This window comes from Populus trichocarpa, chromosome 3, assembly GCF_000002775.5.
Source record: "Populus trichocarpa isolate Nisqually-1 chromosome 3, P.trichocarpa_v4.1, whole genome shotgun sequence".
Lineage (NCBI taxonomy): Eukaryota > Viridiplantae > Streptophyta > Magnoliopsida > Malpighiales > Salicaceae > Populus > Populus trichocarpa.
Genome location: NC_037287.2, coordinates 16790190 through 16861286, shown reverse-complemented (window position 1 = coordinate 16861286; position 71097 = coordinate 16790190). Strand labels below are relative to the sequence as shown.

General features: G+C 33.4%; 6 protein-coding genes and 2 pseudogenes across 12 annotated transcripts in view; 3 read left to right on the top strand and 5 right to left on the bottom strand.

Moving 5' to 3' along the window:
- The window catches only part of LOC7497561 (membrane-bound transcription factor site-2 protease homolog), a 5377-nt gene extending 2479 nt beyond the window's left edge, over positions 1 to 2898 (bottom strand). Inside the window, exons 1-7 of the mRNA XM_024598045.2 lie at positions 2570 to 2898; positions 2372 to 2461; positions 2178 to 2281; positions 1713 to 1860; positions 1442 to 1522; positions 876 to 1337; positions 320 to 643 (exon numbers count right to left, since the gene is read on the bottom strand). Of these exons, the coding sequence (XP_024453813.2) occupies positions 320 to 643; positions 876 to 1337; positions 1442 to 1522; positions 1713 to 1860; positions 2178 to 2281; positions 2372 to 2461; positions 2570 to 2818 (1458 nt within the window). The 5' untranslated portion in view covers positions 2819 to 2898. The remainder of the gene's footprint in view (positions 1 to 319; positions 644 to 875; positions 1338 to 1441; positions 1523 to 1712; positions 1861 to 2177; positions 2282 to 2371; positions 2462 to 2569) is intronic.
- Positions 2899 to 8027: 5129 nt separating this feature from the next.
- On the top strand, positions 8028 to 14273 carry LOC7481228 (actin-related protein 2/3 complex subunit 2A). 4 transcript variants are annotated; one of them, XM_024596383.2, is made up of 11 exons: positions 8028 to 8329; positions 8426 to 8492; positions 8600 to 8807; positions 10722 to 10891; positions 11445 to 11522; positions 11743 to 11875; positions 11959 to 12050; positions 12789 to 12845; positions 13320 to 13437; positions 13801 to 13872; positions 13967 to 14273. In XM_024596383.2, the coding sequence occupies exons 1-10, from the start codon at positions 8268 to 8270 to the stop codon at positions 13851 to 13853; spliced, it is 1038 nt and encodes a 345-aa protein (XP_024452151.1). In that variant the 5' UTR covers positions 8028 to 8267; the 3' UTR covers positions 13854 to 13872; positions 13967 to 14273. The 4 variants fall into 4 exon arrangements, with proteins under 4 accessions (XP_024452151.1, XP_024452152.1, XP_024452153.1 ...); XM_002304580.4 differs by lacking the exon at positions 13320 to 13437 and having other exon boundaries at positions 8032 to 8329; XM_024596384.2 differs by lacking the exons at positions 13320 to 13437; positions 13801 to 13872; positions 13967 to 14273 and adding an exon at positions 12943 to 13077.
- A 3668-nt stretch (positions 14274 to 17941) lies between these two features.
- Positions 17942 to 22737, bottom strand: LOC7497559 (uncharacterized). 2 transcript variants are annotated; one of them, XM_002303689.4, is made up of 5 exons: positions 22413 to 22737; positions 20715 to 21236; positions 19314 to 19761; positions 19133 to 19210; positions 17942 to 18517 (listed from the first exon to the last, which is right to left on the bottom strand). In XM_002303689.4, exons 1-5 carry the CDS (start codon positions 22418 to 22420, stop codon positions 18464 to 18466), a joined length of 1110 nt encoding a protein of 369 aa, XP_002303725.3. In that variant the 5' UTR covers positions 22421 to 22737; the 3' UTR covers positions 17942 to 18463. The 2 variants fall into 2 exon arrangements, with proteins under 2 accessions (XP_002303725.3, XP_006385862.2); XM_006385800.3 differs by lacking the exon at positions 22413 to 22737 and adding an exon at positions 21568 to 22373.
- A 5871-nt stretch (positions 22738 to 28608) lies between these two features.
- On the bottom strand, positions 28609 to 32835 carry LOC7465380 (uncharacterized). Of its 2 annotated transcripts, none has more exons than XM_024596970.2 (4): positions 32320 to 32835; positions 31572 to 31927; positions 29201 to 29294; positions 28609 to 28943 (listed from the first exon to the last, which is right to left on the bottom strand). In XM_024596970.2, exons 2-3 carry the CDS (start codon positions 31921 to 31923, stop codon positions 29215 to 29217), a joined length of 432 nt encoding a protein of 143 aa, XP_024452738.2. In that variant the 5' UTR covers positions 31924 to 31927; positions 32320 to 32835; the 3' UTR covers positions 28609 to 28943; positions 29201 to 29214. The 2 variants fall into 2 exon arrangements, with proteins under 2 accessions (XP_024452738.2, XP_024452737.2); XM_024596969.2 differs by lacking the exon at positions 32320 to 32835 and adding an exon at positions 32126 to 32301.
- A 5223-nt stretch (positions 32836 to 38058) lies between these two features.
- LOC7465379 (leucine-rich repeat receptor-like serine/threonine-protein kinase BAM3) lies at positions 38059 to 42674 on the top strand. Its single transcript, XM_002304579.4, has 2 exons — positions 38059 to 40993; positions 41924 to 42674. Exons 1-2 carry the CDS (start codon positions 38365 to 38367, stop codon positions 42259 to 42261), a joined length of 2967 nt encoding a protein of 988 aa, XP_002304615.2. The 5' UTR covers positions 38059 to 38364; the 3' UTR covers positions 42262 to 42674.
- A 1801-nt stretch (positions 42675 to 44475) lies between these two features.
- Positions 44476 to 46439, top strand: LOC18097096 (uncharacterized; annotated as a pseudogene).
- A 4044-nt stretch (positions 46440 to 50483) lies between these two features.
- On the bottom strand, positions 50484 to 52020 carry LOC18097095 (plasma membrane-associated cation-binding protein 1). Of its 2 annotated transcripts, XM_024596721.2 has the most exons (5): positions 51865 to 52020; positions 51615 to 51769; positions 51347 to 51436; positions 51155 to 51239; positions 50484 to 51032 (listed from the first exon to the last, which is right to left on the bottom strand). In XM_024596721.2, exons 2-5 carry the CDS (start codon positions 51723 to 51725, stop codon positions 50713 to 50715), a joined length of 606 nt encoding a protein of 201 aa, XP_024452489.1. In that variant the 5' UTR covers positions 51726 to 51769; positions 51865 to 52020; the 3' UTR covers positions 50484 to 50712. The 2 variants fall into 2 exon arrangements, with proteins under 2 accessions (XP_024452489.1, XP_006385859.1); XM_006385797.3 differs by having other exon boundaries at positions 51615 to 51919.
- An 11514-nt stretch (positions 52021 to 63534) lies between these two features.
- On the bottom strand, positions 63535 to 68645 carry LOC18097094 (DNA replication licensing factor MCM6-like; annotated as a pseudogene).
- Between the last annotated feature and the right edge of the window lie 2452 nt (positions 68646 to 71097).

Genomic DNA, 71097 nt, shown 5'->3' with positions numbered 1-71097 from the left:
ACAAGTTGCAGTAGGTCCACAAACCTTTGATTTTATCCCTTAGAAAAGCTTATGTAGTCACTTGTCAAATTGAAATTATTGGATAGCATAAAAGTTTCTTTTAGATAAAGTAACTCAGCTCTACAGACTTTAAGGTTGTGGATAGTTGGTATGTGAATCAAATGACCTCAAATTAACTTTCCATACTTGTACATATGGATATCTTATTTATATTCACATGCATCAAGGCATAATGGGCCACCAAACAAACCCCCCTGGTACACACGTAAGCTACTGAGCTTAAGCACTTGAAACAAAATTTAAAATGGCAAGAAATTACCGGCAAACTGTTGAGGAGGGCTAGGGTAAGAGAGACGTGGAATGTGTACATTAAGCTCTTTTCCAGAATGTTAGGAAGATGTGCACTGAAAGAAAATCCCCAGCGAGGTTGATATGCTGTTAACCTAACTGAATGTGCCATCGAGATCAGATCACCAACAAAAACAAAAGTCCCACCACATTTATGCTCTGAAAAGTCTGAAGCTCCAGAAGCTGGAAATGAATTTCTTCCAAGTTGCAGGCATTCTGGAGAATAAGGGCTTGCAAAGGTGATCTCAACCCATATTGACCCTGGAAGTGGAACAGGGTTTAAGCAGTACTCCTCCTAAAGGCAATGCCAAAATGAACGCAGTTGCAGTTAAAATTAAACTACTACATCTTCTTTCAAACTAACATGATAAACAAAGGCAATGACATTGTGCAATTTCGCACCACACAGTGGCCATTAAGAAAATAAGTTAAACCAATAAGAAAATTCAGCTATAGATATTATGACATCAATGATTGACCTCAAAGGGTTTTGATTCAGGTAATGCTGGAAAATGTCTAATGTGTACCTGTGAACACAAGCAACTACTTCCTTTGGTTATCTCTGTAACCCAACCATCACCACATTTATTAAGCTTGACAACATCCTTAGCATTCAAGCAGTGCCTCCTCTGTCTTTGGCTTATACCATCTTCAATATTGACATTATCTGATTTGCTTGAATTGAAGCATTGAACAGCTACAAATTCAGTAAGGTCATCAGGACAGGCAGATTGATTTTCTATGAAAAGCATCTCATTGCTTTCTTCTATCACAGAAGTAGGGACACAGTAACCCTTCATTTGATGAACTATCGCAAGAGCTTCAAAACTTTTTGAAAGATTTGAACTTTGAAGTGTCCGTTCATCTATTAAAGCAGTGGTCTCCATCCATTCCTGATCATTATGGATGCGTTTTCCATCCAAAGATACAATTGCATCCCCAGGAGACAGATAGCCAGACAAAGGAGAGGTAGAAGGTACATCCAAAACCTATTCCAAGTAATCAGTACATATGCTATAAGTGGGAAGGAAAATTGCGTGTGCATACACACCATCGTATATAATGTAAACCAGTAAAGATGTCTGCATCATACCATGGGGCTTTCACCATGTATGTAAAAGGGAGACAAGATCAAGGGCAGGAGGAATAACACCAGTGCACAAACTGCACAACACTACAGCGATTTTTAAGTTATGAAACCATGTCATATGTGTCAATTAGTTATAGCATGAAAAAAACAGTTGTTAAATTAAATAAAAAAAAGGTTATGAAATCTTGCTAAGCAATGTCTCGATGAACAATACTATACCCAGATAATTGCATATAAAAATAAATATGATAATCATAATACAAAGTAAGCATACCACAGCGTTATGCCAAACACCAGCACAGTACACACGAAGTGCAGTAAATGGTTGTAGCTCCTCAAGCAACTCATAATTCAAAGCAACCAGAGCACCAGGAAACAGAACTGCAAGGAAAATAGCAATGTACTCCGTCGGTATGCCCTCACTGCTTCCGGATGAAAAGGTGCCTACAGTACCAAGCATGAGAATCTAGCCTTCTGCATATTCAAATCTAAAATTTGAGATTCACAAATTTATCCACTTTCACTATCCTTTATTAATCAGTCACATATGCAAATAAATACAAGAAACATTTGGGTTCTGATTCCAAGACTAGATACTTGGCCGGTTCAAACATGTAGATATTATTTTTCTGCTTTATTTGCTAACTTTTGGTGGTTACAGAGGCTTCATTGGGATCTATTTTAACTTTCAATGAGAGTGTGAGACTGATTAGAGAACAATAAAACAGAGAAAAGTGACCTTGCAGCCGCGATGGAATGCCCGAACTCGTGGACTGATACAGAAATCAAAGTAGAAAGCAACAAATATCCAGCATCCGCAACAGATAATCTCGAACCATACACCTGCATTCAAGTAAAGTAGCTACGACTCTCAATATATATGTGTGTGTGTGTGTGTGTGTGTGAAACAAAAACCAGTTGCTACTAGCTAACCTGAGGAGAAAACCCAAATAGTAAAGAACTCGAAAGATCGCTGCTTCCGTGGAATAGGTGCAAAAAGTTTCCTAATTCCCACACAAGAATCTGCCAATTCCCATCATCACAGAAAGAGAAGAAAAGAAAAGGGATGATCATGTTGCAGGTTAAGAGTGATTAAAGAATTGAGGATTATCGCGTTTAATAGTATAATACCAAAGTGACTCCAAGGAGTGCAGTTAGGCTAAAGCCGACGCCGATTGAAAACCAAATCTTTAACAACTTGGCTTGTTTCCGTCCAAAATGATAGAGAGAGGTATTTAAGGCAGAAATTTTGTAATCGCAGTAGCAGCAAGATACTGTGTTGGATAAAGTAGTACGAGATGGTCGTGTTGGTGTCCGTAAAGGAAGTAACGAAGTTTGTGCTTGTCCCCTCCCATGTCTTCTCCATCGCCTCTCGTCCATTGGCGTTTGCTAACTGTTCCCTCGCCTCCTCGGCACTGCTTCTGTCGATCAAGGAAACTTCTTGAAATATTAGTGTGTTTTTGACTTTGAGCCCACATGTGTATGAAGCCCAGGTAGAAAATTAACATAAACCTAAAACCAGCGGAAAAAACAAAACACGGTAAAAATTCATTGCAGATTAACATAGTAAAATTATTATTTTATATTTCTACAAAAACTAAACTGTTTATTAGAGATAATTAGATCATTTTACAAGATGCATTAATTATTTTAAAATTAATCGGTCATATTTTTTTATGTGACAATTAATTAATTATTTTTAAAAGTAAAAAAATATTTTACTTAGGTCTAAAGCTTTTTTAATATTTTATTTTTCACATCACAGTAGTAGATTGGTTTTGTTGCCCTTAAAATTAAAATTTCTTTACCTTGTTAGGTTTTATTTGTACTTTCATTTTATTTTATGTTTTTTTATTATTATTATGTGGTCTTAGAAACAATTTAATATTTTAATAAATATAAAAAAAATTATTGACGTGTGTGTTGAACATGCTAGCGAGTAAGTCATTTTTTAATGTTTAAGTGATGCGTGAAGCTACTTGTGACAACCAAAAACAACCCTTCTTTGATGTTTTTCAATTCATCACAAAGAGGCCTATCTTTTTGCGCAGCGAGTGTGGCATAATTTCATCCGATTTGTCTTTTCTTTTCTTTTCTTTTTTATTTATCTACCTTTCTTGATTTCTGTATCCAACATTTCAAATTTTAACAGCAACCTTTGAATTTGTTTTTCTTTCAAATTTGATCCTTGTTTTTTCAATTGATATTTTCTCATTTGAGTTATTTTATAGAATTAAAAAAAAACATCCTTCTTTAGTTTTTTTAATTTGTTAAATTTAATATCATTCTTTTTATTGCTATTTATTTTGTTTAAGATTATTTTCAAAATTGATTTTTTTACGATTTCATCATCTTTCATTTTTGTTATGATTTCATCATCCTTCATTTTTTATTACTATTTTTTACTTTGGAAAGTTAATATTGAATTGAGTTTCTTGATTGAGTCCGAGTCAATGATTTAATGGGTTGTGAATTTGAAATATCAACCTAGTAGGAGATTCGCTCGAGTCCATTTGTTTTTTCTTTTCTTTTCTTAAGCTCATGTTTTTTTCAATTTCATCTTTTAACATTTTATTTAATTAGAGATTGAGTTCCATTATTTTTTTTATTGTTTTCTATAGAATTTTCTACTAATTTTTAAAATGAACTGAGTTATATTAAATCTTTTTATTTGTCGATTTTTTGTTAAATTTATCTTTTTTATTTTTACAATAAAATTTAATTCAAAATATGATTAAATTTTGAATAAGGAAGGATGATGAAATCCAAAAGAAATCCAAAAAAAAGGCTAAGGGTGAATTATAAGGAATCCAAAAGATTAGGACTAACTAAGGGTTCCATTTGCAAAATGAAAAATATCATGATTTCATTATTAATTGTCTTCTTCAACTAAAACAAAAGAAAAAAGATGTTCTAAGTGCCCACTTTTCAGCCATGATCTCTCCCCGCCACCCATTCATCATACCACACAAATTTTATTCCAAACTGTACTCTGATACTTGCCCTTCATTTTCATTTTAAGCTAAAATTCCAGGTCTTATTGCATTAAAAAAACCTGTATGTTCTCTTTCAAAAACACTAGCCAAAAACCAACTAAAAAACCGTCTTGAAGAAGGAAGAAGACGTGACATCTTGAGAGGGGAAGAGAATGCAAATTAATTAACTCTTCTAGCAAGCACAGTAGCAGAAGCCAACTTCTTTCTTCTCAGCCTTCATTCCACCGTACGTGAACAAGCTACACTTCCAGCCACTGTAGTCAGCAGTAACCTCTTCCAGTTACATCCAGCAATTTCTCAATAGCGAAGTAGCGAACAGTAGCGCACAACACTTCCTCTCCTTTGCACCAGCGTTCTGGACGAGAGCTACACCAGCAAAAGTTTCAGCTAACCACAAGAGATCCACTCCAAGCCGAGAACAGAAGCTTGGTTTGATCTCCAACACCAGCAGTTTGAAGAAGCAGCAGCGAAGAACCAGAAGCCACAACGAACTTACTCCTTTTGCAACAACTCAGTCCTCAATGTGAACAACAGCAGCGCCATCTTCTACACGGACAGCACAGCTCAGTCCAGCAACGAATACAACACCAGCCGATTGCTTCACCACAAGCCACACCAGTTTCAGCAAGATCTTCACCTTCTCAATCCAGTGGCAGCTGCAAGATCTTTACCTTCTCAGTTCAGTAGCAGCTCCTAGGTTTCAGCCTCCATTTAATGTGAGGTTTCTCCAGTCCAGCATGCACTCCTCCAGCAGCAGATTTTCCAATCATGAGCAGTAGCTGTGGGTGGTCTTTCAGTTCAAACCGTTTCAGCATTCTTGATTTTCCATTTTTTTTTCCATTGATGCGGCGGCAGCAGGTGTTCCTCAGCCACATCTTTTCTCAACTGCAGTGGCAGATCCATTAGAAGCCTCCCTTTCCTTTCAGCAACAGCATCCAACGTCCTATACCGAGAGAACAGTGAAGGATTTTGTTTTTCAATAGTAGCCATGGCAGTTCATCCTTCCAGCAGTTTGAGTTGAGCCTACAAGAAGCTTAAGACCATGTTTGGCTTTACAGAAATTTGTCAAAGAAAAAAGTCAATTTAGGGCCGCAAGGTTTGTTCGGCAAATATTTCCCAACAAAATTTTCAAAGCCTTGTAATTCTGTTTTTTATTTTTAAGTGTTTTACCATCATCTTAGTCTAATTTTAATAAATTTTCAAATTTTTGAAACATTTTTTGTAATTAATTTTAAGTTTTTTATTTGTTTTTATCCTCTCGAATTTAATATTTAAAATTATAACCTCCACATGAGGTGCTTTTTTATATTAAATTAATTAATTTTTTATATAAAAACAATAACATTTTCTAAAAAAATGGATTTAAATATTTTTATTGCATATAATCGAGTTTCTTAAAAAATTACAAAAAAATAAAAAATAAAATAAAAATACAATATATATATATAGCATCTTTTAAAACTATCAAAATTCAAGAAAAATAATTTTGTTGATATCTTAACATGTATTTTTGAATTTAATAACTAATTTATTAAAATAATGAGAACTTGATTTATATTTCAAAAACACTAAAAATTTTATTTTGTTTGTCTCAATATCAAGAATTACAAAATTATATATTAAAATTTTCACTCAATTGACCCTCACATTTTAGCACTTTTTTACAAAGTGGTCATTGGTTTCGTATTTTTTCAATGTGGTCCTCAATTAAATTTTATATTTCAAATTTATTTTAATTAAGCTCCTGATTTCACCAATTTAGCCTTCCAAAGTCTCAATTGTGTCCCTAACCTTCCAATCTTTGCGAATTGATTCAAATTAGGCTTTCACACTTGATTTTTATTCAATTGAGTTCTTGATTGAATTCACAAAACCCATTAGAAGTTTAATTAAGTCTTTGAATTTAATTAATTCGTCCAATGTTTGCCTAATTGACTTTCAAACTTAATTTTTCTTCAATTAAATCCTTAAATAAATCAATTAAACATGTTAAAAGCTTAATTAAGTCCTTGAATTTGATTAATTCTTTCAATTTTGGTCAACTTTAGATTTCAACCTCAATTTTCTTCCTTTCTTCATCTCATCGTGTCAAAACATTTTAATCTAACTATTCTTCTGGTATTTTGGTCTTTTGCAACTCGAAGGCTTATCTCCTCATATCCTGAAAATATTTTTGGATTTTATATTTTTTATTATTTTTTAATTAAAAAAAATATATACTTTTTATAAAAACAAATTTGGGGGGTTCAAAATTGGGTTATGACATAAATTAATTAAAATTGTTATTGGGATATTATTTGATAGGGTAGGATTCCATTCCTACTTTTTTTTTTAATAGGATTACAACATATTAACAAGTGTTGTTTTTGCATATCCTTGTATAATATTTTTTTTCTTGACATTTAATGCAATCTCTTTCTTATGTGTATCTATTTGTATTATTATATAATTAGATTATAAAGTTGATTAAAAAAAACATTGTTAGACTAGTTGAGCCCTTGATTTATGTGCTAAGTTTTGCAGATTAATACAGATTAATAAAAAAAATAATATCATTTTAAAAATTTATAGAAAAAAAAGCAATGACTTGAATTTTTTTTAGAGACATGTTTTAAAATGAACAACTAAATTATGTTTGGGCCTACTAGGTTGAACACGCTATGCCAAGCCAACTTTAACATGAATGGATTTGAAATCCACATAATGCAAGGGACCATATCATTAGCCAAAGTAAAATAAATAAAAAAAAACTATTCTAGTAAGTTATTTTGTTTTAATTTAATTTTTTTCTATAAAAATATAACCATATAATTAAATAAAAATATTAAATAGTATAAAGTGGTGTAAAATCATAAATTTTTTTATCTGCCGTCTATCACTTAATATCTTATTTCACTTTTTAGTTATGTTAATGTTTTAGCATCTATTAGCACCTATAGCAATCAATTAATTTTGTTGAATAAAAAAAAAAAAATCAACGATGCATTCATGTTATTTTTTACTCTAAAATTAACTTTTAATCTATTCCGCGTGCTAGTTCAAACTAACACAACACCAAAAACAACATAAAAAAGGAAATTCTCACTTAAATGAAAGTTGCCCTAAAAAAATCAAATCACCCTCCAATTACGTTTTGCATTTGTCGACCCCGTAAATGAAACTCATTTTAATTTAACATATCATCATAGAATAATTATTATGAATTTCATTAAATCTCACTTAAGTTCGATTATCATAAGGTTCGAATTATAGGTTAAATAAATTAACTCAAATTAATTGCAAGTTTGAGTTAATTTAATTTCAAACTGATTATTTTAACAGGTTTACTAATTTAATTTCAAATTGATTATTTTGTTGACACCTTACCTGAGTCAGAAGCCGAGTCATCCGGATCTCAAACCAACCTACTAGCATTACCAACTATGCTTTTAGGGGTTCAAAAGAAGATAGGAGGCTTAAATTAAAACTATAGCCTATATTTGGGCCTGCTCAAAGTTGCGCATAAAATTGGGGCTACTGTGATAATAGGAAAAACATTACAGACGGAAAATAAATAAAATAGAAGTGGGGTAGCTCTAACAGAAATAGGAGAAAAAGGAAGGATTCACTGGTGAAAGTGAAAGTCAGAGAGGAGGAGGAGAATCTCAATCACCTCTTTGAACACTGATAGACAGGACTCCTCTCTCACGTTAACTCTTGGTAAGAAAGGAAAGATCCCACAGCTCTCTCTATCATCATCATAATCACTTTCACTTGGAAAACAGAAAGTGAACATACAGAGAGAGAGAGAGAGACAGAGATTTGAAACAACACAGACCTAAAAGTAGAAATCAATGATTTTGTTGCAGTCCCATTCCAGATTTCTCCTTCAAACATTATTAAATCGTGTCCAAAAGTGAGTCTTTTTATCATTTCTCTCTCTTTGTACACATCTAAGAAATGATGTTTATTGCACCGCTGATTTTATTTTTTTTAACTGGGTTGATTTCAGTCTTGAAAAGGCAGTTGAATTGGATTACCACTGGGTGGAGTTTGATGATGTTCGTTACCATATTCTGGTGAATACCAAGATTCCCTTTTTTAGTTTCCTGTCCTGGGTTTTCCTTGTTTTCTTGGCTTATTTTAGATAATATCTTTGTTGGGTTCTCTTTCTTTCTTGTTTTAGGTGTCAATGAAGAATCCAAATGTCTTGCTGTTATCCGTTTCGTTACCAATCCCACCTCCAGAAGCTGTTTTCATTGGTGGACTTCCGTTTGGAGCCATAGAAGCTTTAAAGGCTGCTTATGGTGTGGTTGTGCAGATTCTTGATCCTCCCCGAGATGGCTTTAACCTCACTTTGAAACTCAATTTGGGGAAACTTCCACTTGATGAAGGTTCTACGAGTTCCTTTCCTAAGGTCATTATTTGCTTGTTATGATGTATATGTTATAGGACGCTAGCATGTTTTGTAGAATGAAGTGGATCATTTTGTTATGATCCTTGCTTAACAACAAGGATTTGAGAAGAAAAGAAAGTTTAGAGAAGAGGAAAGAAGAGAATTGAGAGAGAATTAGAAGAATAATAGGGAGAAAGGGTTCTGCAAAACTTTACAGAAATGTCAACTCATACCACTTGCCTTCTCTAGAATTACACATTACAGTATTTATGCTATACATTCTAACTGACTATGCTAAGTAACTTCCCATGCTTAACTAACTCTAACTGCCAGATACTTACAAACCACATGTGAATTATTAACAATCACATGTTGAGTTATTCTTGCTATTGCCTCTGCTAACTGCCACTGGAGATACTGCTGCTAAGCTGTTACTGAAGCTATTTCTCATCATGGATATTGTAACACATTTCCATTCCATATTACCATATTACATGACATTGCCTTACATTACATTTTAGCGAAAGATGACACCAAGAGTTACTTGATAAGCATCCTCCACTTCATTGGTTTGCTTTCTTTTTTTTCCTCAAAAGTTCATCCATTGCAGGATTATGCTTTGCTTATATATTCTTCTTTTTGGTCCTTTGTTAGATTGTCATCTAGTTCAAGTTTGGTTTAAAAAATTTCTGACCATATTACCATTAAATACTAGGGAAAGTTCCATCGACTACTTGCTGAAATAGCTTAGTGAATTGGTAGGAGTGCAGTTACATTTGGAATTGACCCAGCATCCTGTTCAAAAGGATGGATATCCCTTTAATTATTACAAGAAAGGATGTTCAGTCCAGGGAATTACCTCATGAATCCAAGAAATTAGTTTACTCGTGCATGTTGCTTGGAAGCTGAAACTCTTCTTAATCTGAATATAGCACAAGGCCATGGGGAGATACCGTCTGTGATCCATGGATCTCCGATCGGGAAACCGGCTAGCTCCAGGCTGTCGAATAAGAGAAATATATAATTAAACATGTTCTCTAAGGTTTGCTTTATGTCATTTCTTTCTAGAGTGGATTTGAAATATAAAAGGTTTTTCTTTTCATTTGTTAGGAGCGTTCTGCTATTCCACCCCTGAAATCTGTATACTCCCTTTGTGAAGTTTTAGCAGCCTCTAAGTGAGAGATAGATCTTATACATTTATTACCTGGACCAAATGTGTTGCTAATGGAGGACAGGGGTATTGCCCTGGGACATTTGCGACATTCACTTGGAAGGGCTAATTCATTATTTTATCACTTCCTTAGAAAGACTATGTTGTAGCCTAAGCAGCCGTCCTTAGAGGCTTTGGCATATTTATCATAGTAGAATTCTTCCTTTTTCTTCTTCTCTTACACACTCCCGTTCCTCTGCTTATGTCTGATGTTTGATTGCTTTCTCTATCCTTTATTCCTTCTACTGGCCTTTTTATTCCCATGCTACACTGAGAAAAATTAGTGTGAGCAGCATTGGGTCTTGCAAGAAAGGTTTAATAGGATTATGATCATGTCAATATATTGTGGAGAATTGAGTGGCTGCTGCAAATGCAATTACAAAGCCCTTTTCATCACTTGGATGGTGGGACAATTTTGTACTGCTGTTTTCTTTTTCACCTTGAATATTGGTTCTCTTTGCAATTGTAGGGGGCTCTACATACCAACCATGCAATTAAAGTTGCAAGCCAACTGCTCTCAGAATTTGAATGTTCCATTTTGCTCATGAATGCATTGATTTCTCTCTTTATTTTACAGGATTAGTTCTGCTACTTTAGTTGATTCTTGTGTGGATTAGGTTGTGATTAAGTGTCAGGTTTTTGTTCATTTTAATGGCTGTTATTAATGTTGTTCTTAGAAAGTGTACTGTTGATATTGTGCAGAGCACAGGTATGCTCTCTTGGTAAAGATTGCATCTGTTAGGGAAGTGGTGCTAGGTGCTCCATTAAGAGTAGTTTTAAAACATCTTTCATCAAGGACTGTTATTCCTGGTATTGATGGGCTTCTGGCCCTCGTGCATCGGTCCAAAGAGTCTTTCTTCCTTGTTCCTCAGGTATGATCATAAGTTGGAAGGGAATAAAATATGTCACTTGAACTTCTTCATTTACCTTCATGCAATTACCTTTATACCTATAGAAAGGAGAATATTTTAGCTAGCATTTTGTGGTGCAAAGAGGGGATTCTTTCTCCCTCTTGTTCAGTGTTCTTTAATTTATGCATATTTTGTATGTTGCAAATGCAGTAGGGATGGTTATGGTTTTTTTTTTATTTTGTTTTGTTTTCACATCTTTTGAATCAGCTGGCAATCTCTGTGTGCCTTAATTAATACATGCATGTACACCTTATCAAAAGAATTACTTGCATTGTACAGTGGTTACCTTCTAGAAATGTCATTTTTGGAAACTGCCCTACTCCTTTGTGTCTTCTTCCTCTCTCTTCCTGTTCCATTTTTTTATCTAGATTGCCTTGGCTTTTAGTTTATTTTGAAAGATTAATTTCTGGGTTACTTCATATTGTTTGTTTGTCATATGACCCATATCTAGTAACATGAGAACAATCGTGGATTGAAATTTAACTGAGTGAGAAACTTTAATTTGTTAATGCAGCCAGACAAGGTTACTGTGGTATTTCCCATGAGATTCAAGGACTCCATAGATATTGCTTTTGCTACTTCCTTCCTTCAGGTACTCCACATGTAGTTATGTTTTAATGATCTATGTTGCTTCTCAGAAATTGTATATATGTGGGCAACAGACGATACTGTCACTTACATACTTTATTTAGATACTAATATTACAATTATTTATAATTCTGTTGCCTATGCTGCTTACAGCAAAATTCTTGTGTAACTATTCTTGGTTAACATTTTTCTTTTAACATTATAAAGTTCTGATTTACATTCAGGAATTTGTCGAAGCCAGGCATACAGCTGGACTTAATAATGCTCCTCCTTGCTTGTGGTCTCCTAACCCACCTCTTGAATTGAAGGAAGCCCCTGCTGAAGCATTGTCTGCAAATGCAGGATTTGTTTCTTTTGGTAATGTCACAGGAATAGCTACAATTAGTTCCCTCCTTTTTTATTGCAGCATAACAAATTGTGCCATACATGAAACAATGCAGTCATTTTTCCTCGTCATGTGGAAGGCAAAAAGTTGGACCGGACAGTGTGGAATTTATCAACATTTCATGCATATGTTAGTTATCATGTTAAGGTGAGGTTTCTGCAGATTGCTCCCACTTTTTATTTTGTTACCTGTAGCTCTTTCACATATTTTGGAATGTCGAATAACAAACACAGACACACACTGACAGAAAAGATCACTTATTTCAGCTTTATGCATAACACACAAAGTCCTTGTTGCAATATGCATGAACAAGGAAAGTTTTTTTGGCCTCTTCTACCCAAAATGTACAAAATAAGGGTTTTAGTTTGGAAAAAAAAAAATCAAAAGTTTTTACTGGCTTGCTACATCAGGACTTCAACATGCAACACTGCCCTCTTATTGTAATTTTGTTTCTCTAATTTCTGTCATACTATGTGGGGGTGCAATAATTATTTTTCAAAATGGTTTTGGAATTTGGACCTAGTAGTTAACCAGAGTTTGCATGGTAAAAAATACGATTCTGTGATGATCAGTTAGATGGTTTACTCTGTTAATCAGGAAATCAAAATAGTATTATAGATTGTACCCGGCAAGATCTTTTGTGTTCGTTGCACCGAAACTTGACTCTTTGTTCGAACTTGTTTTCATTTTTCCTTGTTGCTAATGTGCGCTTCAAAGTAATTAGATACATAAATTCATCATTCAAGCCTATCTAATTTTAGTTTCTATTGTTGTTTTATAAGAACCTTTGTATAAATAATAGTGTATGGATCTATGGTTGTGCTCCTGCTTCCTTTAATCTGCCCCACCTAAACACATAATTATTCGATGCACTTTCCTCAACAGTGCTCGGAGGGTTTTATGCATACTCGCATGCGAAGACGTGTAGAATCTATGATTCAGGTAAAATCTTCATCTTTCGCAGTTGACTTTGCTTGCTCAGTTTTCTCCTTGGTGGAAAATAATTTTTTTAAAGTATGAAGAAATTTAGGTCTGACAGGAAAGACGGTTCTTTCACAACCAAATAAATTTAGTGCGGGTTCATAGTTTTGCTGTGCATTTGGTCTTAAGCTACCATGTTGCTACTTGCTAGCAGGCTGTGCAGCATCAGCACTCCATGTAAAATTTAGGTTTATTCAAACCTAGAAGGGTGTGGGGTTTAGGGATAGTGGATAGCTGCTCCATAGGGCCTCCAGATGAACCCAAGAAAGAAAGAAAGAAAGAAATTGGGTATGTTAAGCTGCACAAAACCATCAAGCTAGAAGAGGTCTACGGTTGATATTGGGAAAAGGCGGGAAAAGGAGTCGTTGCATTGTTGCTGTTGTTTTTCCCAAGGGAAGCCAAGCAACTCACTGACATAGGTCCTGGACCTTGCAGGGCTGTACTGCTGTCCTTGATCTTAAACTCATAAAATCCATTATTGACGCCCGCAGTTGGAATGGCTGTTTGGTTGGTGACAGTGACAAGAATATATTGTCATTACAGGCAACTCAAGGTAAAGCCACAGCAATGGTGTCAGTTAAGTGGAAGGCTAGAACTTACAATTTCCTAGGAAATTCCTGAAACTGCTGCCTAAATGACCACAGAAGCTCAGTGTTGAGCTTTGCTTTACAGACGAGTCTTTGCTTAAATTTCTCTTTCAGTCATTCTCATTTTGGTATCCAAGGATTATGGGGACATGTTCAGATAGTTATCCAAAAGAAGCGCGTTTCTCTGTCCTTTCTGGACTTTGATTTCTCAGGGCCCTCAAATTTCCTTGCATGGTTTTTGGCTAGTCAATGATTCAAAGAAAAGAAGAGGGTTTTTTTTTCATTTATTATAGTTAAGGGCTCATAGAGTAACACACGTTGTATCACAGGCCTTGGATCGTGCAAAACCAGGTGTAGAGGAGAAAAAGAAATCACCAAATAGCAGATCTTTTAAACGTCTGGTATGTTATTATATTCACCTTTCTTGATACTTTGAAGAACTTAAAGTTAAAATCATTTTGACATATTCTTTCTGATATCTATACGGAATTGTAGAGCCTCAAGGAAGCTCGAGCTAATTCAATTTCCTAGATGTGGAATTCTTGAGGCTCCTATCGAACATATGAAGATGCTTGTTAAAGAACTAGCCGGAATCAATTCAAAGGAGGCTTGTGACGACTGCTCGCATCCTTTTCTAGAAGGGGAAAGAAGTAAAAGGAAAATGAAGGGAGAAAAGCACCATGTTTAGGTGCCAATGTGTACACTTTTGATATTTGTTGGCTCCCTTGGAACCAGAAGATTCTATGATTTAAATATCAATATTTTTTCGATCTATTTTAGGGATTTTATTTTTCTCTGAAAATGTGATTTTGTTTAAGCCTTTTGTAGCTTTGCTTCAGCATATCCTCGAGCCTGATGATGGAATTTTTAGGCGGGTATTAATTTATTTTTTTTTTTTAAATCTAGGGGTAGCAATTACCTATAATCTAAATGATGAGGAAAAAAAAAATAAAATGATGAGGTGTTTTAGCTGTGTATTGTCATCATTGTTCATCCTTACTGTGGATGAATGGAATAAAATTTTGTATTTTTTTATTTTGATTTTTAAATTTTTTAGTAGTTGTAATTAAAAAAACAATTGATTTTAAATTTTCATGAAATAATAGGATTGGAAGAGAAAGGTATCAAAATGAAGTGTAGAAAACATGAGTGAGGTATTATAAGTTTAAAAAAAGATGCATTTTGATTTTCCAACTTAAATAATCATGTAAATTATATAATTTTGATTCTTTAATGGTTTTTCAATTTTATTTTAGTATAAAAATTTATTTTTGTTATTTTTTTATTCTTGATTAAAAGAGGACAGAAATCACTGGATTTTGACAATAAAAAAATAAATATATCATTAACATTAATTTAAACTATCAAAATATTAACTCTAATTTAAACTATTAAAATATAATATTTATATCAAATTATTTCATTTAACAGAGGATCGTCTGCTGCAATAAACTATGTTTCACCTATCTTTATTTATTTATGAAAAAAAAAGTGAAAACAGGTTGTCGCCTTTTTCCCAATCAAAAGCAAAAAAAGGCCACTTGTGCACATGCAGGCCCCGCGAGAGGGTTTTTTTTTTTTTGGATCAAGTGCTCTAAGCCACTATTTATTTAACCCATTGCGATTTTTTCCCTCTTTTTTAATTAAATTTCATTGAAATAAACATTCTAATAAGACAATTGCCAAGAAAAAATCACATTAATATGACACAAAGTTTTAAGTAAAAAAAATTATTTTTTATCTTAAGAATCTATTAGATATTTATTCTAATCGTCTCCCGTTTTTACTAAGTGAAGTTCATCATTGAAAAAACTATATTTTCTGGTTGAGAAAAATATATTAATGAGAAAAAAAGAATAATACTAGAAAATTTTTTTTTATATAGAAAGATTATTAACATATAATATAAAAAACAATTGAATGGCTCTTAACAATACAAGATCAATTATCTTAATCTATATTTATCTCTTAACTTTTTAATTTAATTTTTATTTCGGGTCAACATTTCATTTTAATATTTATTTGTGTATATAATTCTTTATATATTTAACTAAATACATGTGTTAACTTTTTTTGCCGCTCTTGTTTTTTTCATTAAAAATTAACTTTTGATCCAAGCGGGATACGGTTGGGACAAAGTTGACTAGTTAAATAGCTAAAAAAGTTAGTATTAAAGGGCATATTATACTATATTTTAAAAGGCGTGGAAAAAATATTGTGCATATACTGTGAACATAGACTCCTTGCATCGTGGACCACACTGTACATATAGAGTGTTTGCACTGTAGACGACACTATAATATCAGGGGGCGTTGTCTTTTTTGTTTTTAGTAAAAAAATATTTCTGGGTCTGGCAGCCAATGCTGCTGGGTCTAGCTCCGCAACGAGACCCAAGGAAAAACATTGTGCAGGTACTGTATACATAGAGTGTTTGCACTGTGGATCACACTGTAGACATGCAGTGTTTGCATTGTGAAAGACACTGTAGCATCAGGGGGCGTTGTCTTTACTATTTTTTAGTCAAAAAATGTTTAGCTTAGCCGTCATACGCAACGCTATTGGGTCTGGCATTCCCACCAGGCTCAAGGATATTGGATCTAGCTCCGCATCCAAACCCAAAGATATTGAGTCTGTCTGGGCAGCCCTACTTAAGGATATTGAGTATAGCTCTGCAATTAGATCCAAGGATATTGGGTCTAGCTGGGTCGCCAGACCCAAGGATATTGGGTCTGACTCGGGCTCCGCAGCCACACTTAATAGCATTTGTCGAGCTGGACCCAATGCTTTTGGGTTTGGTTGCCGAGCCAGACCCAATGCTATTGGGTCTGGCATTCCCGCCACACCTAAGGCTCCTTGGATCCAGCTCCGCAACTAAACCCAATGATATTAGGTTTGACCGTTGGGCCAGACCCAATGCTATTAGATCCAGCTAGGCTGCCAAACCCAAAAGCATTTAGGTTTGGCTCTCAAGCCGGACCCCATGCTTTTAGGTTTGACTAGGCAACCCTACCCAATGATATTGAGTTTGGCATTCACCAAACATAATTGTCTTGCCCTCCAAACCCAAGGATATTGGGTCTGGCTCCGCAGCCAGATCCAATAGCATTTGGGTCTAGCTGCTTGGTTCTGGCACTCTTTACTCTTCATATTTGTTTTACATTTGAAAAAATAATTGTTATTGACCCGCTACGGAGCATGGGCCAATATGCTAGTATGTTATTATTTATTGTGTTATATCACAATAATATTTTAAAAATAAATAAATATTAATCTTTTTAAAGAAGTCACAAATGATATATGTGATTTTATAAAATGTGTTATTTTTACAATTAAATTTTGACTATGCTATTTTTTTTATATTTTACTCCTACCGTGCTATTTTGAAAAGAAAAGAAAAAAAACTCCATTTCCTTCCCTTTCTCTTGTTGCTTCAGTGGCAATCAGGATTCAAGGAGATACGAGGAATCTTCCCAGCCGTCCTTGGTGTAAGAAACGTCTCCACACTTTGCAAGAAGTAAAATAAAACAATTCAAAACTTATTCAAGAAAAAATATATCTTAACGAGTCATATGCGACGTTTGCAATTTTCTAAATAATAATAATAATAATATATGTAATTTTATTAAAAAAATTTAAAAAAATTTAAAAAAATTTAAATATTATCTTTATCACAATTAATATTTATTTATTTACAATATAATAATTAAAAAATAAAAAAATATTAGTTTCAGTTTCATAAAGATAACGTTTATTTAAATTTAAAAGTTATTGTTCCAATTCACGACAAAGGTTTACAGTTTTTAAGTTTCTTCTGGCAAGTCACCCTCTTAATTAATGGTTTTGCATGTTGTATATTAATTTCAGCAATAATATTCTCAATTATCATAAAAGCAAATGGAGTCTAGCTGCCTAGTTGAGGGCAATTCTCCTGTTGAATAGAAAGAAAAAGAAAAAGAAAAGGTAAATTTTATTAATTAATATTCATCATTATTAAATATTTGTCAATATTAAAAAGTATTTTACATAATCAAAAAAGTCATCAAATTTAATTAATATTAAATAAAAAACACATTTAAAAAATAGACTCTGTAATAACAAATAATCCCCTAACAAGAACAACTTAATAATAATAAAATATATTTTAATTTAAACAAGGATTTACAAATATGGCCATTACATGAACAAACATAAAAAAGAAGAAAAAAAATGCTGGACTTAGTAACCAGGACATAATGACTAGTTCAAATTTAAAGAAAAAAAAAACTTTGAAATCATAACTTTGACCTAACTCCTGACAAATTAGTAATGGCAGGTTCCGTTTGGGTGACAGGTAAACGAGGATGCCATGTATTCTTATATTTTATTTAGATTAATCACGAGTGTTTTTATTTCCTTTTCTTCTTCCTTCTCCTTCCCTTTTACTTCGAGCAAAGAAAATAAATACGACCATCCATTTAGCTGCTGAAGGGATTCACTGAAAAGAAAGACTTCATTCGTGGTCAAGTTAAAAAAGAAGAGAGGGAGAAAAGAAAACCAAAAACAGAAGGAGAAAAGCTGCTCTGAGATTTGGCGCTGGGAAAAACGCAGGAGCAATTCTGTACAGAGTATAAACCAAAGAATTGAACACAAAAATTTGACCGCAAAAGAAACGCAAAAAGATCCTCCTGTCTTCCACAAACTGGTTTCTGTCAGCATGCGAGTTGGCTCGGTGGTTGAGCTGGCCCGACCCATCTTGTGTAACCATCCAGCTCACTGGCTTGCCTCTATCCATCTGTTGTTGCTGGACGCATGGCATTTGACCCACCAGAATAAATCATGGGGATTTATCAACAGTAGGGCAGGGATATTTCAAAATACAGTGGATGGCCCTACCCACTACGCATCAACAGTAATAAACCACAGGAGGCGGCGGCGGCGGCGGCATTGAGAGACCGATGAGGGCTTCTTTTCTCCATCTCTCTCATAATTAGAATAGCATTTACTGCCTGCCATCTACTCGGAATCACTGTCCATGCTCTCCATCCCCTTTAGCCCTCTTCGTTTTTGCTGCATGTGAAATTTCACATCCCATGAATAACTCAAACCAAGGAGTCTTAAGGCTTGATGCTTGGATAACTGATGCTACAAACAAGCATGGACAGTAAAACATTTTTCTTTTTTCCCCCGTGCATTCAATTTCATGCCGTTATATGTACTAGCCTCCACCACCGTCCATATTAATATAAGATAATATGTCATGTCTCAAAACGACAGAGGCCGTGTACCATCATCCATCCCAATGACTTGATTTATTTATTATTTTGGTTTGAAAAAGAATTCACCCTCATTATGCTAGAAGATAAATCCAACGACCCTTTCATGGACGAGTTTATTAGGGAAAGAGAAGAAACCCTTGGGTTAATGGGAGGCATGCGGTGGTCTTACACGTGTTCGTAGAGTTGGGATTCGTGCCTAACATGCCTAACACAAATAAGTGACAGACCAATGCTTAATGACAACAGCGTCATATGTGCCAGTGATTGCAATATGCAAGGGATGGAGACATGGGAGCAAGTAAGCAAACAGAACAAAAAAATAAATAAAAATACACAAACACAAGTTGAAGTTGAATGGCATGATCTGTTTCAGTTCACAGGATGTTAGAAGCAGAAAGACCATTACCTTCTTCACACATTTCTTCTCTCTAACCTCGTACCTGCTCTTTGTTAAGTCAGATAGCCACATCCCTGGAAAACAATACTGCCCAAATACACAAATATATATAAAAGAAACCCATCAAAATCCTTTATCATTGTTCCAAGTAATATCAAAAATATTAAAAAGATGGCAAGTTTGTGATTACCTGAAGTGCTTTATCAATGTTCTTAGCCCTTTTCTTGGGTCGTTGTGGTAGTTTTGTGCCCTTCATTGCAAAGAAATCATCTTCTTTTTCCTTCCTTGACAAAGCAATATAAATCCTTGGCCACTCGATGACTCCATTGTTATTCGCCTTTTCTCCTCCACTAGCTACCACTGGAACTGAGACAGTATTGCTAGTTGTAACCCCAGCTTCCTTCTCTGATTTAGCCCGCGTGGAATCAACTTGATTTATTTGATGATCAGCTTGTACTAATGATCCATTTGGTTTCTCATCCTTTGCCGCTGACCTAGAGCTAGGCATCTTTCTATCAATATTTTCTGGTGTTGGAGGAGATCTCTTTCCTGCAGTAGATCTAGAAACAACCCTGCTACTGCCACCACTATTTCTTGACGGGGACCCATTTCCAGCACCGGATCGCTTTTCCAAATTCCTGGTCATGGCCACCAAAAAAAAAAAAGAGATGCAAACTTTGCTGATGAGAAATGCTTTGGTTTGGTTCTGAGAAACAGGCAAACAAAAGTGGGTTTTCTTAGACTTTGAAGTGAATATGGATCAAGGGCAGAAAAAGGGACAAAGGGGAATTTAATACCCACCTAAAACAAGAAAAAGAAAGCATATAACCTTATCAGATAGCATATGATAGCTGTAAATACACAATCAGTACATAACTGTGTTTAAGAATTGAAAAAAACAAAAAGATAGACAAACACATTTCACAAAATTCACCAATACCAATAAAGAGCAGAAAAACTAAATAAGGTCCTATAGCCTTTTTCTTTGAAAGAAGTTTCAATGAGATGGGAAAGTCTCAAGATGAGGACAGAATGGTCATGACATGAGCAGGGGACATAAAAAAAAAAAAAGGGGGCACAAAGTGGGTGGGTGATGCCATAACCCCATCAAACTAACAAGCGAAAATGAGAAGCGAAGTAAATCAAGAACAAAGCGAACACAGATCAGGAGAGAGGTGACTGCGAATGGGAATGGACTTCTTCGATATCCATCAAACCACTAGGTGAAGAAAGATGAGAGATTGATATATATTCACATTCTTCTCCCGTTTTTTCAAGGGGTAGAAAGGTAAATCACCTCAAAAAAGAAGTTGCTCTTCAACAACTCTATGAACAGAGAAGTTAACAATATCATATGTTTAGATCCCAAAACTTCCTCAACCTCAACCTCAAAATAAGAAATCAAGAAAAGATCCCACCAAATTATATCATCCAAATAAATTTCAAGGAATATATACCAAAAACTCATCAAGTGTTGTAGGCTATCAAACATCAAACAACATCTAGAACATAATCTTAAGAAATAAATTCATAACTTGACAAATATCCAAAAAACATATATTTCATAAAATTACAAAAAAAAAATGAGTACCTGTGTGAAAGAAACCCAGAATTTTCTTTCTTCAAGTTTCCACCTCTGATGCTAGTACTAATGGACTGTTTGGGTGGTGGTGGTGGTGGAGGCGGTGGTGGCATGGTGGGTGGAGAGAACTTGTTATCAACTCTCCTAGGAACCCTGTTGATGGGTTGTCTAGCTTGACCAGAAGATGACGATTCATCAGCCAAAGCCCTGATCTCAGACCTTGACACTCTAGCTCTCTTCTTTTGTCCCCATTGCAACAACACATCACCGTTGCCACCTCGGCTCGGGCTAGGACCTGGACTAGAGTCATGCCTTTGTGTCTGATTGTGGTTGTTCTCTGAATGTGGAGAACTGGTTGTACTGTTATTGTGGTGGTCTTGGTTTCTCGATGGAGATCTAAATCTGAGACCTTTAGTATCAAAATTAGTACTTGTGGAATTGAATCCATTGGGGATTGACCTTCCGTTCTCGGCTCCATTGGGTTTTTTGCCATTGCTCAAAGGAACACAATCTGGGCTTACTCTCTGATACCTGTACACAATAGAAAAGTCATTCGTTATCAGTAGATAACAAAGAGATGATCCACAAGGCAATGCATAAGGATTCAGAGAAAGACATCAGAAACATATAGAGAACTGTGTAGTCCAAAGATCATATCATTAAAAAGAGAAAATTGCAATCCTTTCACTGGATCCGGCGCATAAACCAAGATTAACACATACCATTTTCCTAGGTGAACCTCTAGCTACCACATCATACAATCCGTGCATTCATTCATTCTCAACATAAAACCCAGATTAATCAGTCCTATAGATCAGTGAAAGAAAATTAATGGACATAGAAATTGAAGTGATCAAGACACCTCATTTAACTCGAGCAATGTTAGGAGTGCAATCACAAAGGAAAAACTAGAGAAACAAAGAAGTGGTGGAGCATTGAAGTTGATGATAAATGAGGATTCCTTTGCAGACCGTAGAAAAGAGGAGGTTGAGATTGAAACGGGTCTTTGACTCCAGCCTCGGAAGAAATGAACATTGCAATATGACATTTAATAGATAAGGCCTAGCTAATCCAAGCAGCAGCAGCAGACTTTTGAGACTAAAAGAGTCGTCTTTGCTTTTAAAAACAGAGATTTTGGATCTTTGTATTGTCGACAACAGCAATTGACATTAGACAATGGTGGCTGATCGAAACACACAAATTGATGAATACCAGAACCCAAATAATATCTGGATCTTATTGATCATCCAATTCATTGAAGAGCGTGTTTAATCTCACTCTCGAGAGACAATTGATTATTCATCGTATCATATTATATTTGTTTGTTGAGGAACTTGTCTTTGAAACACTGGAGCATTGTTGTTGATTTTCACAAAGAAATCTGCGAACGAAATATCATCTTCAAAACACACAAATAAAAAACAAGCAAAACCCAAGTTCATGCCTCCTCCTCATCATCATGACCACCATCACCAACAAACAACAACAAGAACAATTGAATCCGGATCCAACAACCAATCCATCTATTCAAAGTTGATAAAATAAAACCAAAAGAAAGCAGAAAGATCAACACTCTAAGCCAAATTTAGATTTGAAAAGCATCCGGATGATGAAAAAGAAGAAGAAGATGGATGAGTTACCAAGATGAAGGAGGAAAAAAAAAAAACAAAGAATACTTGTTGAGATAACAAAGAAGTGCGCACAGACCTCATCATTGTAACCAAGCAAAAACACTTGTTGATGAAAGTTAGATATTGATACGACTATGTAGACGTTAAAAGTGGGATTCTTGGTTTTTCTTCTAAAGAGATATATTATATATTTTCATTCAACGGTTTCATCAACAATGGCTTTCTCATAATCCCATCAAGCAAGACATGTGAACTCAAAGAGACACCGAGAGAAAGATAGAGAGGAGGCGGATACAAGAAAGAAAAGAACAGTGGGAGAGAGAAGAGGAAGAAGAAGCCGAGGAAGGCAAGGCAGGGAAACAAATACTTTTAGTTGAGTTTACATGGAGATAAGTATATAAATGCGGTCGCTACTCCTACACTCTACCACAGTAGTGTAAGGAAAGGGTAGGGGTATTTTCCATTTTCTATTTTTTATTTGGGTTTTGTCTATTATGTCCTTCGTATTCTATTTTGCATCGCAACAAGAACTGTTCCAACGGGTCAACCAACCAATCCGTGGACTTGCTACATAGCTCAACTCGAGTAATAATATTGTTTCGGGCTTTTTTTCATTTTCATTGTTAAAAACAAGCATAAAACTTTAATTTGATTCCCCGAGGTTTTTTTTTTTATTATTTTTGCATGTTTAGTCTTTTATTTTTATGGTTTTATTTTAAATTTTATTTTTATCACATTTTAGTTTTAAAAAATTGAGAAGAGAAAAAAAAATATTAGAAAATATATATATATATATATATATATATATATATATATATATATATTCAACCAGCTACATTTTAGCTAAAAAAAAAAAATCTTTATGGTTATTGACTTGTTTTAAGGAGGATAATTCAATGAGATATCTTACCGACCAAAACCTTTAAAGGTCAAAAATACTATAACTACATGGAGCACCTAAAATATTTAATTGTTATCCATAACTTGCCAGCAGGAAATTACAGTAATTTCTATATATAAAAAATTAAAAACCATATTAAAATCAAATAGGAAAATAAAAATAGAAAAACCATTATCTTCTAAATAGAAAAACTAGAAAAAGCCTAATTATATTGAATAGGAAAATAAAAATTGAAAAAACAAAATTTATAAATTAAAAAGGAAGAAATAAAAACAATTAAGGGGAATATTTATTTTTTCAAAAGTCTATTGCATTAGTCTCTCTATATTATAAAGGAACTTGTACTCGAGTTTAAATTATTCAAGAGGAATCACCTTCTTAGTCAAAACTTGTTTTCCACCACAAAAACATTCAACATAAGTCTTCGGGTAAAATCTTCTGTTTGGATAACCAATGATCTTTATGCACTTGAGGTACCTTATCAGGGGTCTCTGATATTTTTGTATAATAATCATGTCATAGATTCCACCACTAGAATTTTCAATAACAACATATAGAAGTTAAACACTAGATTTTCAATAACAACATAAGTAGTTAAACACTATGAATTGTTGTGCTTTAATACAAACTAAAGCAATCAATGATGAATAATAACATGGTTTGTTACAATTCAAAATCCTAAAAAGCCTACAAGATTTTTTTATATATAATTTTGGATTTCAAGACCAATTGATATAATTTTGATATTAGATAACATATTAGAGAATATTGATGTTTGTTATAAGTCAAAACCATTAAAGACAGAACAGCATGACTAATAGGAGACACCCAAAAAATTTATTTTTTGTTCATCAAAGTTTCACTTGCTATAATACTCTTATAACCTTTTATATAGAAAAAACTAGAAAAAAATAAAAAATAAAATAGGAAAATTATTATCTCTTAATAGAAAAAATAGAAAAGCTTTATAATATTTAATAGAAAAATAAAAATGAATAAATAAAAACTCATACAATGAAAAAATAAAAATAATTAAGTAAAATATTTATCTTCCAAAAAATTTCCTATTGTTTGACCTTCTAAAGCCTATGCGTGCCTCAACCTTTTCTTCTAGGCCAAGCTACGTATGGTCTTCTTTTTAAATAACTCTTATTTTTTTTGTTTTTCTTTTAATTTTTTAAAATTTAAATAACATTATCTTTAAATATATTTATTAAGTATTATTTAAAATAATTATCTTATTATATTATAGTTTTTTAAAAGATAAATTTTTTACGATAATATTAACCATTACTATATGAATAATTATATATTGAACTAACATGCAATTTTTAAAAAAACAAATTGCCCATTGTCCATTGATACTCAATGAAAATAAAATATCTATTTTTTTATTATAAATTTTTTATATAATTTTGACATATTTATTATTCTTATTTTTTATATATAAGTGCATAAAAATATTCGATCTATATTTATTTTTTTAATTAAAACTTGCCTTCATGATTATGATAAGATTTTATTTAAAAAACAATATTTAAAGAAAAAAATATTTTCATCAAAACAAGAAAGAAATGCATGAATAAGGAAAAGAAGTTTGGATTAAAAATTACATTTTTTCTTTAATTTAAATCATTAAATTTTATACAAGTATGTGTTTAATTGTCATTAGTTTTTATTCAATAAATCATGCTACTAATAAAAAAAGATATATTATTATGAAAATAAAACAGAATACATGGATAATAAAAGATAATTTTGCATAAATAATTTATTTTTTCTCTATAATTTTAATCATTACCTTTCTTATAAATACTTTTTTTAATTAATATATAATTAAAAAAAAATAGATTTAAAAAAATTATCCCATTACCAAGCCCAAGCATCATAACTAGTTAACAAGACACTAGAGAGTGTAATCAAATTATTATAGTCACATCCACATGACACTATTTATTGAAATAATATATTATTATTCATTTTTTTTTGCTTATTTTGCTTGATTTGACCATTCAACAACACAATCTTCTTTATTTTCTATTTAGTTTTTGTTTTTCAATTTCTTCATTTGGTATTCAATTGTTTTGAGAATTATACTTTATAATTTTATTTTGTTTTCTTCTTGTTGGGTTATATATCGGTCCCATATTTTTTTTTTAATTTTAACTTTTAACATTAGATTTGTTGGAAGTGAGGTTTTATATTTTGTATTATTTTTGTATGAATTCATCTTAATCTCATGACACAGATAATGACATTGGGTTGATTAATAATTGATCTTAATAATTTATTTAGATTTGCTTTCTGCAAGGTTATTAAGGTTTTATAATCTGGGTTGTAGATCCAACATGTTAATTTAGATCAATCCAGTATGTCATCGTCTAAAAAAAAAAAAAATATTTTTTTAATATGTCACCATATCAATATTTTTAAAAAATATCATTTAATATATATTATATTTTGAATTTATGATTAATCTTTTTTACTAGAAGACAAGTAAACAATGCTTGGATTATTATTATTTTTTTAAAAATAATCCGACTCACGTGTGCCAATGATTCTATTTAGAAGTATGGTATTTTAACCGTTGATTGTTCTGTTCGCTGCCGCTTAGGATCCAAGGCCAATTCAACAATACTATTCCTATTGAACTACATGTACTAACTAGTACTTGAGGGCTGAGGCACAACTCTAAAGTTAGGCCTTACAATAATTTTGGCCGAGACTTGTTAAGGTGTTTTCCTTTTATTCTTCTTGTATTTTTTGTTTGTTCTATTTTTTGCCCTATTGGATTTCTCAAATTATGCATATGCGTCAAACAATTATGCACTCGTTCTCCTTGGCAAAAGAGCGGTTTGTTTTTGAATTTCAACTTGTTTTTTTTAGTGTTTTTTTTAGTTTTTTTTTTACTTGAAGAAATATTAAATTAATGTTTTTTAGACATTTTTATATAATTTTGGTATATTAATGATAAAAACAAAAAACAAAAAAAATATAAAAATATTATTTCAATATATTTTTAATTAAAAAATATTTTTATAAATGCATATTCACATGTTCCGTATAAAAAAAATATTTCTCTCTGAGTATTTGTTGGACAAGCCTCCTTTCTGGCACTATATATATATATATATTAACCGCCCCGGTTGGAGACTAATTGTAAAAGAATGACTTATCAAAATAATATACAAGTCCTAAATGGCAAGAAAAATCAATATTTATGAAGTTAAAAATCGGTAGGAGAAAAGTTGTTTTAGGGAGGCTGTGATTTTATATAAAAAATATTGTTATCAATATTACCACCAAAACTTGAAGATTTAATCTTTATGTGTATTTTAATTTATATTCATACCTTGGAATATAATTTCCCATTCAACACATTCATGCATTTTTTTCCTTGAAAAATCGGTACGTGTTGATCTTTGACCTTGCTTTACTCGAATATTGAGCTTTGAACTTACATATTATCCTATGGTTTGATGTAATGTTCATTATTAGGGTTAGTTAGTAGGAGGTTTTTTGGGGTTATGGTGAAACTCGTGTTTCATGATTTTTTGAATTATTTTTGTTTAAAATTAATTTTTTAAAATATTTTTAAATTATTTTGACATGTTAATGTTAAAAATAGTTTTAAAATAATAATAAAATATTATTTTAATGTATTTATAAATAAAAATTACTTTTAAAAAAATACTAATTATTACATTTCCAAACACCCAAAAATCATGAATTAGCAATGTGATATTTGAGCTATTCTCATCACCAATCCGTGGTATTTTTTTTTAATAAATTAGCTTGTGTGATTGTGATGATGATCCGACTAGTGGACTATCATATTAATGATATGTTTGGAAGTGTAATAGCGACTGCTTTTCAAAGTACTTTTCTTCTAGAAATGCATCAAAATAATATTTTTTTTATTTTTTTAAAATTATTTTTGACATTAGCACATCAAAATAATTTAAAAACATAAAAAAATAATTAAATTTAAACAATTTTTTTTTTGAATTTTTATGAATACATTTTACACTGCGTTCCCGACTTTCTTTAAATCTCTTTAATTTAATGAATTTACTGTATATTGTTTGTTAAATGGGTTTATAGAAACGGTCTTTTTGTATATAGCCGTGGATATTAGTGGAGGCTGGGCTAGAGGGAGTGCCTAACACCTTCGCCCATACATACGAATCCAATCTCTGGCATTTTTGTGAATTTTGGTTGGGCATCTATGCCGGACTCTCACAATGTTAGGCCCATATACATTGTTTGGCTTTACAGTTAGGTGTTTTTTGAAATGTTTTTTTTTATTTAAATTTAATGTTTTTCAAAATATTTCTTAATATTTTTTATACAAGGATGTCAACATCATTAATTTAAAAACACAATTTCAGCTAGGGCGTTTGGCACTGCGTTTGAAAAGCGCTTTTGAAAAAATTTGAATTTTTTTTTAAATTAATATGTTTTTGATGTTTTCAAATCATTTTGATGTGCTGATCTTAAAAATAATTTTTAAAAAATAATAAAAATATTATTGGCATACTTTTCTGAGTGAAAAACACTTTAAAAAATAACTACAACTACACTTCCAAACACACAAATCAGTAATTGTCAAATATGTCTTCCTTCAAATCGGAGTTGATTTTATATACACGCACACACATTATTTTACAACTCTAGAGTTTATCTTAATTTATAATATTTTTTATTTTATTTTATTATAGTTTTCTATTTAAATATCATTTTAGTGCATAAATATACATATTAGACTAGAAATGTTAGTGGTCGTGAAATTTTGTCTAATTTCTTCAAAGCAAAGTTGTTGTAGTCCATGAAATTTGTACATACGAGTTGAACTATCAAAAGAAATTGATAAAGGCAATTGATAGCAAGGAATGATTCATTGTCAATGGATATGGAACTATGCATGTGTATTAAAAAATCGAATGTAACATATACTCAACGAAAAAATGATACAATACTATGTACTATATATATATATATATATATTTTTTTTTTATTATAAGGTCCCGTTTGATATTGTAATTATTTTTTTTCAATAAACATAGAGAAAAACAACAACTTATTAAATGGCAAAAAAAGAACACAAGTTACAGTAATCAAGTGAAACTCAAATTACCACACTATTCAGCATCCAATATAAACTTTGCTAAATTATTTATAGGTCTGCTCTGACCCTATGAAACTCTCTCCCAAGATAGGTTAAAAAACTCCATTATGCTGCTATTGACAAGGAATCCTATATTGATTTTTTTTTTAAATTCAAAATTTAAAATAACTTCTTAAAAATTGCCTTGACTACTTTTTTTTTTTTTTAAAAGCTGTAGATGACACATGATTTCAGAGTAGCAGATGACACTAACAATTCTTCAAACTATACTATTTCCACCAATAAACTCAAGGCTATTTGATCAATATGCATCACATTGTAAGCAGTTGGTTATATGCAAATGCATAAAAACAAGATTAGCATGCAAGATTAAGTAATGTGTAACGTGTAAACAGTTCGATTTCAGAAACCTCGAGCAAGCAACCACCAAATATGCGCCTGGGTTCCATCTACCGAAAGAGCCTTGGTAACTGATCTCTTCGGTACTTTGCCTTCAAGCTTCAGTCTTCTATATGCTTCTCTACTGTGGCAAGGCCTGGTTGGCCCCGATTCCTTCCTCTCCTTCATTACAAGTCTAGCTGTAAGCCATATAAAAGAAACACAAACGAGGCAGAGTTATTCAAGTACCTATATACGAACTTTAGTCCAGTCTAGTCAAGCATAGCATCATGCAGTTAAAAAAAAGGGGTAACTTCAAAGTGTTTGCCACAGGCCAGTCATCACGTTACTTGTAGCATGGCCATAGAAACACCACTTTCTTCCTTTCTTATAGAAATGAGTGACAAGCATTTCTATTCTGCAAAAGAAATTTACAGAAAACATTGACTACGCGTACCTGTTTCAACAAGTTCACCAACAAACATTTTTGCAATACCACAAACCACAATCGGTAAATAAATTTTCTGGCTTCAAGTGATGCTCACCAACAACTGCATTCCCACCATGAGAGAAAAGTAAAGATTTCAGGTTAACATCAAAGAATAAAGAATCAACTTGCGCACAAATTAATGACATGAATGATGCATCTCAAGAAGGCTGAGTGGAAGTAATTAACAAATGTAGCAGAATCAACTTGTGCAAAAAATAATGGCATGAATGATGCCTCTCAAGAAGGCTGAGTGGATGTAATTAACAAATGCAGCAACTAGGGTGTATGCCCAAAGGATCTTCTAGCAACTTATTCCCCACGACAGAGACAATATTCAACTTGCATGTATCAGCCAACAGGAGGTAGGTGAGAAGAAAAGACCATGTGCCAAATCAAAAAAATAAATTCCAAGCAAAAGGGATAAAACAAAAGAAATGGTATGAGAAAAAGAGGGATGGATGCAACCAATAGGAAAACATACCCTTTTCATATTAGTCTTTTGCAGTGCAGATCTACGGAATGATTCATACCTACTCATCTGTTCTTCAGTAAACTGAGCTAAAATAGCCCTGAATAAAGAAACAAAGGGCAATAGTTCAAAGAAATGCCTTCTTTTTATAAATTATTAAATGAGGTGGATAAGGTGGCAATAGGCATTTGAAGTAGTTCCTTTTGTGTTTCCTAGAACTCCACACAAAGTCGATTTCTTATTGCATCCCTAATATTTTACCATCATTCATAATTTTCAAGAAATAAGAACCCGAGGAAAGGAAACAACCACTAGCTTTAAGATCATTTTTTTTTCCAATTTAAAAAGTGGTACCTTTTGATATTTTATATCATCCATTTGGATAATGGCCTGACTCTCGGCAACACCAAATTCTTCTCTTTTTTTATATTTATTTGGCTGACTATCATGAATAAATAATTAGCAGGCTTCATATCAAACATTCTATTTTGCTTTTCAGATGTTTCAAGAACATCACGTCCAATTGATGTTTCACTCCTCTTATTGTTCTGTTCTACTAAACTTCATTTTACAATGATGGGATTTGAACTAGAATACCTTCATTTAAAATAGGTGCAATTACCATAGCAACACAGCAAGTCAGTAACCTACCTTTCAAATTAATGCAATTACCACAGGATTTGAACTAGGACATCCACTCTTATTACTATCTCATGCAACTTAAGATACAAAATTTAGTGTGCTAGCAATCTGGGAATAATGCCTAAAGGGGGACCATCCAATCTTGCTCCTCCCGTGGCCAATCTAGGAACACATAAGAACATTTCTAGTAGTACCACAAGAAAACAAACATCTCTCTTTTGTGAAATCAATTATTCTCTTCTTCTCTATTTTTTGAAGAAGTCAACATTCTTGTTACCACAAAACCAATAAAATTTACAAAATGATCCTACAAAATCAACCACTAACATTCTTCTATAGCTGCATTATTATCGAGTTTGAATTCAGTAATGCATCAAGCATCATTGTAGCTGTAAAAATCTCAACTAAAGCATTTAACTACCTCAAATTCCTCAATAGAATAATTAAAAGATGAAATAACTGAAATCAACAACCAACCCATGTCATCTGGGAACAAGCATCTAGAAAAGTAACTGAGACAACTATTGCAACTGGCTATCATGTCATGCGAAAATGAGCCTTTTGTAATCCCAAGCTTTGCACTCCAAGCTTTCTTACAGAGAGGATCATAAAAATACTTAAAGCTTGAAGGTCTATAGGATGAGGCTATTGTTTGTAGATGATACTCTTTGCGAGAAGCATGCACAAGGGCTGAAGCTAAAATATTTAAAATTTATAGGCAATCTGAGTCTAGCTGGAACTGATGGCAGTGAAAAACAAAGAGTTTAGACACTCAACATTCAACAAAACCATGTTGAGCCTATGCACCAAACTATTTACTTCCTCGTATCAACAGCCAAAACATGCCTCTTCTACCATGTAATGCACTCCGAACACAACTGCTTAGCCTCTGAACTATTGCAGTCCTGCTATTCTCAATTCTTCAATACCATCACAATGTCAACAGAAACAAGCCTGCCCAGAAAGCGCAAGAAGAAAAGCCAAGCAGTGCACCCCTGCTCACCTTTTAATCAATTTCCTTATCTCTAACATCTTAGAAATAGATCAGCTCCATTAAAAGAGTGCCTTCAAACAAAGACTTAAGAGATAACTCATTTACGACCAACACATACAACAGAAAATTCCTAAATACTATTCTTTATTTCTCAGCTAGTCTACCCATAATACACATTCAAACACATTAAAGACGACAGAGGATAAATTATGAATCTAAAAAGCTTTACTTACTGCATGTTGGCCATTTTATCTGGATCAGCAGTAGAAGCCAACTTCCAAAGCTCAACATCCATGTTATCTTGCTCTTCCTCCTCATCTTGTTTATTCTTTCCCTTCTTGCAGAGCCCAGCATAGGCCTTGAAGTAGATGGATTGTCAGAGGGGTGGACAAAATCGCTGCCTCCTCCGCCAAGGTCATCATCATCTTGAGCAACAGAAACAGCAACAGCACCCTGAGAATCAGCAGGAGTAGCAGCAACGTTAGAAGTTTGAGTGTCATAATCATCCTGGGCAATTGGGGATTCTGGTGGTGATTCTTCTTGCTCCACATACGCTGCCTCGAATGGATCCTTTGAGTGCTTCATTGCCCTGTTAGTACATTAAGGTAAGCCCTGAGCATTTTGTCGAACACCTTGAGCACAAAAAAACTGACGATAAAATTTCAAGCCGAGATTAATGAAAAGAACCTAAAGAAGAAGAGGAGAGTTGGATTTAAAATAAAATAAAATGAGAAAGTAAGTAAGTGCTTGATTAATGGATTATTAAATAATTGGATAGCTAGTAAACCACGCTAGAAGATCGAAAACAGCAACACGGATCTCTCGAAGCCATGCCCTCACTTTGTTTTCCCTTTCGTTTTCATTTATTATAATTAACGTTCACTTCCTTTTCAATTAGGCCTCCAAAATTTGGTTTCCCTTAATTATAACCAAAAAAAAAACATAAAAATGGTTAAACTACAATTACCACCTAATTACTACCGTTTTTGTTTTTTTCAATGCTCCATTTCAGTCTATGTTGCTCAAGTCTCCAATATCAACCTTATATATTTTCTATCTTTCTTTTATTACGCTTGCCATCCATTGAATTGACAGCCACGGTTGCCTCAGTGCCATTAATCTAGAATTTTAATATCTTTTTTTTTATATATATAATTTTTACGAGTTTCATGGGATATCATGGCAGCTGGTTTTGGTTCCAGAAAAGAAAGATGCGGGGGAAAATTAAAAAAAAGAAAGTGAAAAGGAAAATCAGAAAGAACTGAACGATAGTAAGCTCCTGTCAAAACATGGAATCACATCGAACACCCATTGAATGGAATCAAAACAAGCTTGATACTACACTACAAAAAGTATAAGGATTCATGCATTTAATTTATCAACTTCAAACTTTCGGTAAAGTTGTAGAAGAACCCAGGGAAAACAACAAGACATCGACACAAATACTATATCTCCTCCTGTCCTATACTGGCTCTATATATGAAAACTACCATGCATCATCGTGTATGATCATGTCAAGAAAAAGAATCAATATACAATAATGGCAAAGTCATGTCAAATGGGCTTCACGTATGAAAAGATTATCACCAGAAGACTACAGAAATCACCTAAAATTTTAAATCTTTTAGTTGAATTAATTTTTTAACATCATATCAGATAATACTTAACCAAACGATTAGCAGTTTACTTTTTTATTTTTATTCTATTTGATAAAAAAATAATTACAACAAAACATGAATTTGTGTAAGTTTTAAGTTTATAGATTAAATAATTATATAAGTTATATATTAAAACGAATGTTAGCTAGAAGCCATTACAGACTATACAAGCAGATAACTCAGTTAGGAACCCCACGGCAACATCCTCAAGATCTATCAACCAGAATTCGCCATGCACTTTGGACGTAGATATTCATTGGCTTCTAAATACAGACAAGGAGATGATAATTGATAAAGCCACTTTTAGATATATATATATTCTGATAGAAGGAAGCAGACTAATAGCAGCTTCTATATATCTGGTGATGCAATGCCACTCAAAGGATCATCTAAAAGAAAGATATTTTAGGATCATGCGTATGCGTGTCTCAATAGCTACCATTCTTTATAGAACAACCAAGCGTCAAACTACTGACAAATAGCAACAATAATTAAATATTGTGCTTAATCATGTAGAACTTGATTATTACGTTGTTCGTATTGATATTTGAATTAGTTGATCAGAAGTGAAGATAGACGTTGATTAGTTGGATGGAAATTGTGTGTTTGCCGTGTTTTGTGCCTGTCAATTCACATATAATATAATCCAAAAAGATTTCGCTAAATTAATACTTTATTTTTTTATTTTTAGCTAGTAGAATTCGAACTTCTCATTATCAATAATAGTGATATTCCCATAAATGAATCCATCCCTTCCAACATGAGGGATTTGGTCTTGAAAAACACATCTGATTGAGAAATTAGAACAGGATCGATCGGAAGTCTCTCGTTCGTATACATGAACAACTCACTTTGAAGAGAAGGTGTTAGAATGAGTTGGAAAGTCATGATCAAGTGAAAAAAAACACAAATATGCTGTCTTTTCCCTTCAAATATTGAGAGAGAAAAAATCAATGTACTATAGTTTTTGTCAGAAAACTTTTATTGAATGCTTTATTTGAACGTATTTATAGTGATATGTTAGCTCATTTTATGCTGTATACAGAGATTCTTCCATAGATGGATCTCAAATCTAGACGTACAAGCCTTTCTTGATTTCAATTTAATAAAATACATATCTTTGTCAAAAAAGAAAGAAAGAAATAATTATGAATATGAGGCAGCACGTACGGCTGCCCACACACGCACATATATAGTCAATTGATTGCAACGATTGATAGTAATAATAATTGCAACACCACCAATCACATAATTATGCTAGCTTGAACAGTAACAAGGAATCGGACATGATTGCTCCTCCACAAGTGTTTCTTAGCAAAAATAAAATAAAAATAAAATTGTTTTAATTAAAAGTACAATAATTATCGTGCAAAATCAAAGACAATACTGAGTCAAATAATTATAACTTTTCTCAGTGAAGGAACGGTCTCTCTACGGCTAAAAGGGACCAGGGAGTGGGAAGATTCCATTGATGATGAAACCAGCACCATCAGTATGTATTGAAGGATGGAAACAAGCAGCCAAAATGTGGGCTCGGAGAAAAAGTTCTTTGCTGAGGAAGTTGAATGATCGTAATTTATTATTATTTTTCCAGCTTCTTTTTTATATGCTTTAATACATATTGGTAGCTTCCTGGTCCATTATAATTATAGCTATTGTCTTCTGTTCAGATAAACTCAACTCATGAACTCCAATTATGAGCCTCGATCGTGCCTCCGTAGCACCTAGCTATATGTATTATTTTCCCTTTTCTTTCAGAGCATCTAGCTAGGGCTTAGCTTCTTTCACCAACCTAAAATCTCCATTGGTTTCTAGATTAGGGTTTCGCAATATTTTGTTTTCTCTGCTTGTAGCACCTAGAATTTTAAAAAATATACACCTATTAATTAAGAAACTAGACTTTTAGATTGATACTTAGAATTTGAATTCCAATTATGAGCCTCGTGCCTCCGTAGCTAGCATCTAGCAAGTTAAATCTTCGTTTTCCTCATTTGTTTTTTCATTTCTAGTTTTGTATCGCGATTTTGCCACTAATTTTATAAAAAAAATTATGGAATTGGGATCAATTCCATCACAATTTAGTCGCCGAATTTAAAATCTCACTTTCCTCCTTATAAATCTTCGCCCCCCTTGTAATTTTATGTCGCAATTCCACCACAAAGTTCTATTTATATCCAGGCAGCTCCTGCGTTCTCAATCTCAATATATCTTTCTCTTATCTCCTCTCCTCTCTCATATACAAAATCCTTTTTATCTAATCTTATCCTCTCAGGTCACCATCTTTAAAAGGACCACCAAGTCACCGTCAACGACCTCCCATGTTCAGCAACAACTCCCCTTCATCAGTTTCTCCATCAACTATATATTTTCTTTAATATTTATATTTTTTTTTCACTTGTCTCCCTAGAATTAGTTTGTTCAATTTTGTTTTTTTTTTACATAATTTTGCAGGTGTTTTTTATTTAATGTATGATGAGTAATTATGCTAATTAATTAGATAAGTTGTGTTATTTTAGATTGAATGATGATGATAAATGAAATTAAAGTTTATTGCAAATTTGTGAATCTTGTTGGGTAAAGTTACAAAGTTACGATGAGTAATTAGATACCAAATTACATATATAATTACTATTTTTTTTTTGTGGAGAGTTATGTTTTTTTTTGTTATACAATATTGTGGTTTTTTTATGATGGGATAATGATTGTAGTCTTGAAATTAATTACATTTAATTTGATATTTATGTTTAAATACTTAAATTTATTATGATGTATTTTTAAAATTTTATTATATAATCAATGAAATAAATAAATTACTATTTTTTTTTATATTTTTGCTAGAATTGCAATCGGAATTCAAAATTTGATTTTCTCGACCATTTTTAATGTTTTTATTAATCTTATTTTCGATGAAATAATTAGCAACAATAAGTTTCTGGTGCAAATCAATCACAAACTATATATATTTAGCGGCAAAGGTTATTGTGATGGAAATATTCAATCACAAATTCCATTGCAAGAGATTATTTGTGATGAAATTTACGGATTTTGTGATCAAATATTTTATCATTAGTTTTCAATTTTCTAGTAATGACCTCATGATTTTTTTGCTCGAGTTAATTATAACTTTTGGTCACAGATTATCAAAACTAATTATTAGCTCTCATGTTTCAAAAAGTGTATTTTAAATCCTTATATCTTTAATTCCATTTATAATTTGGTAATTTCGTAAATATTATGATGTTTTTCAATTCATTTCTATATATATATATATATTACTATTTATTTTTTTAATAATAAATAATAGTTTTACAATGATATTTATATAGTTATTCGATGAATAAAATAGGAATATTTAGGTATATTTTATTGATAAATAAGATATAAATATAAAAAAGCTGACCGTATAGCCATTGTGATCACCAATCCACATGCATGGATGTACCTTTTTAAAACTAATGCTGGCTTTAGAAACAGTCCAAATAACTGATTGACCAAGCAAGTGTAGATTCCAGCAGGGCCACCAAGAGAGAGAGAGAGAGAGAGAGAGCTTAAAAGTGTGATGAATCTCTAAAATCAACCAACCCATGGAGTTGCTTTCACTTTGTTATATGCTGCGGTCTAAAGTGGGGGGTGGGGCAGTGCCCACTACGTTCTTTTTCCTATGCAAACAACATGTTAACGAAAGAGACCAATATTTGTTCACACACATCCACCTCGAAAGAAACCAAGTTTGAAGATTTATCTTCGTGCCCTAAGTTGATTACATTATTCCTGTGGGATAGAGAATGTTAATCGGATTAATTTCATTGATGAGCGGATAGGCACTGTATATGTCCAATGGCAGCGTCCTTAGTAATTAATACTTGATAAGAATCCATGACTGTACCAAATACTTCCCTTGCTTGCAAAGAAAAGGAATGAGCAATCAAGCATTGGTTCGGCGCCCCCTGTCGAGGAAAAGTGGAGAAGAACAAAGTTAGCCACTGTTCCAACTAATGATTAACGGAGTCAGCAGCATTAGCAAGCTTGGAATCATCACCGATCGCTGGAAGAATATTGTTCATGTGTTTGCATATATATATATAGACATATTTCTTCTCGCAATCCAAAGCTTGTGATTGAGTAAATTAAAACCTGATGAAATCTTAGGTGTGCTAGGGTGATAGAAGAGGCAAAAAAAATTACTATCAAATATGATCAACGCTGCTGGGCTTTATCTCTGCTGCTAGTTCTTCGTCATCAGGCCTTGATTATTAAAATAAAACTTTAGATGCGTTCTTGTAGTTGGCAATTAATTAAGTGGTGGTAAAGAAACACCAGCTAGCGTAGGCTATAGCTAACTAAGAAGATGCTGCATCATATATACCACCCATTATTGATAATTACGATCAATAGTTTGTCAACTTGGTGCAATGCGATTTTTTTTTACAATTCTTTATCTTTGCAGGGTGATGAAAGCCATGGATGGCAAACAAGCTAGGAGCAGAAAGTTGACATAATAACACTAGATTATTGGTTCGAAGCTGGATAAGAACTACTCGTACTAAGAGTTGAAAACTTATTATTCAAACAAAGGTTCGAGAACTAAGAGATTATTTGGTGTAATCTATGAAAAATGATTTTTAACTTTGAATTATAATTTAAGAGTTGATTTAAAAAAAAAAAACATGTAGCAAAAATAAGTTTAAATGACTTCAAGTTAGAAATATGTCCAAGTAAAAACATCATAAAATTAAGCTACTCCTGCTAAGTTGGTGTTCTACTTCTTTAACCTTCAAGTCAACTTACAAATTAAGTGCTGAGTGCATATATATATATATATCAGGAAATATATATTGATCGACATGTATAGCTCCCATATATATATATATATATATATAAAGCAATATTTTTGCTGCTTTAAATCTTCAATCGCGTCAAATCTGTACATGTGTACAAATGGATTCTATTCTAAGAAAAGTTAAAGCAAGGGCAGATGAGTAAGTTGGTGTTGAAAAGCAACGGAAGATTCAAATAATGGTTGATGAAACGGCCTGCTTGCTACACATCTTTATGCAAACATTTGCTTTTGCTTTTCTTTTTTTAAAAGCAAAAGATGGAACCAAAAAAAATGCTGAGCCAAAGAGAAAGATGACCTTGGATGCTGTTAATGTGCAACAAACAACTTTGCCTTTAGTTTCATCAGACCTCTTCCCCCTCACTCTGCCACACGCACACCTCTATCTCTGTGTTGTATAGCCTCAGTTAATTTTCATATTTTATGAGATGGACACTTTTTTTAATTTTTTCTCTCAATCTGATAAATAGGATATTCGGTTCTCTAGAACCCATTTTTATTTTTTCTCTCTAAACCACCAAAACTACTAGCATGGCTGCTTCTAATGTGAAGCTCGCCTTCTTCTCTTCTCTACTCCTTTTTTTCCTGATCAATCCCAGCCAATCACTTTCTTCACATAATATCTATCTCGAAAGACAAGCTTCAATCCTGGTTTCTGTCAGACAATCTTTCGAGTCATATGATCCTTCATTTGATAGCTGGAATGTGTCCAACTACCCGCTTCTTTGCTCTTGGACTGGCATCCAATGCGACGACAAGAATAGATCAGTGGTTGCTATTGATATATCCAATTCAAACATCTCTGGCACTCTATCACCAGCGATCACTGAGCTTCGAAGCCTTGTCAATCTTTCGCTGCAAGGAAACAGCTTCTCTGATGGGTTCCCACGAGAAATTCATAGGCTTATAAGGCTTCAGTTCCTCAACATATCCAACAATCTGTTCAGTGGACAGCTGGACTGGGAGTTTTCTCAGTTGAAAGAACTTCAAGTGCTGGATGGTTATAACAACAATCTCAATGGTACGCTACCATTAGGTGTCACCCAACTTGCCAAGCTCAAGCACTTGGATTTTGGCGGGAATTACTTTCAGGGGACTATCCCTCCAAGCTATGGAAGCATGCAACAGCTGAATTATCTCTCATTGAAGGGAAATGATTTGCGTGGTTTAATACCTCGCGAGCTTGGTAATCTTACTAATCTTGAGCAGCTCTACTTGGGGTATTACAATGAGTTCGATGGAGGAATCCCACCTGAGTTTGGCAAGCTGATCAATCTGGTTCATCTAGACCTTGCAAATTGTAGCTTACGTGGACTGATACCGCCTGAATTGGGAAACCTCAACAAGTTAGATACCCTCTTCTTGCAAACAAATGAGCTCACCGGTCCGATCCCTCCCGAACTGGGCAACCTGAGCAGCATCAAATCTCTTGATCTCTCAAACAACGCGCTAACAGGAGATATCCCACTAGAGTTTTCCGGTCTTCATCGTCTCACCTTATTGAATTTGTTTCTTAACAAGTTACATGGGCAGATCCCTCATTTCATTGCGGAGCTACCTGAGCTGGAAGTCCTGAAGCTTTGGCACAATAATTTCACCGGAGTCATTCCTGCTAAGCTGGGAGAAAATGGCAGATTAATTGAACTCGATCTGTCAAGCAATAAGCTTACTGGATTAGTCCCTAAATCTCTCTGCTTAGGAAAGAAGCTGCAGATTCTAATCCTGCGCATCAACTTTTTGTTCGGTCCTCTGCCTGATGATCTTGGCCATTGTGACTCTCTCAGGAGAGTTCGGTTGGGGCAGAATTATCTGACTGGATCAATTCCAAGTGGTTTCCTTTACTTGCCGGAACTGTCACTCATGGAGCTGCAGAACAATTATCTGAGTGAACAGGTTCCACAACAAACAGGCAAGATACCATCTAAACTTGAGCAGATGAATCTTGCAGATAATCACTTATCTGGGCCGCTTCCTGCATCCATCGGCAATTTCTCCAACTTGCAGATGCTTCTGCTCAGTGGAAACCGATTCACAGGGGAAATTCCACCTCAAATAGGTCAGTTGAAAAATGTCCTTACATTGGATATGAGTAGAAACAACTTGTCTGGGAATATCCCCTCTGAAATTGGCGATTGTCCTACCTTGACTTACTTAGATTTGAGTCAGAACCAACTCTCAGGCCCGATTCCAGTTCATATCACACAAATTCACATATTAAATTACCTTAATATATCCTGGAACCATTTGAACCAAAGTCTACCCAAGGAAATTGGGTCCATGAAAAGTCTAACCTCGGCAGATTTTTCTCACAACAACTTCTCTGGTTCCATACCTGAATTTGGACAATATTCATTCTTCAACTCCACATCATTTATCGGTAACCCTCAACTTTGTGGTTCTTACTTAAACCCATGCAACTATTCATCCATGTCTCCATTACAACTCCACGACCAAAATAGCTCCAGGTCTCAGGTCCATGGAAAATTCAAGCTTCTTTTTGCTCTGGGACTTTTAGTATGCTCTTTGGTATTTGCGGCTTTGGCAATTATCAAGACCCGAAAGATCCGAAGAAATTCAAATTCCTGGAAGCTCACAGCATTCCAGAAGCTGGGATTTGGAAGCGAAGACATATTGGAATGCATCAAGGAAAACAACATCATAGGGAGAGGTGGCGCTGGCACTGTCTACAGAGGTTTAATGGCTACCGGAGAACCAGTAGCAGTCAAGAAGTTGTTGGGAATAAGCAAAGGCTCGTCTCATGATAATGGCCTATCTGCTGAAGTGCAAACATTAGGCCAAATTCGACACAGGAATATAGTGAGGTTGTTGGCATTTTGTTCCAATAAAGAGTCCAATTTACTTGTATACGAGTACATGCCAAATGGAAGCCTAGGTGAAGTTCTGCATGGGAAGAGAGGTGGTTTTCTCAAGTGGGATACCAGGCTGAAAATTGCTATTGAAGCTGCAAAAGGCCTATGCTACTTGCACCATGACTGTTCCCCTCTAATCATCCACCGGGATGTCAAGTCCAATAACATCCTGCTCAACTCAGATTTTGAGGCTCATGTAGCAGATTTTGGTCTTGCCAAGTTCTTACGAGACACTGGAAATTCAGAATGCATGTCTGCAATTGCTGGCTCTTATGGCTATATTGCTCCAGGTACCCCCTTTGCCTATATTTTCAAAATAACCTAAAACAAAATCAACTGGAAGATCACATACAGTAATTTTATTTTCAGCCAAATGAATTGGCCCTTGGAACCTGAGACCTTTTGTCTATGTTGACATGACATAGATTCTTCATTTAGCCACTAAGTAAAGCATCTCTCGCATTTTCCTTTGACTTGATGTCATGATTAACGCCCCCAATAATCTGGTTTAATCATTGTTTTAAAAAACTAATTATGGTGCTCATTTCTGTGTTCGAGTGGCAAATAAAAATGTAGAGTCTGTCCATTTTTGTTAGTTCTCATTTTAGATCTGCGATAAGAACTAGTGTACTTTTCCTTGGACCGAAGTAGCAAGGCAGAGTACCATGTGGAGTCCAGAATGGTGAAGGCTCCACTAACACAGATGAAAATTCTCCCTTTTACTTTTCATCTTGCTTTAAGCCTTTAACCCACACTACTAGTATTTTGTGTGAGCTTTTGTATTAGAAACCATAAACCAACCTTCACTCTTGCCAATAACTAGCTTGCCCTTTTTGACCAAACCCAGAAATAGGAGCAACAGCAAAATCAGCATAAATCCAAATTCCAAGCAAAACCTCCTTGAGGATCCTGATTCGGATCTATCTAACCTTTACTTTCCCTAAACCCCAAAAAAGAGAAACATGTCTATACAACACAGTTATAAAGCGCAAACTGCCTTTTCTTTTTTAACATACACAAGTAGTTGCTTTGCCTTGGGAGATGAGTTGAACACCACATCTTTTTCTGTGCAAAACAACAGTGCATGTCACAGAGATTCACTTAAACAAACAGTAGTGCATGGCATTGGTTACCCTCTTTTAAATAAACATTTCTATTCTATCACATTTTCTTCAAGACTATTACTTTGAAGCTTAGGACTAAGGAATTTCTTGTAACAGAATACGCATACACCTTGAAAGTGGATGAAAAAAGCGATGTCTACAGTTTTGGAGTGGTACTATTAGAGTTAATCACAGGCAGAAGGCCAGTTGGCGACTTCGGAGAAGAAGGGCTAGACATTGTTCAATGGACAAAGACACAGACCAAGTCAAGCAAAGAGGGGGTGGTTAAGATTCTGGATCAAAGGCTGACTGATATTCCATTAATTGAAGCAATGCAAGTCTTTTTTGTGGCAATGTTGTGTGTTCAAGAACAAAGTGTGGAGAGGCCAACAATGAGAGAAGTTGTTCAGATGCTTGCACAAGCTAAACAACCCAACACATTTCACATGGAGTGACTTCACCAGACACATTATAGAAGTTGTTGACAACAAGAAGACATAGATGATTCACTGATTATGAGTGGTGAATGTCGGGGATGCAACTCTGCTCAAGCAGTATAACCAGGCTATCTTTGCAGCGATTATTATTTAAAGTATATAAATCATAAATGGTGCTTCTTCTTCTTTTCCCTTTTTCCATCTTAATGGGGTTACTGATGCTTAAAAGCATGTCTGGCTCTAATATTGTGCATGCCGCTGATTAGAGCTAAGCTGTAGTTAGCTTGGAGGGATGATTTTGGTCTCTTTATTTAGGCATGAAAACATGAATAGGGAAAGATGTACGTACTGCAAACCTATCTGATTGTGATTCCTGGCTTCATTATTATATATATATATGTCATCATTTGGATGGCATGCTCTTGCTTTTATTGCTCAGATATTATTTGAAGGGTTACGACGCCTTGTATCTGTGAGATATAATCATGAGTATAAATAAATAAATAAATAAAGAGGAAAGAGAAATAAAGCAAGTTTAAGCACTAACTAGGCTAAAATTAACTTGCATTGACCCTGGGATTTATAGGCAATAAAATGATTATATACGAAGTGTAAACTAAGAAGATATATATATATTCCCATTTGCAATTGCTTGAATTAAAAAAAAGAATTTTTTTTAAGGAATTTAATAAATTTTAATGGAAACCTCATGATTTTTTAACTAAAAAAAAAAGACCAACCTACAAGATTTATCACTTATTCTCAATTAATATCAACCATTGTATATTTTCAATATATTTTATACATGATATAGTCGAGACCGTCGTATAACAACCATGAATGATGCTAGACAATTAAAATTGTGATTCAAACCATTGATGAGACACATTTGCTATTCATAAACTGTGAAGATGGTACAAGTTATACTTGTTGAAGTGTTTTTTAATAAATCATGGTTAATGTGCGTATTTGAAGTTAAATTTAAAGTGGATTTCATTTATTTTTAGGATTAATATTTTATTAAAAAATATTTTTTTATTTAAGTTTTTTAATATTGAACATTAACATAATTAAAACAAATTATATATAAATAATAAATTAATCTCAAAAGCTCTTAGTAATTACCATAATTAATGCTTTATCAATTTTAGTTTCAAAATCCACTATAAAAAAAAAAGTGAAGGAATAATTATCTACACTATTTTTCTAGATTTTATAGTCTTTTTCACCTTATTTTTTTAGAGTTTTCTCCTCTAGTTTAGAGCTTAGGTTTGGTTTTGTCAAGAAATATTTTAGTCATTAACTTTGATTCATACATCTTGTCTTTAAAGTATATAAATAATATGACGGTGTTGGAATCTTGAGAGATTTATTGCAATCATTCAAGTTACACTAAGTTAGGAGCAATAAATCTTTAAAAATAAATAATTCATCAGTGACAACAACAAAAATTTTATTATTTTAAAGATTTTTAAATAGTATTCCTCTTTGTATTAATCTAAACATAGATATATTATGTAATTTATGTGCATGTTAGAAAGGATTGTATTTCAATCTCTTGTATAATATATGCTTAATTAGCATGCATATTAGATTTTAGTTTTGATTACAAGTTTGTTATAATATATAAAATTATATGTTTATATCTTTAAACATATATGAATTCTAGTTTTTTTAGACAATTTTTTTATTTAATATGTTATCTATTCGCTAGTTTAATTAATCACCTGATTTTTGAACAACAAAGTATCACTAAAAAGTAATTTATTATTAATTAAAAAATATTGGTTTAAACTTTAAAGGCATGTTAATTATCTTTTAAACTTGAAAGGAATCTAAAAAAAGAGAGAGGAAAAAACCCTTCAATAGCCGATAACAAATCAAACATTATAGACATTTCCCCAAAACATTGTGGCTGCTAGTACACCATAAAAAAAACTATAAATTAAAAAAAATAAATCCAAATAGCTACTCTTTGCTGATAATATAGAACCCCCCCTCTCTCAGCATTTGTTTTCTTCCGCAGCATCAGTAAAAAAATAAAAAATCAGCAGCAGCAGGAGGAGGGAGGCACAGCCAGTGTTGCACAAAACAGGTAATCCCTCTTCAGTTCCCAGATTCATATCTCTAATCTTCTATTTGCTTGCATATTTCTTTTTTTTTACTTTTTTTCTTAAATACCCACCTGTCCCGCTTACTGTTTCTTGTAATTTGATCGTGCCATTTTACTCTACACGCATATTTATTGAATCCCATTACTATAATTTATTGTCGAGTGACCATTTAGCTTGTTTATATTGATAATGATTCGTTTTATTGGAAACCAATTCAGTTCTCAATGCATTGATACCTATCAGGTAGCTAACAAGATGTCCCCTAAAACGGCACAAATAATCCGCCTTGTGAGTACGCATCCTGAGGTTTATATACGAATCATGTGATGATTCGTTTGCGTTTGTCGAAGTGCTTCTAGCTGATCGAAATATTGTAATAGATCACTGTCCAAGATTGTGTTTGGAAGTGGGTTGTGGTAGCAGATATGTTATTGCTTCTCTAGCTCTTATGCTTGGACAGGAAGTTTCAGGGGTGTCCTATATTACCATTGATATTAATCCTCATGCATTGAGAGTGACCCTTGAGACGTTGGATGCTCATGGTGTTGATGCTGACTTGATGTGCGTGGATATTGCATCCGGGCTTGAGAAGAGGTTGTCTGGGATGGTGGATGTGATGGTTGTCAACCCACCATATGTACTGCCAATGCCTGATGACGAGGCGGATAATGAAGGAATGGCCTCGGCGTGGGCTGGAGGGAGGATTGGCAGGAGTGTAATTGATAGGATGTTGCCTGTTGCTGATAGACTTTTGTCAGATAAGGGATGGTTATACATGGTTACCCTTACAACAATGATCCTCACATAAATGTCTTCTGATGAGAAAGAAGGGGTATGCTTCTAGAATTTTTGTTCAGAGATCAACAGAAGAAGAGAGCCTTCACATCATCAAGTTCTGGCGTGATTCTGATATTCAACTGGATGCAAAGGAGATTTCAACAACTAAGAAATCGGTTCCTGCAAGGGTCATGGATCCACTTGTTTCATAACTTCCTCAATTGCCATTCTGGAGAAGTTGCAACAGCAATTGTTTATGAATCAGAAGGTAAACAAAAGGTTCGTGTTTTTGCCTGCCTCTTCTATATTTCTCTCAAAGTTATCTTACTTCGTTGTATCCTATATGATTATTTTGCCTGACAAGGGGTTTCATGACAGCAAAAGCTCAGATTTTTGCAGAAAGCTGTAGTCTCTCTCTCTCTCTCACTCTCTCTCTTGTATCTATCATCCACACTAACTCTCCAACATCTTACTTTTTATGTGATTTGGAGGCAAGGCCTTCTAAATAGAGTTGGACTAAAGGGTGACCAAACCATTGAGCTAACCTGATTCCTTCTCTAATTCGCTCTTTTATTGTTTACATTTCCTTTCCCTTTTTCTTAAGATGATAGAAGGGTAATTAAAGAGTATATAAAAAAAAATGAAAGCATTTCCCGCTAATGGTAAACAATATTGAGAGTTTAAGGTTGGAGAAGAGAACAATATAGCTGAATAGTCTGCTCAAGAAGACCCATCATGATAACGTAGCAAAATGATTCAATTTGCCAGCGTCAGATGAAATTGTTCCAAGATACCATGCAGACAAAGAGAGAAGAATAGAATAAGTCTTCATATCAGAGATTATTAGCTCAATTCTGATGAGAGGCAACCAGGGTCAAGCCAACCAGAGAGTAAGTATCTGCCCCCAGCAAGATTATTTAGGAAACTATCAATGAGTAGCGATTTCATTTTTTTGCTTTTCTTTTTGATAATTTCATATTGCCTTCTTGATTAACACTAGATTATCTACTTGTTACAAGTTATTTGATTTTCTTTTTTCCAGGCAAGTTGATCTGGTCTCATGTAACCTTGCATTTCAAAAGACCATTTTTGCATTTGAGGATTATAACTCTAAGTTTGTAGACCTCTCTTCGAGATACTTTTAGAATCCATGGATCTCATTGTTGAAAAACTTCACATGAGTCCCTTGTCGGCAACCTGGGTGGAGGAAAAACTTCTTTTCTTCCTCTGATACCAGATGCATTGATTTATTGAGTCCGGACTGCTTCTGAAGATCATTCTATCAAGATCACGGCATTTATGATCTGTTCCTGTCCATTAGCTTTTGGTTTATGGCAAATGCTTTTAAATGTTATGACAAAACTAGACATACCAGGTTTGCTTACAACACTGTTGACCACTGTTAGGTGTTCGATCTGTCCGCATTGGCTTCTGATATCGTTGGTCACTTTCAATCACAAGAATTATTTATTATTATTGTAGATAATCTGGCTAATTAAGGAATGGCCTAGTCGCCAGACTAAAATTCAGGGTGCTTGTTCTGCCATTGAAAGAAGCTTGTTTCATCGCTAAATTCCCCTTCACAACCGAAATTCTTGCTCATGCACGAACTTCGGCCCTAGACGTTCCCAAACGCACATAGCTATTTAATGCAAGCCGGCTACAACCCAAAGAGTCACTTGGAGAATGGCTTAAAGTCTTCACTGATGAGATACTAAAAAATAAGTAGTTTAGGATCAAAGTTTACATGGCAGATAAGCTGTTAATCTTTTAATTTTAATAATTTAATTTATTTTCTCTAGTTAAGGTAATTAATAGTTTATACTTGGTGTCTAATAAGGCAAGGCGGTTAGTAGTTATTACCTCCAAGAGGTTCTTTTTTTATAGATATGAAGAGTTTAAGTATTTTTTTAAAGATAGAAAGAATAATTATATTTAAAATCTAAAAATATATATGTTAAAAATATTAATAATGACGAGATTGAAAATCTAAAACTTGAAGGATTTATAGGGTATTTATAATTCATGAGTCTTATTTTTTATCTTTTAGTGGAGATAAGAAGATAAATTATATTAATGCAATGAAAAAATGATAAAACTTTGAGAGATTTTTTATATATGTGTTTGGAAAGTAAAATACAAAATATAACTAATTTTAGGGAGTTGAGTTCTTCTTTTGTCTGAGCCCAAGGAAACTGGATAATCTCCCTTGGTCATGCCGAAGACGACTGAGCTCTTCCCTTGCCCCCAAGAAAGCCTGAAATTGTGGGTGTTTTAGTGTTTTTTTAGACCAATAAATTTGGATTTATCACCCACTTAACAAAAAACTTAAAAAATATATAAGATATATTTATCAATTATGTTTTATGAAATAAAAATTATCTTTACATTACCAAAAAAAAAAAAAACTTTCAAGTACGAAATCAAGATTAAGGCTCTACTTGTCAACATAGATAAAAATAATAATAATTTTTTAAAAAATATTTTTAAATTCCTCTTTTATAGTTTTGCGTAAAGTTTTCGTTCATCTTAAATCTGCTTTGCCTTGATATGTGCTTTCTCAGATCCAGGAAGAGGATGCGTGAGAGAGAGAGCTTTTGCAGGTGTAGGATAACAGTTGCCATGCCCACCAAGAAATTGTTAAATTTATTCTGATGATCGGGCTATGAGCCATTCTCAGATTAGTTTGCAGCTGCAACTTATATGGCCCACTGGGCAGTTCAAAAGATTTATCCAAGGGTAGCTGAATTTCTCTGTTTTTTTTTTATATATATAAAAATATGTAATTAATGACAATTCCCTACCTTCCAAGGAGGTTTTACAAAATCTTTAAATAAACTAGAAAATTTATCTTTAAAAAAAGAAATTAGAATTTAAAAGCATAAAGAAAATTAACACACAATCTTAAATAGAACACTAAATCCAGAAAACTCAAGGAAAATAATAAAATTAGTCTTTCTTGAACCTAATGTTAGGAGATCTAAGGGTTCAATAACCGAAAAAATAGATTTTAATATTTAATTAGATTTAAGATTGGTTTGACGGTCAGATATTTTGTTATGAGTTTTTTTAATTATTATTCTAATCTGGTGTGATAGATATTTCCTTGAATTTAAATTTATAACACTAATCTATAAAAATATATATTAGACGATTCAAATTCAAATAATCTGGACGTAGCATATTCCTATTTACTTGCGGGGAATTTTCGTTAAAATGCCCCTGGACCTTCCGTTTCTATAAGTTCTATGGCTTCAAACCTCTTCCCAGAAGGCCTGCATTTACTTGATTAAAAGCCAATTTCTCATGTGGTGCGTTGTCGGTAGTTTATTTTCAGTCACGCAGAGCCCTGATACCTTTTCTTTTTATGAAAATTTGGTAGTTATTACTTTTTACTTTAAAATATATTAAAATATTTTTTTTTATTTTTAAAAAATTATTTTTAATATCAACACATTAAAATTTTTTTTAAAATATTACTTTTTAAAAAAACATTTTTCAATCACATAAATAAAAAGAATCCCACGGTTGATAAGAGTTAGGTGTTAAAAGACAGGAACAGACAAATCCCTGAGTATATATCCCATCCTAACATTTGAATTGATGTCAAAATCAACAGAAACACACGTTTACATACGTGGAAGGTGTATTTGAATTAGCTTTACTTTTTTATTAACTGTCCAAAATCTTAATTTTTCTAAACCAAGAGAATCAGAAAAAATCAAAACATAAAAAAAACCAATTAAAATGATTAAAGAATTTTTAAAAAATATTTAGTTTGGTTTCGGTTTCAAAAACTAAAACTATATTAACTTGACCAAACGGGTCCAAAGGGGTGCTATAAATAAATAAATAAATAAAATTGTATCCTGACCCTAGCAATCAGCAAGCCAGCCGCCCCCGCCCCCCCCCCCCCCCCCGGTCTCTAACTCAAAGTTGCTCCTCCAAGCTCTCTGCTTCTCTGAATCTCTCACCTAAGCGTCCAAAAAAGATGTAACCCTAAATCATTCTTATTGACCCACACTTGAGCTTATATTGTCCCTTCTCCGCAGCAGTAGCAGTAGCGCCCCCACCCAGGACATTTTCTTCTCGTTGTTGCTTTGGTAAGATCCAAAGACTCCAATGGCAATATCGGCTTCAATGTTGTTTCTTTTTAAGACTTTTAATGGCAATAAATTTCTTTATTTGTCAAGTTAATTTGTAATGCTTTGCAAATTTAAATTTTATTAACCAGTTGTTGTGTGTTGTGAAATTTCTTCTACCATTAATGGAGATTTGGATTTCTGTTAGACCATTAGAATAGGACCAAAATCCAAAAAAAAAAAAAAAAAAAAAACTTGTATTTCTATTAATCACCCTAATATAATATCCATGCATGAATCTAATCTAAATATTAAAAGATAAGAGATAGTAAAAAAAACAATTACCCTAAAATTGATTAAATATATAGGAGTATCTTTCTTGATCATCGTTCAAGCCTTCTCTTACATCTCTGTCTTTATGTTTGACAAAATAGAAGATCCTGATATTTTACGACTGAAGTTGTTGTTTTTAATTTTTGAATATATATCTTCTAAACTACCCTTATTTAATTAATAAATGGGCCTTAATTGCAAATACAAAAACAATTATTTTTTTCTTTTTTGGCTTTCAGAAAACTAGAACGCACAAACAATTATGTGTACCCAAGCTGGTCGATCGCGTGGTAGACAAAAGAAAAGGCCCAAATATATATATAATTAAGCGACAAACAATAAGATTTTATAACAACAAACCTGATCTGTCCTAATAATTCATGAGCTCATACAATATGGTTTTCAGACACACAATCTGGTCTTCATCAGAGGGTACTTAGCACTGTCCAAAGTGTGAAATCAAAATATATAGCTGTAGTGCTCAGAGTCACAGAAGTAATCCATCCATCCAGGCTCCAAAAATAGAAAGAAATGTGTATCTTTTGCTAGCAGTTTATTTGTTAATAAAATTAATATCTTCCTTCTTAATTATATGTATAATGAACCTCAGCAATGAAGGCCAAAGCAAGGGGAACTTGTATAATCACTCCATTTTTTTTAAATTAATATGGAATTAAATGCTAATATAAGCTGTAAATAACTATTCCTCCAAGCTTTTAATTACAATGATTGGCATTCTTCTTTCCATGCTATTTTTAAAACCCCAACATCAAGCGAGAAATAATATTTTGTTCTTTGTCAAGCTTGACACAATAGAAAATGACATGTATCATCCAACATTAATATATAATTAGACAGACAGGCAAGCAGACGTAAAGCGGGAGAGAACAATTATTTATGATCCTATTCAAAGAAATTCAACTTTAAAAAAAAATTATGAAGAAGAAACCGAGTAATGTACCCCACCACTTCTCTAGATAGTAAATTAATATTACAATTTAAAATAAAAATAAACAACACACACAGAAATATATGATCCAAACTTACAAGGAAATTAAGGATACATATTCATAAAGAATAACAAATGTTCTTTTTTTTTTTTTCATTTACTGCATGTAACCTTTTTTCACAAAGACGGGATTTAATTACTTCTTGATGACGAGTCACGGCTTTGGTGGCTCTGCTTCCTCCACCTTGGCAGGTGTTTCAGCCACAGCTGGAGGTGGTTCAGTCTTCTCTGAAGCCTCCGCTACTACTGCCTCTTCTTTCTTCTCTTCCTCAACTACTATCTCCTTCTCTGTGCTAGTAGTTGCTTCCTCGGTTTTTGTTTCGGGTGCTGGTGCTGGTGCTGGTGCCTCGACTGCCTTTTCCTCTACCGGAATAAAGGTTGAGACTTTTTCAAAGACGAAGAAAATAGGACCCGAAACATAGGCTGGTCCATATTTTGAAGATGTTTCAGATACTAGTTTTGATCCTGGAAACTCTGCGCATGCAAAAATACAGCAAAGTAAATAGAGGTGGCAATGGTCAAAAAAAATTAACGCTTATTAAATCTTGAAAGAAGCTAAGGGAGGAAGAGAGGGTAGATTTTCTATATATATATACCGATTTTAACAAGCTCATCAAGGAACTTTTGAACTGAAGTAGATTGCTTCTTTAATCCTGCTTCTTTGGGATCCTTAACTAAGGTCTGTTTCAGGTTAATTATATATTTACAAGATCATGTTAGTATTTTGTTTCATGTATATATAAATATATAGGTAGCTAGATTTATTTGTGCGTGTGTGATTGACTGACCTTGATTTCAGCTGATGAAGCTTCATAGATTTCTATCACTTTAGGTTCAAGTTCAGTCTTCTTCTCTTCAAACTCCTTACTGATTTCTTCCTATTAATTAAAGCAAGAAAGATATTGCAAGTTCATTATAAAGCAGATACACAGCAGTACATCTACATGCTTCAATTAACATAGTAAATATTTTGTAAGCTTCTTTTGCAGCTAGTTATAATATTCTTGTCGAAAAAAGAAGAAATTCAAGAGTTTAAATTCAAGTTAGAAAGAGGACCTTCGATTCATCAAAGGTCTTGCAAGCTTCAGCTCCAGCTGCCTTCTTGGCACTGTCCTTCTCAAAAACCTTCTTGATCTTTGGAAGAACCTTTGATTTCCAATACCCCATTTCTCTCTTGTCTCAACTCAACAGATTAATCCAAACAACAAAATCTATCCAACAAAAAAATATGTGTGTGAATAATAAGCTAAAGAAGCAAAGTTGATGAAGTAGCCCAACGAGTCTGTGTGTATATTTTCTCACTTACTTTCGAACTGTGTGTAATGCCTCCGGGTTAAAGGAACATGATGCTAAAGAGCATGGCATCATATAGATACACTTGTAACAAAACAACCCCTTGTTTTCCAACTAAATTACCATAAATACCAGCTTAGTCATTCCCACCCGCCAACCTCACCATGCTAATGACCCTCTCTGACCCTCTGCTTCCCTACCAAAGGACAGTCCATGCAGGGCTATGAATGTCCACAAATCTGGGTAGATATGATTGAAAGAAAGGGTGGTTTTGTAAATAAACAAGTGAAGGGAAGGATAAAATAAGGTGGAGATGCCAGTTGGCAATCAACCTCAACGAAAGGTGGCAAATATGAGAAGTGGGTCCTCACTCAAATGTTGATGTTGACGTGTAACAAAATATGTCTCTTTCTTTGGCTTCTCACGTGGCTCCGCTGGTACTACTACTTTCACGCCGTCAATGACTACCCCCGCTCCTCCTCCTCCTCCTCCTCCTCCTCCTCAAGCAAACAAATTAAAACCTCTTGATTCGACAGCTCTAGTCCATGGTCATGATATTCCAACATTCATCTCCAATTTGCATTTTTATGAATCTTTTAATTTTTTTATTGATTGATTGCGTTTGTACCATTTTTCTATGGTGATTTATGGGATTGAGTCAATCAAATTCGGTAATTTAATCGTTAATTGTTTATACTTATTCCTGTATGATATGTGTGTATATCAATTGTGTATATAAAATGTGTAATGTTTTATATTTTATCTTTTATATACATTTTTCTGAAACAAGTTTTGAGTTTTTCTTAAATTTGATAACCTTATTTAAATAAATTTTGTAATCTCATTTTCTTTTCCATTAAGATATTTTAACCCAGAATTTATTGAAGAAAAGAAATATAAATATCAATATTAGAGTTCCAAATCATTTTACTCGATCAACTTGATCATAGTTTAATTAAGGATTTTACCTTCAAATAAATTGTAGCCTCTTCCTACACATTAAATGATTATATTCCATTATAAATATTAACTCGTGGTGTTTTTGAGTTGCCGAGTCATTGTAAAATAATTAGATCGATGGGATGCTCGAACATACAAATTAATTAAGGGGATGACAAACATACTTATATGCGTAATAAATGGGGTTCTGAAAATCTCAAATTCAATATATATATATATAATTCAAGAGAAATAAGGTGGAAAAGAAGAAGAAAAGGAAGAAGAAGAAGAAGAAACATATATAGCTAGCTCGCAGTCGCATGCACTTGGGGTGCTTGATTACAATTTCTGCGTCGGCAAAAACAAGGAGTGGAAGACAAGAAAAAGGATTAGTTAATGGTGGGGTTGATGCTAATGAAAGTTTTTTTCTATTATTTGATACCTTGAGACATTATGAAATATTGGATTTAGTACGTCATGCGTTGTTAATTAGCAGGAGGCTACAGCTAGATTACTTGACAAATATATATTATGTTGCAAACGCAGGTTGTTGGTATGTTTGTTTATGCTTAGGGCAATAATATAACAAAGATTGAACTGTCCTTCATTTGTAGATATCTGTCAACAGCTCTAAATCGGAGGCACAAGCTTTGATATATATATATATATATATATATCGAGGTTTTAAGCAACAGATGCACCTCATTGATCAGTCATTTAGGCAGTCTTAGACACCCATGGATTGAATATAATTAGATTATGTCAATTTTTAACTACGGTTTTGTAGACTAACAAAAACTTTGACAAGAATAATTATCAATTATGCTTAATTTGTTCAACTTCTATCCACGATTCTGCTCTTGTCATCAAAGATTTATATTCTAAATTCTTTTAAAAAAAAGTTTGAAAGATTCCGGCCTACAGAAAAGGAAAAGGAGAGAGTAAGATTCTACGGGTAATAATATTCAAGAGATTTGAATGAGCAATACTTTTGTAGTGTTTGTTTAGGAAGTTGTATTTGTGTTTTGCTTAAAACGCAGATACAACATATTTGTTAATGAAAAAAACATAGTTTATTGTTTATAGATTCCATGGAATTTTGCATTTGAAACGTAGGGGGAAGGAAAGCAGCAAGGAGCTGCTTCTTGGGCGGATGGCTCAGCGTTTTAGGTGAATAGTGGAGAATGGCTCCATTGTTCCGGCCGGACTAGGTCTGAACCCAAGCTCAAAATGCATTGAACCGGGTCTGAACCAGTAAAATAAAAAAATATTTTTTTTTTATTTTTTAATTGTCTTTTATTCAAAAAACTAGTGTTTAACATTATTCAATAACACTACATAAATTAGACGAAGAGCGCTTGAACACGTAACATTTGTAGAATTTGATCGCAATCCCAAATTGTAAATAGTTTAATGGAATAATAAAAAATATTTTATATAAAGTATTATTTATATCATGATATAATAGCAATAGTTAAATCTACAATATTTAAATTAAAAACCATTAATATTAATATATATATTTTTAAATTATTTTATAACCTTAATTTCAAAAGCATTCTTAACCAAATACATTAAACTATTTTTTATTCAATCTTAATTTCAACCACAGTTTTAATCAAGCATTTATAAATACCAAATTAACCTCAAATAAAAATAATTTTTATAAAATAACTTTTTAAAATTATAATTATAAAAACTACCACAATACCAAATAAAACTTTTTTTTAATTTCACAAGCTATTGTTCTCCCAAAAACAAGAAAAGAGGATAATTCACAGGTTAATCCGCAGGTAAGATGGGGTTTTGACTTCCCATGTGTCATTCCATGCTACAGTATTTTTGAAAGTTACACCAGGGCTTCTCACTCAATGCATTAGATGATATTAATTTTACGTCAGAGGAACAAGGACATTCCCCTTTCAGAACCATCAACATTTTAATTTATGGGCTCCCAGTCACTTGGTATATATTTTGGTCATAGGAAACTAGGTATTCAGAGCCAAAAAAATGAAGAAAAAGAAATCAAGTATAATTTGATTTATGATCTTGATGGCACATGCCTCTCAAATGTATATATTTTTCCTTGATCAAGCTCTTTCGGTTCAATATTTTTTTTTATTATTAATATGGGTGTTCAGGTCATTTTACATGTACCTCGACTAATCCCACAGACCCTGAAGTTAACGACCATGTAAACCTCCAGTGGTCATCATATTAACAACCACATGGCTCGAACATGAGATTACAAGAAGAACAAATTTTTTAATCTCAAACTCTTATTTCTTGCATGACTAATTAATGCATTATTTAAAAATATCCAACTGCTATTTTCGTGTAATATAAAATAGTTAAAAAAATGATATTTGTCAAATCATCTGAGGGGACCTGATCCAAAAAACATATAATTGATAAAGACATGCTTCCAATGAGGCTCAAAATCAAACGTTAATTTTATATCCTTTAACATTTCTATTTCAGTTTGGTCCTCCTATCATTTTCTGATAACACAAATAGTAAAAGGAAACAAAAATTCCTATAACATTTGTTAGTGGTGTGATTTAAGAAATAAAAAAATTAATCCCCAAAAACTTGCAACCCATATCTCAATAAATTTCTTTATTTATTTGGTCCCTGAAGGTTTTAGAATATTTAATGAAGTCCTTAATTCATATATATCGCTAGTGCGTTATGTTCAAGAGTGTGTATTTTCTTTCTTCAGTAAAGAAGAAGCTAGTTTATCTGGAATTTGTTTTTAACCAATAACAATTATAATAATTTGAGATGGAAGGACTCAATTGAGAATATCTAAACCTTTAGAGTCTTAATTGACAAAAAAAAATGTGAATTAATTGAGAGTCACTGTAATAATGTATTTGAAGTTTGCCCTTTCATTCTATCATTATTCTTTCCTGGCACCAACTGGCATTTCCTTTTAGGGGCACAAAGCCACAACAAACTTAGTTGATTGCTTATTAGTGCCCTTGTCCTCATGTCACATTGTCGTGTTAGCTTCAAGGGAACGAAAGCCTCGCCAACCAGCATAAATGAACTCTCTAATGATTTCATTTGCAACAGTTTTTGCTCACTCATTTATTTATAAAGTCTAGATTACTACTTTTCAAAATTTTATGAATTAATAGTTTGTTTGGTATTGCAATGAAAGGTGTTTCTCATTTAAAAATATTTTTTAAATTTTTTTATTTTTAATATATATATAAAAAGGTGTCAATTTGATATATTTTTTAAACAAATATATTCTTTTAGTAAGCAACCGAAATCCCAAATAAGAGAACCAACAATATCCGATTTAATATTAATTATCAATAATGTCATATTTTCTATCTAATTAACCCACCTTTGAATCGAATAATTAAGGTCTCATCATAATTCCATTGAAGAACTTCAAATGATAACGTGGAGAATATGCATATCAAATCGCCAATTAAGTTGAAATTTTCTAGAGTTGAGTTTATCTTCAATTTTGAGCCCCGATGGGAAGCTGCGTTTCAACAACTTTGTCTCGTAGTACTGAATGAGGAATCTGCGTAGTAATACAAAAAAGAGAGAGAGAGAGAATTGTCATGGGTAAAAGTTTTCTGCCCTAGAATGTGGAATATAATGAACTCCAGCATAGTTATGTCGCAGCAATCCAAAATGTTGACCTAACCAAGTGGGGGGGGGGGGGGGGAGAGATGGATTAGTGTCAACTGCTTTGGCATCATTAATCAAGAAGATGACAACACACTTGCCGTTTGAGTGCAAAACTCCATTGATAAGGACTGGTTATTAGATTCTTTGTCATTTTGGAAACGAAACTCATGTAATCTCTGATTAGCTTCTCTCTATAGTCTTATCCAAGTTCATGTCTTTTCCAACCTAAGCATACATTTATTTATTTATTTATCTGTCTTTAGAATAATGATGCATTTGTCTTTGGATTCTGAAGGTAAGATTCAAATCCCAGTTTTAGCGGTGCTTGTTTTGTAAGGGCACCAACGGGCAAGCCCATTGGTTGTCTGGATTAAGATTATATACACCCACTCCATGCATACATATTTTGTCTCTCTTGTATCTTGATAGACATAAAGGTGATCGCTGGCGTAACAAAGAAGTCTCAAAAAAAAAAAAAACTGCAGACTTGAAATCTAAGAGTGTGTTTGGTATTGCGGTAGCTGTTGTGGTTGTGGTTTGAAAAAACTTGTTTTATAAAAAGTAATTTTAGTTGAGGTTGGTTAGAAAAAATAGGTGTTTGGTTAAAACTGTGGTTGAAATTGAGGTTGAACAAAAAATAGTTTAATGTGTTTGGTTAACAATGTTTTTGAAATTGAGGTTATAAAATAATTTTAAAAAATATATTTTAATATTGATGGTTTTTAATTTAAATATTGTAGATTTAACTATTGCTATTATATCATGAAATAAATAATACTTTATATAAAATATTTTTTATTATTCCATTAAACCATCTACAATTCCATTATGTACAAAATTCATCCGACAAGAACTACAGTTTCCATAATTTTTTGACCGTGCAATAAATTTAGATAAAATATTATAAGGAATAAAATTAATTTGATATTACAGTGCGAGTGAATTTAATTTACTCTACACTAGTTTTTTGGGGAAAAAATATTGTTTACAATACGAGTAAATTTAATTCACTATAAACTAGTTTTTTTTTAAATACAAAAAATAAACACATTGAAAAAAAAAAGTGCAAGTGAATTGTACTGTTCATTTGTTTTGAGTGAACAGTGCAATTCACTTTTATATATATATATATATATATATTCCAAGGATGGAAAAATTATCAAATGAGAACAGTATTTGTATGACAAGGTACACTGTTCGCTGAGACACAATTTAAAGAAAATTTTACTGGTTACAACGCAGACGCGGGTAAAGCAGCTTGGAGCTGCTTTCAACGGAACGCAAACGCATACGTAAATTTTGGTAGGTCCCATTAACAGTAAATAATGGTTTATCATTTACCAAACAGCTGATATCTGTGGTGGCATTAAAACGTGGAAGCTACCACGCAGCCAAACGCTTTCTAAGAAAAGAAATTCATGAGTTTCTCAATTGAACATTCAAGAAGAAGGATCAGCCGCAAACGAATTTATAATTCAAATAACGCTATTTTTTTTTTATCTCTGAAAACTATTTGAGTTCCAATCTCTATTTTATCAATGAAAAAAAAAAGAATGAGGATGAGGATGAGCTAACCTTAAAAGGCTATGGACCTTGCTATGTTTAATAATTTTATTTTTTAAAATTTATTATTTAGCTGGATATATGATAACAAGAAAAGAGGAAATTAAAAAATAATAATTAAAGGATGTAATTGGAAGGAAAAAAAACAAGAGCTCTCCTGGGCCTTAAAAAAAAGACTTGGCCCATGTCCCTAGGCCATTTTAATATTTTATCTTTTTGTAAGGGGCAGAAAGTCTGTCATCCACCCCTAATTCTTCTTTAAAAAAATAAGACAGATGTCATGTCATCTACTCTTACACAAATTAGTAGCCAAAAAATCATGGGTTGTTCTTTTTTGTCAAAACATGATTTATGATCTATTTTTGTCTTAAAACACCTAAATAACATAAAAAAAAAAACTAATTTATCAAGTTAAAAAAACTCAAAAAATGATCCAAGAACACAATCAAACCGAGTAAAATTTTTCTTTCTCGGCTTTGATATGTTATTTGAGGCAATATTGAGATTCAAAACAACCATCATCAAACTTCTCATATTAAATGAAACTCGTTGACACCAAAATTAACTTTTTTAATGTTTGGAATCGATGTCAAATGACTCTCCTCTCGCAAGAATCTAACAACTTTGTCTCTACTCTTTCAAACCTAAGAATTAAAAAATAAAAATAAATAAATTTTTGGATCAAAATTGAATTTTAAAGAATAATGTAAAGGTTAAAAAAGAAAGTGGAAGGATAAAAATGAATTTTTAAATCAAAATTTAAATTAGTAATGAAATTTCTTAGTATTTTACACTTTTATCTACTACTTTTTATTTTGCTCCAAGCTTAATAAGTTTTAACAAATTATACTTTAATTTGGGTACATAAGGATGCAAGAAAAGAATTTGACAAAAAAAGAAAGTGATGTGCTAGCTGTTTTTTTTTAGTATATGTTATAATTATAATTGTCTAAACTCTAAAGTCTAGCTGGAAGCAGACAGTTTGCTTGAGAACAGAAGGAACATGTGGCGTCATTGTAGTAAAGAGACACGTATGACCCAAATTTAATACAGCTGGCGTGCCCGATGATGATGGATTAGTGATGTTGATGCTAATGACAGCTTAGTAAATTTAAAAAGACTTTACTGAACAAATAATCCACAAGATTATATTATAAATATTTCACTGTTTTGTATTTGTAAGATAATTTAAAGTATTAGTGATTTTAGGATATTTGTTTTTTTTATTAATTATTATTATATAGGATAAATTCTGAAAATTGTCATGGTTAACATTTTACTCTCTGGTTGGTAATTCTTTATTTCTTGTAGGACATGAATTTTGTTCTCAGAATTAATATTTAAGAAGAGACACCTTCGTAATTCTTTGCAAGTTTTCAATAATTTATATTTTTTGTAATTTATTTACATCTTTATATTTTATGTTTGTATTGCTTTATGTTCGCTTTACTTTTTTTATTTATTTATGATAGATCCAAATAAAATAAATAAACCTCACTTATAAACCAAAAAACTTTTAAAATAGACCAAAAAAATACATTGAGCTCTGGTTATCAAGCTCGAGCCCAATATACAACTAAGGACCAAGGAAAATGAGCTCGGGCATGGTAGCCAAAGCTCATGCATAGTTGGGCGTGCGCCCCCCACCTGATTGGGTGTGCATTCCAGCACCCTTTTCAGGCTAGGACGCACGTCTCGAGCCCAACATGCGTGCATCCTAGCACGAAAAACTCTCCAGGCTCCCTTAAGCCTAACAAATCACTTTATAATGTATAATACTTAATATAAATGTAAGTTTATCTTTGAAATAAAAATATGTATCTCTGACATATATTTCCTAACAACAGATCTCTAGTAGAGGGCTTTCAGCCACTCTTCTTGAATAGAATTAACTTGGTCTTCCTAGAGCAATATTCCCACAATTACTATGGATTAATATCAAATCCTCCATTTTCCAGTGCAGTCTCGAACTAGCACATTATCTAGGTGATGCCAAAGGGTCTCTCATCAATTTACTAGGAATTGATCTTAGATCTCAATTCTCTAGTGCAGTCTTAGACTGGCACATTCTCAAGGTGATGTTAAAGAGTTTCTCACCAATTCGCCAGAGGTTGATCTTGAATTTTTCACTTTTCAGTGTAGTTTTAGACTGACATATTCTCCAGATGATGTCAAAGGGCCTCTCACCAATTAACCAGGGATTGATTTTGGATCTCTTACCTCTCCAATTTAGTTCTAGACTAGCTCCACTCTTTAGTGAGCGGCCCTTAAAAACCCATGTCATCACCAAGAAGGCTACCAACCTCCAAGAGCTCCCAAACCCCCACACCATCACTAGGGAGGCTATATACCTCCCACTCTTCGGTGAGATATTTTCTCAATTAAGGGCTTTCATGCCCCATGCCATTATAGGGAGGTCATATACCTCTCACTTTCCAGTGCAACTACTTTTCAGGGGATGGACTTGGTTTTTCTAGTGTAATAGAACCACCCTACATAAATTTGTCTCCTCTGCCCCTTATAAATTTCTCAAAGTATAGTCGTCGACATGGGTTCACTCCCCTCCTCCTTTTAATTTTTTTTTTCTAAGTATGGACATCATCATGTCACCCTTCTTGGGTTCCCCGCAACCCTTTAGAATTTTTTCCATGTATGGACGACGCCATGAGTCACCCTATTTGGATTCTCCTCAAACCTTTAAAATATTTTCTAGTCACCCTATTTGGATTCTCCTCAAACCTTTAAAATATTTTCTAAGTATAGACTCACCCTTCATGGTTTTCTACCAACCAAAATTTTTCTAATTATGAAATTCTTCTCCATAAGTTTCCCCTAATCTCTTAGAAAAATTTTCTAAGTATAGAGTTATTTATATCCCACCTCACTCCCCTAAAAATTTTATTAAATATGGGTTCCTCCATGGTTCCCCTCTACATACTTAAACATTTATTAAAAAATAGTACACACCCCTACACACAGGCTCTCCAGTTTGTTACTCGGGATTTTCAACCCCTCTTCTTATATGAAAAACATTTAATGAACTTGTCATGGTAACCAAATATTTTTACAAGTACCACGAAGACTTGGGAGCTACTGATGAATTCAAATAAAATAGACCTAAAAAACTCCTTAATTGACCAAAAATATCCACCAAAATAGACCCAAAAAACATTTATTAGGTTCAGGCTACAAAGCCCAAGCCTAATATACAGCTAAGGGCCAAGGAAAATGGGCATGAGCATGGTAGCTCAAGTTCATGTTGGGTGAGTGCACGTCCAACTAGTGTTGGGCATGCACCCTAGCATCCCCTTGGGTTCGGGCGGGCACCTCGAGCCCAACATGTATGAATCTAGGCATCACTTGCTACTAGTTACAAACTCTTTAGGTTTTATATATCAAGCAACCAGACACCTTGACTAGAAATAATAAATCAGATTATTTGAATTAAAAGATCAGTTAATTATCCAACGCATCAACCTTATTCCTAAATATCTTGAATTTTGGAACTCATTAATTGCTTTTCTAATATTTTTATAGACATAGTTAGCAATTTGTTGAATATGAACTACTATAGTTTCCTACAATAAATTTTCATAATTTACTATGCTAATAAGCCAAAATATATGTATTCTTTTAATAAATTAATGTGACTTATTATTCATAACGATAGTTGTTTTTTTTTTATGAAACCGTTGTGATTGGTTATCTAATGAATTGTAATGGGTTTCTTTTTATAAATCAATATAATTTATTGCCCAAGTGAGTCATATTTTTTTCTTAAAATAATGTAAACATTAAGGTTAATTATTCTGAATATAGTTATGTAAAACCCAATTTCATTTTGTTGTTTACAATCGGTTATGAAAGCTTATGGTTTATTGTTTGCTTGGAGTTTATAGTTTACTTAAAACAGTATTACATTGTGACTTATTTGAATGTTTGATATAGAATTAATTTTATTAATTCAGGTTCATTTGAGCTATTTTGATTTTAATTTTGTATAGAATTCAGATTATTATCTTTTTTATTAACATGGGTGTCTGGGTCAGCTTGCGCGCACCTCGACTAATTACACGGATCTTGAAGTCAACGATCGTGTAAGTTTTCAGTGGCCATCATATTAACAATTATATGGTTTGAACTTGAGATTATAGGGTTAGAATTCAGATTTTATTTGTGGTTTCATAGATATATCATGTCCCAGGTTTAAGCCTGAGCGAGGGTGCATCCCTATTGCAACTTGCAAGGATGAAAACTCAGAAAATAAATAAATAAAAGAACAAAGAGTCACTTTGCATCTTATTTTACTCTTGATTGGTTTGGGGCCAACAAAAATTCAGAACCTATAAAAGACAACGATAATCTAGCACACCAGGAACCAGACTCTGCGTTATGAGAAAATCTTTTCAACGCATCAGTAAGGTGGATTGAACTCACATTATCACCTTGTCGACTCATTTCTATCACAGCATAATGACAGGCAAGCTGCCACCCGACACCGACTCTCTCTCTCTCTCTCTCTCTGTGTCTTCCCTGACAGGCAGACACTTATTTCATAATCTTAATCTGTGATGGCCCCGAGCAGAAAATGACATGGGGGAACCTGTACATTCTTGATCAAAGCAAGACAGAGAAGTGAGGGTAGGTGGCGTTATTTTAAAGTGCAAGACAGCAACGACGAAAATCGAGAGCCTAGAAGTACCAAAACAATTATCGTTGTAGCTTCCAAGCTAGTACGATAGATTGCGCTGCACATTCTTAGAAGGATAGGGATTTGAAAATGATGGGTTAGTGAAAATAACTGCAGTCACTGATTTCCTATCAGCCATATCTCTTTGCAACATGTTCGTTTTATAGCCAGGAAGCTGTCTGGTGGGGATTGAAATTGTGATGGATTATATTTTTTTAAATGATCTTTTATATAAAAATATATTAAAATAATTTTTTTTAGAATTTTTTTTATTTTTAATATCAAAATTTAAAAAAACACTAAAAATATTAATTTAATATCTTTTAAAACCAAAAACTTTAAAAAAAAAGTACATGGAAGCAAAAGCTTAAACACCAACAAAATCTCATAAAAATAAAGTTAAAAAATGAATTGAAAGGTAAAGAATGTTAATAATAGTTGTTTTTTAAAGTGTTTTTTTATTATAAAACACATTAAAAAATTATTTTTTACATCAACATATCAAAATAATTTAAAAACATTAAATAAATATTAATTTAAAATAAATAAATAATAAATAATTATTATTACTTTTTTCAAAAACACTTTCAAAATATAATATTAAACATACCCACGAGGCAAAGGATAACCGGGCAACCCGGTCTCGCATATTGAGAATGTGCAAGGGTCACTGACATCTGCAACTCTTCGCTGCAGAATTGACTTATTAATCCGTACTAGCATCTCTTCTGGGTTGGGCGCTTTCAGCAGTTGTCATGCTGAGTCCGGTAACGTGCATTCCAGCTCTGTGCTACCATTAAATGTCTCTGCTTGGATAACAATCATTCGGATAAAAAAACATCAATTCTTAAGCATCTACCTAAATTTTGATGCTATTTTGAGAAGATTATCTTACAAATGCATTTTCAATTAAAACAATGGGCTGATTCCAATGCCAAGCTTTCAGCTGTCCTAAACTGAACTCGTCCTTTTTTACATATAAAAAATAGTGGCGATAGAAGAGCCGAACTTGCAGCATATATTTGGTCAAGTTGAATTTAAATGAGCGCGACCTCGTAAACCATAAATGAGTATCGTGGTTAACGGGTTGTCAAAGCACACATCATTCTACCACATAATTGGGAGCGACAGCCAATATCCTGTCATCTTTTGACGATGACTGCCTTGCACCATCGCCCTCTGCTTCTGGTCGGCTGCCATAATCTACCACAATCAAATAGCCTTCCTTCCGAATCAAACTCTGCAGTACAACATTTGTCATGTCCAATAGTCCCAGCAAATATATTGCTAAAATAGAATAATTAAACATATTGGCAAGACTCAGATATTGCTGTAGTTTTGCCTCTATAATAGCTTTGATTTTTGAAGCTTCATTCTTTGCTTCCTCCACAGAACTGTAGCTATTTTTCTGATTCTGTTGTTCTACATACCATCTTATCAACTCTCCCTGTCCCTGAAAATGATGACAGAACATGCTTCAAAGACAGTAAATATGGTAATGAAGGCAAAGGGCCAACTGGTTCGTTTCTATTGCAAGGATCACTACTGGACAATATGAAAATAGTGTCCAGCTTCCACTGCTATCATTATTGAGGTTGCGCCCTCAAGCAAAAAGAAACTAAATAAAAGCTTTAACGTGAAAGCCTCAATTGTAACGGTAAAAGAATAGTAACGGCAAAAATACACGTACTAAAAAACACATCATTTGACATAAATAAAAGGGTTTAACGTAAATAAAAGGGTCCTAGCTCTTTACCATCTCGCATCACAGCTTCTTCATGCTGTCTTAGGCGCATGACCAGTGCATCATTTCCACCATCACCATCATCATGATTTGCTTCTTGAATCTCAGATAAATCAATCTCGCTTGACTCCACACTACAAGGACAACAAAAGGCACACGTTATAAATATGAAAAGCTAGCAGATCAAGAAAGATGTTCAACTCATTTCCAAAATTTTCTTGCCTGATTATGGATGTTTTCAGCAATTTCACTGCTAAGCAAACATGCCTTGGTTGTACCTGTGAAAAAAGTTGTTTGTCTCAAGTCTATATTGAAAATGCAATTGTGCATAGCAATCTTAAGATTCAAACGGAATATTAGAAAACCTGGGTTTCCTAATGACTTCGTGCAATGGCCTCATACAGTCTGATTAATGCCTCCAGCTGTCTAACAGTCATCCGATAAGCAACTCTACTCCCCAGAGTTGTATCACCTCTGCGGAGAGCAACATAAGAGTCCACCAACAGTTTTCTTGCTTCAAAATTAAGATGCATTAAGGATCAGCTAGCGTGTGGCTAGGTACAGTATAAGAATTCTCAAATTTAAGTCATTCTTGGTGTGTGTGCGCGCGTGTCCGCACGCATGTGTGAATGAATGTATGTATGTAGGCATTTAAGAACAGCGATTCTTTGGTTTCAAGATCTTTGCATATGCAATATAACATTTTATCTGAGCAGTTGAGAATGGAGGAGCAAGAGCTTCTTCACGCTTTTGATGAACTCTTACAATATGGCGCGCAATGTGGTAATCAGTTTGATTATTGGGATCACCAATCATCACATATACCAGATCAAACCTTGAAAGAATTGAAGGGGGGGGGACCACGTTATACTGGAGAGTGCATGGAAGTGATTAGTCCGGGAAAAAGACGATCAAACTTAATAAAACAGGTAATAGCATAAGAGATTCAATTTTTAGTTATTCACGCGGCTATAAAATCAAGTGAAAGAATTTCTGACCTTGAGTGGTTTAGATTTATCAAAGAGTCCTCCAGTGGGGTTAACTGCAGCTAGAATTGATGTTCAAGCATTGAGTGTTGCTTGCATCCCAGCTTTAGTGATGCTTATTGTCTGCTGTTCCATGGCCTCATGAATTGCAACCTTGATGTTCATTTAGATTGATATCAGAAATTGTTATGAGAAATGTCAGGTTAGACTTTAATGAAGGAAGATTACCTGATCTCAAATATCCATCTTGTCAAACTCATCAATGCAACAAATGCCACTGTCAGCAAGCATCAATGCACCAGCCTGGGAGGACATCAAATAAATCAGAAAAATAAATGCTCACAGATTAGCAGTTGCATTAGAAATAATGAATGCTCAATATCACGCGTCATTTCAGAACTATAGTAAATGCCATTCTTAGAAGAACAGCAAGGCACATTAATATAAATCAAACTTCAAGAAATTGTTTAATAACTGCTTAAATCTAGATAGCCATAGAGTCACGTGTAGGTTCTTCCAAAATAGAAAGGTGATTGATCTGTGCTGTCCAGAGGAATATCCATAAACAGGTGATAACTGCTTGGACTAAAACAGATCCACTGATTCTCAGCCAACAAAAGAGTAACAATAAGTGAATGCTACCTCAATACAAAATTCCCCAGTTTCTGGTTCTTTAGCCACAGTTGCTGTCAACCCAGCAGCAGATGATGATTTTCCAGGTGTGTAGACGGATCTGGGAACTATACCTGTAAGAGCAAACATAAATAAACAAATGCATCCTTTGCATAAACTACTTCAAAAAAGAAGCAGCAGCAGAAGAGTGAGATTCAGAGTGAAAAAGGCAGCTAACTTGAGGGACTGAGATTTTGCACAGCTGGGATCACCAACAATACAAGCATCGATGTCCTCTCTAAGGTTAATACCCTCATGAGTGAAATTGTGGACACCACCGAAGAGCAAAAGCAGGAGTGCGCGTTTGATAACTTGGTGACCAAAAACAGTTGGAGCAATACTATCTATAAGCTTGTTGAAGAAATCAGGTGCGTTTCTCATTCTTTGAACTTCATCTAGCTTCACTACCTGTCAAGTAAAATGAAGTGAGAAAAGTCCAGTGTATTGGACTCTAAACACACATAGTACCAGATGAGCGGGGCCAACAAATAACATGACCCACTTCAAACTTCAAACAATGTTACATTTATCTAGAATGTCAGTGGCTAATACTATCGTAATAGGGTTATCATAGTATGAACAAATGTTGATATAAATTATCAGAGGTCGCGACATTTTAAGCATGGATAAATTACTTCAAAAAGCAGAAACAGGATAAGTGACCGTGAATCACCGGTTATCATCTTCATCAGCAACCTTTTTACTATTCCTGATGTAGATATCCCTTCTTCCATAACAAACCTAAACAAATATGCATCTATGAATCACAAATAATTGTAATACACATGCATCACCATTGGCCAAACATCAGGTATCAAGCCAGCTGTAGAGGAACCTGCACTGAATTGGCTATAAATGCAAGGCAATAGGAGAGGTCTCTCACTCCCAGTGCTCGGAGCCCTCTGACACCTTCACCACCAACAGCAGAATTTTTACACTGAGAAGAATCTCGACGGCATTATGCTCGCTCTCCAGGGGACGCCAATGCCAGTATCTGGTACAACAACCACAGTGCCTGTGAAAATGACCCTAGACGAAATCAAAGTTCAAAGCTGAATTATATGACACGTTAACATTTACTTAAAAGAGGAGAGAAACACAAGTGGTAATCAAAATAACTAACTGAAAAGAATACCTTACATATCACCTGCTCTGGCCTGTTCAACAATATCATGGCGAAGAATAACATTCAAAGATCTGGGAAGGGAACCAGCAGGAATCTCTTTAGAAGTTTCCTGCATTCTAACCCTCTGCGGTCGGCAAATTTGCTCTCTTGCCGAAGCAATGCCCATCTCATTTTATTGGTACATGTCGCATTGGTACAGATTGTTGGCTAAAAAAATCGCAATCACGGCAGCAGATTTAACAGTTGGCATCAAACAAAATATAAACCTGAAAACTGAAGTTGCAATAGAACACTGATGCACAAACTGACCTCAGTATATTTGAATTGCTGTTCAACATTCTTGACAACGCCACCACATTCCAAACACCTAAAAGCTCCTTGTAAAAGCTCCGCCCTTACCTCACTTGTGCAAGTCACCACTCCGGTACTGACACCAGTTTCCCAATTTCTGCTGTTGTTAGCTCTCTTAATCTGTAAACACGGTAGCAAACTAGACAATTGAGACGCTAATATCAATTTCCAATCCTCCTTTTCATCAACTGAGGCAGTAATTGGTAATTTTACGTGCATCAATCTACAGAGAATCAACTATTTGATTAAGGATTTCGATCAATTTCCTAAAACCCATCCACAAAATCATCAAAAATTAAGGAAAATATACTTCAAAAACAATCCCAGAAATACCAATGAAGGAAATAAAGAGAAGAAGTACATCAATGAAAAAGGGATATTAACGAAAGCAACATTGATGACCTTGTTAGGATTATCATCAGATATAAATGTTGAGCTTAGCTCCATCACAAACCTCTTGCACGCATTCTTCAAATACGGCTCAAACCTAATAGTCACCATCATAACTAAACAAAATGAACAAAATTTTAACAGATTTCTACTAAGAAAGCGATTTTCTTTTGATACCTCAAGTACTCTTCGGCAATGGATTTTTGAAGAACATCACTGAAAAGCATGACATGGGAGAAATCTTAGACATCGTTGTCGATTCATTGCTTCAATCTCGGCATTATATAGTAAGCTTCTCCTGAATTTCGATTTTGTCCGTCTAATCTAAAACTGCTCCAAACAAACGAAAAGAAGAAACATTTCAACAAAACATTATAGTAATTCATTTTTTTCTCTTAAATTAAATATAAAAAAACAACCAAAATCGAACCTTTTGAGAAAGTTGAGGAAAATGTTCTCAACAAGGACTGCTTTCTCGTCGACGAAGTAGCCGCCGAACGCATCCATTGCTATGATTTTGAAAATGGGTTTCTGTAGTGGAATAAATTTTAGTGGGTTGGTGTTTGATGCCGGAGGACACAGGCAAGGGAAGGAAAATTTACTTTACTGTGTATGCCCTCTCCTGTCTCAGAGGAAAGTTGAGCTCTTTCGCGCCAAAAATAGAGAACGATGTGGGGCAGATTCATTTCGCAATGGGCTTTGCTATTTTCTTACTGCTCCTGGTTGGTGTCGGTTAATAGGTTGCCTGATCCAATGGGAATAGCAATGTCCACCCGGCTTTGTACGAATTTTTAAAACACAAATAATTCAGAAATGAATAATTATATTATATTGTAACTAAAATATAGAGTTTTAATTATTTTATTATTATTAATTATTAAAAAACTAAAAAAATTATGGTTTTACTGTATAAAACTTTTTTCATCTTCTCACAAAATAATATTCATATCATTGTTCATTATACAAATTTTCAGTTCTTTATCCCTCAATTTAATTATTTTAATTTTTTTTGGTCATACAGCTTTAAATATTTTCAATTTAATCCTTAAAAGTTCCTTTGTTTTTATCCTGGATTTTTTATTTATTTTCTTTGGGTTGCCTTTGATCGTGTTCCTTAGATGTTTAAGATTGTTTCGTTCTTTAATGACATGTTCATTTTACATGGAAGAGTTTTAAATTATTAGAAAAAAATTAAAAGAAAAAATATCAAATTTGGTATTTGAAAAAAAAATGACATTCCTTTTCCATGTTTATTGTTACAAAGAACATAAATCTACAATTTCATCCCTCAATTTTATTTTTTTAAGTTTAGTATTTTATGGTTTAGAAATGTTCGTTTAGCTTTAAAAATTCATTTATTTTACATTTCAATCCTTAAAATTTAAAAGACGTGAGAGAAAGTTGTCATAATATTTTAAGGGGAGAGAAAACTTTCGAGTTGATGAATTTCAACTACTAATAACTTCGATTTTGATGCCTATGAACTTATCTTTCAAAGTGAAATTTAATGGATATGATTTGACCTTCAATACTGAAAATGTAAATGAGAGCTTAAATATATTTGACTTGAATTTGCATTTTTAGACCAATTAATTAGAATGTGTTTTGTTGTTATAAACAAGATTGTAGTGGTTCATTGGATATTTTTCATTTTTTTCTATGAAACAATCATTGAAAACTAGGTTTTCAAGGTTTAACACTTGGACCTTGATTTTGCGATCACCGGAGCCGCCTCTAATGACTAGAGAAAAAGACTAACAAACAAAGCTTCGTTATCAAATGGACGACGTGTCATTCATTAAATTTCAAAATAAAAACAATTGGGGTGGACAATCCATCACTGAGGAAACAATAAAGTATTAGAAAGCATGGGCTTAGTTTTCTAGGCCTAAGCACACCTAGATTTCATGTTGGGTCAAGCGTGCATGTTAGCCCATACACGCCCAACTCTTCAAATTTTTTTTCATTATTTTTTTCTCTTTTCACATATTTTAATAAAATTAGCTAAATAAAGTTTAAATAATTATCTAACTATTTTATTATTTTTAAATATTATTAAAGTATTTCATGTTAAAGTTACCAATTTATTTCTTAGAGGTAAATATGAACCTAACATGCATAATTTTTTCAATGCATATGAAATATTTATTTAAAATTTTGTATTTAAAATTTGTTCATAATTTTTCTCAATATTAGTTTTTTTTTTTTTTGTATCTATAATACATTTGCATCAAAATTATCAATTCATTTTTATTGTACTGTTTTGTCAGAACTTATTTTTAAGATTATGTTAAGTTTTTGTGTGAAGAAAAGATTTTTGATCAAAAAATATTTTTTTTTTTTAAAAAAAAAACTGCATCAATAAAGGAAACATGATTTGATTAAAAAGATTCACTTTTTTAGATTCACTTTTTTTTAAAAAATTCGATCTTAATCTTAATTGTTTACAATTTTTATACAATAGACAACATAGCTAAAGAAAGATATGTTGAAAAAATGCATAGGTGGAAAAGATAATTTATAGTAACAATTATATTTTCTTACAAAACTTTCAATTATCAAAAAATAATACACTAGAAATTCACTTTTTTTTTTTAAAAAAAAAAAACCATTTCACAAACAAACAAAGAGTCATCATGTAGTGACAGTTCCAATATCAATATAATTACTCTTAGCCCCCCAAGAGCAAGAATTTCGTCTTCTGAAAGGGGGAGACGGACACTTGTGAGAGACCCAGTAAACCCAAAACTGAAAAAGTGAGGAAATGCCATTGCCATCATGCCACCTCGTTGCATGCTCACATTTCACTCACTGGTTGATATCTGGCAAGAACAAGTGGGCTTAGGCAGGGGAGTTACAACAAGAAAAGGATAAACGGGAGAGATAATTAATAATCAGTCAAAGTTAGCCGTTTCGAAGCATAAACTCTCCCTCCACCTGTGCTTTCCTTCTGATTACCATGTGGTATCTGAGCCATTTGTCAAGATTTATATTGAAGAAAGAAACAAAAACTCTTCCTTCTCTCATGCTTTTCCGAATCAAGCCTGCGTTCGCAGTCCTTTTTTAGACAATCATTTATGATGCTGCATTACTGTCTTAGACTCCCCGCGCCATGCTATCAGGGATACCAT

Excerpts from the sequence above, each read along its gene's own strand:
- LOC7481228 (XM_024596383.2), top strand. The coding sequence starts at position 8,268 with ATGATTTTGTTGCAGTCCCATTCCAGATTTCTCCTTCAAACATTATTA. Across the intron at positions 8,808-10,721 it reads GAAACTTCCACTTGATGAAG|AGCACAGGTATGCTCTCTTG; the intron begins GTTCTACGAGTT and ends GATATTGTGCAG. Across the intron at positions 13,438-13,800 it reads GTCATTACAGGCAACTCAAG|GCCTTGGATCGTGCAAAACC; the intron begins GTAAAGCCACAG and ends GTTGTATCACAG.
- LOC7497559 (XM_002303689.4), bottom strand. Across the intron at positions 19,762-20,714 it reads TCTGGGTTTCTTTCACACAG|GAATTTGGAAAAGCGATCCG; the intron begins GTACTCATTTTT and ends GGCCATGACCAG. Across the intron at positions 19,211-19,313 it reads ACATTGATAAAGCACTTCAG|TATTGTTTTCCAGGGATGTG; the intron begins GTAATCACAAAC and ends GTATTTGGGCAG.
- LOC7465380 (XM_024596970.2), bottom strand. The coding sequence starts at position 31,923 with ATGAAGCACTCAAAGGATCCATTCGAGGCAGCGTATGTGGAGCAAGAA. Across the intron at positions 29,295-31,571 it reads GATAAAATGGCCAACATGCA|TTGTTGGTGAGCATCACTTG; the intron begins GTAAGTAAAGCT and ends GTGGGAATGCAG.
- LOC7465379 (XM_002304579.4), top strand. The coding sequence starts at position 38,365 with ATGGCTGCTTCTAATGTGAAGCTCGCCTTCTTCTCTTCTCTACTCCTT. Across the intron at positions 40,994-41,923 it reads TTATGGCTATATTGCTCCAG|AATACGCATACACCTTGAAA; the intron begins GTACCCCCTTTG and ends TTCTTGTAACAG.
- LOC18097095 (XM_024596721.2), bottom strand. The coding sequence starts at position 51,725 with ATGGGGTATTGGAAATCAAAGGTTCTTCCAAAGATCAAGAAGGTTTTT. Across the intron at positions 51,437-51,614 it reads AGACCTTTGATGAATCGAAG|GAAGAAATCAGTAAGGAGTT; the intron begins GTCCTCTTTCTA and ends TTTAATTAATAG. Across the intron at positions 51,240-51,346 it reads CTTCATCAGCTGAAATCAAG|ACCTTAGTTAAGGATCCCAA; the intron begins GTCAGTCAATCA and ends AACCTGAAACAG.